The 71475-nt window shown below is 45.0% G+C and overlaps 2 protein-coding genes across 2 annotated transcripts; one reads left to right on the top strand and one right to left on the bottom strand.

Moving 5' to 3' along the window:
• Nucleotides 1-1714: 1714 nt before the first annotated feature.
• On the bottom strand, nucleotides 1715-4415 carry NKX6-1 (NK6 homeobox 1; the record flags this gene model as incomplete). Its single annotated transcript, XM_080344074.1, has 3 exons — nucleotides 1715-1966; nucleotides 2986-3158; nucleotides 3812-4415. The coding sequence occupies 3 exons, from the start codon at nucleotides 4413-4415 to the stop codon at nucleotides 1715-1717; spliced, it is 1029 nt and encodes a 342-aa protein (XP_080200200.1).
• Nucleotides 4416-21237: 16822 nt separating this feature from the next.
• CDS1 (CDP-diacylglycerol synthase 1) lies at nucleotides 21238-56584 on the top strand (the record flags this gene model as incomplete). Its single annotated transcript, XM_080343827.1, has 13 exons — nucleotides 21238-21321; nucleotides 30590-30717; nucleotides 33479-33575; nucleotides 36197-36294; nucleotides 38536-38675; nucleotides 40251-40309; nucleotides 42447-42529; nucleotides 44027-44114; nucleotides 44875-44943; nucleotides 45747-45899; nucleotides 53402-53521; nucleotides 55188-55291; nucleotides 56455-56584. 13 exons carry the CDS (start codon nucleotides 21238-21240, stop codon nucleotides 56582-56584), a joined length of 1353 nt encoding a protein of 450 aa, XP_080199953.1.
• Nucleotides 56585-71475: the final 14891 nt, after the last annotated feature.

Genomic DNA, 71475 nt, shown 5'->3' with positions numbered 1-71475 from the left:
GCTCTGCTTTTTTGCTTTTCTTCTTCTTCCTTTCTTTCTCCTTTTTTTTTTTTTTTTTTTTCCCAATGGAGAAAATTATTCACAAATTGATGGACTAATACTTATTTATTTATTTATTTATTTATTTTCCCCCAGATTTGATGGCCCCTTTCTCTCTCACGTCGGCACTAGTGTTTGCTCTGCCGCACCCGGGAAAAAAAAAAGATTGTTTCTGGTCTGTTTAGATATGGAAATGATCGCGTCCAGATAATGAGTTTCAATTTAACCTAGCTGTTTCGGTATTGGGTCTAACTACTACTCTAGACCCTTAGCCGGGATCTTATTTTATTCGCCGTTTGCTTCTCGGAAAGCAGTTGCTTTTCCATAATAGCGGTAACACTCTGTCCTCGATAACAGCTTCTGTTGCTCGCCGCTTAAAAAGTTAATATAGCCTAATCTAGGCTGAGGCGAATCGCTCCGGGGCCCGAGTGGAAAAGCTGCCTGCCCACTCACAGAGGGACCGGCGAGGGCAGGAGCCTCCAGCCCTGTCCCCAAACAAGCCGCCGCTTATTATATTTTTATCTTTCTCCAACCCCCACAACAAAGTAGACAATTTCCATATATTTTTAAAAATAATAATAATTTAAAAATATAAAGCAAATAAAAACCCCGCTATTGAAACTGAACAAGAGATTGAACTTTTTTTTTTCTTCCTGTTCCGTCGGTTTCATTATTTAATCTCTGATGGGATCAGATTATCTCTACCCTTTAGTGAAGGCAGCAGACGTCTTTAGACTGGTTTAATTGATTTATCGTTTGTTTTGTTTTTGTTTTGTGGGTTTTTTTTTTTTTTAACAGAAAGTGCATTACATTTAACTGGTCTTGCAAAGGACTTCTCTTTACAAACCGAATTATTTTTAATATAAATTAATAAATGTTAAGATGCTATATCACGATATATCATCGTTATTAGCTTAAAAAAAAAAAGAAAACATTTACATTCTATAGTAGTCCTTATGATACAAAAGAAAACACACTTTAAATTCAATTACAGCAACTAAATGAATTTTATATTTTGACTGAAAGTGGTTGTGACAATTCCCACCAGCTACTTTTTCAACACGCGGTTGATCGGAAACGGTGTGAGTGAAAGCAAACTCTGTCCCTTCGTCCTCTCTCCTCTCCCTCTGCACGACACCGGAACAGAAAGTGTTTCAAAAATACTAATAAATAGCACGCGGGCCCACTGCAGTTTCGGCCCGAGGGAGGAGCCGATGGCAGCCACGGAGGCTTTTTTTCTGGGCGGCCCAGTTGCCGCCCGTTTCGGGGCTCCGGGGGTGCCCCCGGTGCCGCCCGGACGCGGCGGCGAGCGCGGAGCAGGGGGGCGGCGCCCCCAGGCCCCACTGTACAAAAAAAGAAGGTATTTTACATTTTAAATATTCACAGTAAGGAACGCCTATGGTCGCGGGTGACTCACGGTTTATTTACAAAGAGCCGGCAACAGGCGGCCGCCGCACTGCCGGGAGCGGGACCCGGGCCGAGGCAGCCCCCGCCGCTCTCCGCCGCCTGCGACCCTACAATAACACGTGGCGCCGGGGGACGGGCGCGCCCGCTGGGGCCCCGCTCCGCCGCAGTCCTCTCTGCTCCCTCTCCGGCTTCTCCTCCTTCTCCCGGGCGCGTAGAGTCTAGAAAAATAGATCTGTACATCTCCGAAAGCGGCGGCAGGCGGAGCGGGCTAGGCGGAGGCCTCCCCTTCGGGGGTGTGCAGCAGCAGCCCGCCGCCCCCCGGCTTGTGTTTCTTCAGCAGCTGCGTGATCTTTTCGTCGTCTGAGTTGGGATCCAGGGGCTTGTTGTAGTCGTCGTCCTCCTCCTCGTTCTCCGAGGCGCCCTTCAGCCGCTCCGTCTCTGAGTCCTGTTTCTTCTTCGCCGTCGCCATCTCTGCCGCGTGCTTCTTCCGCCACTTGGTCCGTCGGTTCTGGAACCAGACCTGTCCCCACCGGCACCGTCACCATCACCACCACCCTCACCACCCGCGGCCGCTCGCCTCGGGCCGCCTCCGCCCCGCTGCCCCGTGCGGTAGTGACTCCCGCTTCGACAGCGAGGACACAATTTCCCCGTCAACGAAAAGCAGCCGAACCCGGTGGCACCACGCTGCCCGCAGCCTGAGTCACCCGTTCCGGCACGGGTGCCCCCCCAGCGCGGGCGAACAGCAGCCCCTACCTTCCCCGAGGTCCGCAGCGAGCCCGGGGCTTTCCCTCCCCTCCCGCCCGGAGATGAAAACACACATTTCAGGCTGATCCTTTCCAACCCCCCCCTGCCCTACCAGATGCATTTCTTCTCTAGCAGGGGCCTGCGAGGGGAGGGGGTTATTTTCATTGTAGGGACTACAATAATTTATTCGCAGCCGTTGGGACATTTGCAGTGACAAAGGAGAGTCTCTAGATCAGTCTGAAAGCGTGAGGACCACCGAGAGGCCCCTCTGGACGAAGCCGCTATGTATCCCTGCAAATGCCTCTCCAGCTGTCCTCAGAGGGCTCAGCCCGCGTTCCCAGTTCCTCACACCTCCCCTTTCCCCACAAGTCCGAGTTTAACTAAAACGGAGAGTTTCGGGTGGGACAATACGAGCGAGGTGCGTGGTCTCGGCCAGGCGGTTTTGTGTGAGGTGCGTCCAGAGACGCATCCTGACCCCAAGCTCCCCATTGTTTTCCCAGCCCGGCGGCCACCCCCGTGGCTTTCAGGCTGAACACATCGGGCTTCTCGGTCTTTCTTGGGTTTTTAAATAAGATACGCTTTAAAATATCCTTCTCAGCCCCGCCAGTAAGGTAATGAACGGTAAGTTGCCGGTAACTGCTAGGGAAGCCCTCGCCGTGTGCCTGCGGGTCTGCCGCCCCGGCCCCGCAGCAGCTCCGGCCGCCCGAGACGAGCCCAGTTCCCGCGACCCTTTGGTGGGAGCCGGTCGCGCTCCCCCTGCCCCGCACTGCTCCGTGCGTCAGCCGCTCCTCTCACCTTGACTTGGCTCTCCGTCATTCCCAGCGAATAGGCCAGCCGGGCTCGCTCCGGGCCAGCCAGGTATTTCGTCTGCTCGAAAGTCTTTTCCAGGGCGAAAATCTGCTGGCCAGAAAAAGTGGGTCTGGTATGTTTTCTCTTTCCGTCCTTATCCAGCAAAATTGAGCCTTGATCTAGCAGGTGGGGGAGAAAGAGGGAAGGCACGGAATGACACGTTAATTTACGGATTTGGGAAACCGCTTCGCTTTCAAGCGACCCTGGCAGACGCGGTGGGGGGTTTTCTCCAAGGGAGAGTCTGTAACAAAACTGCTGCCTGGACGAGGCGGCGGCGCCAGCCTCCCGGCTCCCACTGACTATTTTTTCCTTTAAGGATCGAAAATCTGAGCGGACAAACGATATAATTTTCCAGAAAAACTGCAGTCGGTATAAGCCAGTGGTAACGGAAAGTCCCTCTCAGGGAAAGTTTGTGCGTGCCCCTAGAATCAGCCCCGGCCCAGAGGCTCCCCAGCGGGGACGGTGAAAGCAGCTGCAGCGCGACCGCCTTCCTCTGAGAGGGCTCCTCTTTCTGCCAGCAATAACCGACATTTTACAGGATTTCGCGCTGACCGAAAGGGAGGGATAAAAGCAAAGCACGTTTAATAAATTTTAATTTTTTTTTTTTTAAAAAGTGAAGCCAAGCCAGCGCCCTCGGCGGCGGCCGGACCTGGAGGAGATGGAGGCCGGGAGGGTCTGGCCGCGATGCAGGGGCGCTGAGACTCCCCAGCACCGCGACCGGACTCCCGCCGAGGATCCCCGCGCCTGCTCCCCCGCCATACTGGATACTCACGGGGGCCGCAGGCGAGGCGGGCGTCCCTCCAGGGCGGGCTCTGCATCACGCCTGGCCAGAAGATCGGTGTCCGGCCGGGCAGCTCTGCCAGCGGCTTGGGGTAGCGTCCGGCGGCCACTGCAGCGGCGGCGGCTGCTGCGCCGGGGCTGAAGTAGAGGGCGGGCGGCGGCGGCGGCGGGGGACTGAGGCTGCCGAAACGGGGCAGACCGGCCAGCAGCCCGGCGGGCGCCGCCGAGGAGGCGGAGGGCGAGGCGGAGGCGAGCGCGGCGCCCGGCAGGGGCATGGAGGGCCGGCTGAGGATGTCGTTGATGCCGTGCGGGGTGGCGGCCGACAACTGCGGCGGGGCCGAGCCCAGCGTCGAGAGTCCGCCCGTGGCGGCGGCAGCGGGCGCCTTGAGGCCGGGAGAACCGAGTGGCGGCGAGGGCGAAGCGGAGGCGGGCGAGGTGGAGGCAGAGGAGGAGGAGGCGGGCCCGGCGGGCAAGGGGTACGCGGGGTACAGCGGCGCCTTCATCTCGGCCATGCTGTGCAGGGCGGCCAGCGGCGGGCTTCCCAACAGGAAGGCGCCCTGCCGGGGCGCGCCGTCCATCTGCCCCAGTGCCAGCATCCCCGCACCGCCGCCGCCGGGCCGAGGCGGGGGGCCTGGCCAGCCCCTAGCGCCGGGGGTCCCCGGCGGCCGGCCCGGGGGTGCCGCCTGCACCGGCGCCGCGCATCCAGCCCGAGGGGGGCGCCGCCTCTAGCGGGGTCCTGCGCGCCGAAGAGGCGGCTCCGCCGCCCCGCCGGGCATCGGGGCTGTGCCTTGGCGGCCGCTCCCGGGCAAAAAAGCGGTGCTGCTGTCGGTGGATCTATATATATGTGTATAAGCGCAGAGTCCGTGCGTATACACGTATATATCTCCTCTCTCTGTATCTGCGAGGAGCTTGGGGCTCACAGCGGCGTGGGGGCCGTGCTCACCGCCCCTGTCTCCTCCCCGGCGCCCCGCATCCCTCCCGGCGCGGCTCCCGCTGGCTGCCGGCGCGGCTGTCGGGGCTGAGGGCTCGGGCGAGGCTCGGGGCGCACTGCCGCGCTGCCCCGCTCCCTGCCTCCTTTAGCGGGGGCTCAGCCGGCAGCGGGCGCGGCGGCGGCGGCGGCGGGCGGGGGCGGGGCGGCGGCCGGCCCTGCCCACCCGGGCCGCGCCCGCCTTGCCGCCAACTTCGGTCTTGTCTTGCACTCCACTTCTCTTCTTTGCTCTTCTTCTAGTTTCTCCTCCTTTCCCCTTTCCTTTCCTTTCCTTTCCTTTCCTTTCCTTTCCTTTCCTTTCCTTTCCTTTCCTTTCCTTTCCTTCCCTTCCCTTCCCTTCCCTTCCCTTCCCTTCCCTTCCCTTTCCCACTTTCTTCTTCCCTTTCAGGCCTTTTTCATCTTTCTTTCTTTCTTTCTTTCTTTCTTTCTTTCTTTCTTTCTTTCTTTTTTTCTTTCTCTTTCTCTCTTTATTTCCCTTTTCTCTTTCTTTTAATTCTCCGTTTTTCTCTCTTTTACTTTTTCTTTTTTCTTTCTTTCTTTCTTTCTTTCTTTCTTTCTTTCTTTCTTTCTTTCTTTCTTTCTCTCTTTATTTCCCTTTTCTCTTTCTTTTAATTCTCCATTTTTCTCTCTCTTTTACTTTTTCTTTTTTCTCTCTTTCTCTTTTTGTCCTTCTGTTCTCTTTATATATTTCTTATTCCCTTCCTTCCTTCCTTCCTTCCTTCCTTCCTTCCTTCCTTCCTTCCTTCCTTCCTTCCCTCTTATCTTTTTTCTCTCTTCCTCTCTTTCTTCCTCTCCCCCCCCCCCCCCTCCCCTTTCTGCCTCCCTCCCTCCCTTCTCTTTCTGTCTTTCTCTCCCTCCTTTCTTCCTTCTGTCTCTGCCCCGGGAACGACTCAAGCGGAGCTCCTCGAGTCTCAGCCGGGCCTGTCCCCGGCGCCGCCTCCCTGCCGCCGGGGTTCCGGAGCCGTCGGGACCCCTCTGCAGCGGTGCCGACCCTGCCCGCCGCTGGGTCTACGTGGGTGCTCTGTACCCGCTGCAGGTTGGAACCGCATGTTCGTCCCGCCGGCCCCTCTCGCCAGCCCCACAGGGCGCCCAGCCACCGTCCGATGTCACACACTCACGGTAACGAGGCTCCCGTGACACTCATCCCCAGCACCTGGGGCTGGAATGGAAAAAATCCCAGGTGGCCCCTAAAGAGCGTCCCATGGAGAAAAAAAAGCCCTGCAAAATCACCCTAAACAATTTTTACCCTGTGCCCGAGTTTGTGTCCCTACAGGGAGCTCTGTTTCCTCGAGCGTGAAAAAAGGGGCTGGTGTGGACTTTCGAGTTTTTTTTTTTTTAATTACGAATCTGAGATAAAGCGGAAACATGTTAGTCCTCGACCTCCGTCGGTGCTTCTGTGTATTTCTCAATATCTCCTGTTGCTCGGAACTGCTTTACTTTAATTTACAAAGCAAAAAAAAAAATAGAATCATTTGAAGAAAGGGTGCGTAGAGCAGGATCTTGCATCGCCGTAACTTTTGTATAGCCAGACAAACAGCGCATCCGAGAAGCTCACCTTTAAGATTCTGGGTTTGCTGTTTCGGGTTTTTTATTTTGATTTTAGTTTCTCTGTTTTTGTGGGGTTTTGTTTTTGTTTTTCCTTGGATCTCTTCTTAAATATTGAAAAGGAAAAAGAAAAACATAAAAATTTTCCTGCGCCCGGCCGCGGCAGCTCCTGGCGCGCCGAAGCTCGGCTCGGGCAGCGGACCTGAGGAGGGGGGAGCCTGTCCACCGATTGCATTTTAATTGGGGGTAGAAAAATTAACCGGGGTTTGGAAGCGTAGAGGCAAGCGCGGGACGATCCCGCTGTGTGTCCAGCACCCAGGGGAGCTGCAGAGCAGACGCAGCAGGGCCGGGGTTTACACCAGTGTGACTCGGGACGGGGAGGCCAGGGACCCCCTCGCAGCCCCAGACCCGCTTTCACCCTCCTCGTAACGCCCCGAGGGAGCTCCGGCGGGGGTGGCCACCGGCAGAGGCGGCAGTTTCAGCCGCGCTCCGCGCTTCTAGCGGAGGGAACCGGGACCTGAGGGACGGATCCAGCCGCCCCGTGTCTTCTGCAGTGCAGTTCTGCCAGTCCCGACGCCTGCTCACTTTCTGCCCGGAGCCCTTGTTCTGCCCGAAGCTCCTGTTCCGCCCGCGTCTGCCGTTCTGCCCGGGGCTGCCGCGGGCAGCGGGCTGTGCCGGCGCAGCGCTCAGCCTCCACCGCCCGCCGGCTCCGGGCAGCGGTACCGGCTGTTTTCGCTCATTCCGCTCTTCCTTACTCGTCCATGGCGGGAGTTCACCGTCCAACACCTCTCTGGACTTGTTTTCTAAGGAAAACAAATCAAATCAATCCCTCCCCCACAAATCGCTCCTCCTTTCTTCCTTCTTTCTATACTGAACGAATGGCATCTTGTAAAAGAGTGTTTATTTGGGGGGCACCTCATGCAACTCTTTTCCTAAAAATAACATCACAAGTGACATGACGCCAATAGGGCTGAGCCGTCCTTGAGAAATAGTTCACATTCAAAAGCAGCCGTCAACATTAGCTCTCTTGTGCGTCTTTAATAACTGTCACCCAGAAATATTTGAAAACATTTAGTTGCTTTCTCGTACTCCGTTTTTGTTTTCCATGAGCCGAGGGCAGGCAAAGTCACCGAGACGGCAGCCAGGGACTGTGCTGTCCCCCTCGGCAGCTGAGCAACGGGAGTAAAATGCACCCGAATAACAAACTTCGCAAATGGGGTGAACGAACAGCAGCCCCGGCCAATACCGAATGGATTCACTGCAGTCTGTTCGTTCATCCCTGGCCGCATTTCACTCATTTCACTAGATCTGATCCGTAAGCACTCCACCGCCTTGTTGCAGATAAAGCAACTACCAAGTTAAATAACAAAAGACAGAGGAGCCGCCGAGGGAGCCAGGGGGTCAGGGCAGCTCCCGCGGAAACCCCGCTGGGCCTCGGGAAGGGGGGCTGAGTTGCGATGGAGACCCCAGTCAGACAGAGCGGGTGAGAAGAAGAAACGTGAATTAAGAAGAAGCGTTGTTGGAAAAAACTGTTGTCATTTGCTTGCTCGTCCGAGGCGTAGGAAGCAGTGCTGGAGCAGCTGTGCCTCCGAAATTCACGTTGGCTGGAATGATCACAGCATATCTGAAAGGAAAACAAACAAACAAACTAACTAACAAGCACATTTTAGTGAGCTTGGAATTAAAAAGGTCCACAGTGCTCTGGCAGAGTAGGGGCAGATATTCTTCAAGTTGGTGAGACGGGTACCTTATCTGCAGCTCCCTGCGTGCTTCCAGTTGCAGTGTCCGGCCGTGCCCGGGGTGGTGGCTCTGAGGGAGGGCTGGCTCTGCCCTGTCCAGAGCCCTCTCAGCCGTCCAGCAATGGGGACAGATGCCGGGGACCCCACCTTGGCCAGCTTTTGCCATGAGAAGTCACCATGAGCAGGAGAGGGCTCTGGCTGGCTGCGGGCAGGGAAAGGAGGTACAGGAACAAGAGCAGATCTGCTACCCTCTGGTTTTTTTTGTTTGTGTTTGTGTTTGGGTTTTTTGTTTGTTTGGGTTTTTTTGTTTTTGTTTTGTTTTGTTTTGTTTTAATAACTGTTCATCACAAGCAAGGGGTGGTTGAGTGTCTGGTGATTTACTGACAGTACAGGACAACACCTTCCCACAGAAGGTCTGGGGCTGAGGGAATAAGGGTGGCACTACTGGAGGGAATAATGGAAAGAACCTTAATCAAGTAATCACTTTATTTAGCAAATAAAATGTCTTGCCATTACCGTATGTTCTTCGTTGCAAGCAAGCAGTCAATTACTTTCTTAAAGTGATGGATAGGCATTTAGACATCTTTTTGTTGTAGCAAAACTGTAAAGCCACTGAATAATTTCTTGTCTGCTCTACATGGTGGAAAAGAACTGAGCCAGGAAATCCTAATGCTCTTCTGGGTGCTAATTCCAACTCTTAATCAAGATCTGATTACCAAAAAGGAAGACAAAGCATAAAAATGCTATAAAGATTTTAAATTTTTCACTCTTGTCCATAATTCAGGCACAAATATGTCCATTATGGCATTCAATCCAGCAGGAAAATAGTGATGTTGTTGCAAGATTCCATACAGCAGGGCCCCTGCCAATGGTGATGAATAATCTCAGTCCATATGCTAGCTTTATATAGCTCTATAGCACTAGCATGCACTCATTCTCTTTCTGCTTCCTCAAAAACACAGAATATCTGCAGAACAGTAAAAGCTAATTAAAAATAGTTAATAGGTTAATCACACTCAGTCTTATATTTATCTAATGCAGAACACTGATTCTTTAGTGATGTAGCTTTGAAGCATTACCACCAGCCAAGAAAATGAATCAGACATTTAATGGAGATGTGGAAACGGAAATTTCTTGTAAGACTACAAAATCGCAAGCCAATAATACACTAAAATATAATAAAGTTATCATTAAAATTCCATGCATGAAATGCCATCCTCTGTGTTCTCTCTCGCTAAGTGATAAACCAAGGCAAAGCTGGCCAGAAAATTTTTTGTGAGCCAGGCCTTTGGATACATCTCACTTGCTTTTTAGCATTCTTGTCCCAGAGTGTCTGCCTGCAGACCTCTGGTGACAGCCAAAAGCAGAGGCATCGCTTTGTGGGCCCCACTGTGGGCACTCTGAGTTGCTCTTCAGAGTGCCAAAGGCCATGAAACACTGTCTGCTCTACCTGAGGGTTTTACCGGGGACATCAACCTAGGACTGATATGACTTTGTGTTATTTATTTGATTTGACTACACAGGAATGCTTTCTGTGGGTAACAGCTTTCCCTTTGCAGCCAGTGGCGGATGCTGTAAGCTCTGCCTTCCCTGGGGCCTTCCCGTCACTTCTGAGGACATGCTCATGTCACTTTGTTGCTGTAATTCTGCAGTCCCCACATCCTGGTCAAATTTCTGTATCCAGAATAACTGGGAACAGAGGCTGAGGCTGTAATAAGTGGAAACAGGACCTGGTAATCATCTCTTTGAAACAGCTGCAAGGAAAAGGAGGGTGTTGCTGCTTACAGTCACCTGTTTTACTGTTTCAGTATTTGTTTTTCTTTTCTTAAATAAGATGTTCAAAGATTTTATGTATATGCAGTAAGGTGAAATATTTTTCTCCTTTCTGGAATATTTGCTGGAGCAGAGTAATATTTTTTTTAGTTTTGATTTGTGATTGTTGGTCCAGCCTGACCCCTGCTGGGAGAAAGCCAGGAGGAGAGGATTACAAGAGCAGAGCGTCTGTCTTTCCGGCATCCACAGGTTCACCAGAGACCATTCCTGACAATCTCACTCCCCGTTCCTCTCCCACCCCAGCCCTGTGCCCTGCTCAGGCTCCACCCTCACTGCATGTTTCCCTCTCAGCAGTACAAGTCTCACCTGAAGTCTGTCCAGCCTACATTTCCAAAGGCAGCCCACCATCTCCATTATGCTCCAGTGTTGAAGTGTTATATATTTATTTAATGTGGCCACAGGGGCACACTGCAGGTGCCCTCAGCACTCTGCTAGCATCCTGGCTCCTCTCCAATGCCACATAGGTAGCTCATTAAAACCAATGTTAATTTCTGGGAGACTCAGATGCTTGGGCCTTGCCCACTCTGTCACCAAAGCCCTGCTAGCAGTAGATGCATGGCATTACTGATTACTGGGGTTTCATTTATCCCAAGTAATTAGCACATAACGTATTTCTCAATGTCATAATGTTAGTTTATTCCTGCATGGTGATACCAAAAGCTGTAGCTAGCACAGAGGTGCCCGTGATGGAAACGGGAGCAGCAGCACTGGGGACTGCAGCTGCCTGTGCCCACCTCAGCCTGCAGCATGGGTACTTTTAAGTGGCCTGCTCTATTTCCAGGTGGGCTTGGGGAAGCCTATGAAGACCAGACACGTGTGGCTGAGCATACACAGATGAGAAAACTATTTTGAAAACCTGCTATTAACCATCATGCCAAAAGGTACCCGTTGTAGGCCAGACATGTGACAGCAGGGACAAGGAGCACTGGTGCTCCATCTCCCTTATTTATCTTTGCCTAAGGGCTGTGAAGGTGCCACCCTTCCAAAGTTACCTTGTTTTTTCCTGCCATTGCACAGTGCTGCACAGAACTTTCCCACTGTGCAGTGTATGTGCATGTGAAGTGTGAATAAATGTCCCAATTTAGACCAAGCAGTCACCCATCATCCCCAGGCTCCCATTGGCCAGTCTGGCCACTCAAGAATGCGTACAGCAGCGAGTGTCCCCATGGCTGCAGGTGCTGGGTGTGGGCACTGCCCTGGCACTCACATGTACGTTTTCTCAACGTGGACAACCAGGTACACTGTCAGGCTAAAACTAATGTCTGGCTTTACTTAGGTTTCACGTTAACAGCAAAAGTGTATGGAAATTTAACTGGCATGGTTGGAGCTTTTATACAGTTTCTTTCACTCTGTGAGACAAATATATGTACGGTAGGCTATCGCTGGCCATCGATCTTGAAGCAGCCTCCCATGGAAATCAGCAAAGAGAGCTTTGCTTAGAAATTGTTGGCACAGGGTGGTCCAATGTCAGGGAACTGGAAATCGTTAAATTGATGATCTAAATGGGGATGGGAGGGAGAGAGTGGCAGTGCTAGCTATCATGTGCATATTTTTATGATTTTTAGAAAATCATATTTCAGCATTTTCCATCACATCGAAGGCTGACGGGGCTGCATTGATTAGGAGATTCAGACTAAATCACAGAGAAAATTACTGACAGCAGGATACTGCCTAACGTGACTTCGTTAAGAAAAGATCTTGCTTGCTTGAGTTTCCGTGTAGCACGACGCCGAGGGGCAGAAGCGGAGTGCGGGGCTGTGTGTCCCGGGCGGCCTCCGGCGGTTCCCCGGGAGCCAGCGGGTTCCCGGGGCTGCGGCCGGTCCCGGCGCGGTGCTCGCTCCGGCAGCTCCACCTAGCGAGGAGCTCTCTCCCGGCGGCGGCTCTGGCTCTCCCCCGCTGGAAACCACGGCCTCGCTTGTCTTCTCTCTCCAGTCCCAGTCCTGGTCCCAGCAACCCCAGCCAGGGGTCCGGTGGGGGCAAGCTCTCCTGCAGCCCCGCAGCGGCAAGGACCATCTCAAACACCCGGCTCTCCTGGCCGAGACTCCCGGGGAGGTGGGCTGGGAGAGAGAAGTCCTTCTCAGGGACAGGCAAGAGAGATGAGGGGGAAGCTTGATGCTTCTTGCACCCATCTTAGCCAGTCTACAGTGGCATTGTCTCAATAATGAGATTTACCTGAATTGCCGCCTTAAGGTCTTCACTTGTGAATCACTGTAGCACATCCAGGTTACACTGAGCTTCTCTTTCTCCAAGACCGTTGCCTCCCTTCCTCTCTGAGTCTACAGGGGCTCAGCAAGGCTCCACTGTCTCGGCCGTGCCAATTCTGGCCTGGCACAAACCACTGACAAGAGGCCAAGCAGCTGGTTCGTCTCAGTGACTGGCAAATACCAAGGGCAGTCACTGTGCTGCTGGGGTCAGGCCCTTTGCCCCAGCAGAACAGACCCTGTGCTCCCCTTCCCACTACCATAAAACCTGACTGTGTCACATCATGCACAGAGGCTGGTTGCTTGCTTTGTAACTTTGTTAGAATATAAGGGAAGATACAAACCCATTTGTGTAATCCTGCGTAATATGATGCTTCTGCCTGCCCTGTGTCAGCAGGGGCTGCTGTGCCATAAGGGAAGGGACAAGAGCATCTGATCCAGGATGGAGCCACAGCTGTCAGCAGCACCATTACTTTAGGTGTGCACCACCAGTTTCCTTGGGATTTGCTGGAGCAAAATCAGTGGTTGAAGAGCAGGAAGGAGTTATTTCTCTTCCACCCATTGATGTGTGACACCATCCAGCCCTGCAAATTGCAGGTCACCTTACTGGCCCCGACAACTGTGTGGGTTTTTGTTACAGGGGCTGCAAGAGCTGTGGCATCGAGGGCAGAGCAGCACCTTCAGAAGTCTCAGGGGCCATGGTGACTTCTGCCAGGCTCAACCCCATTCTCCAGGGAAGAGGATGAAGTGTCTCATGCAGCAGAGGCAGCAGTGGAAAGTGGGGAGAATACTGTGGAGCCTGGGAACTGCCATGGGAAGCAGGAAGACTGATGGTCTGATTTTTCTGTAATAAGCTGAATACTTAGGAGTGAAGGGTTGTTCAGGGCTCTGTTGTGTTTTGTTATTGTGTTTTGTTGTTTTTTTGTTTGTTTGTTTGTTTTCTTGTGCTTTCCCCTCTTTAGAGAAGGATAGGAGATGAAGACTGCTAAAAATTCTGCACCCAGAAGGGCCAATTTCCCACTGTGAGAGTTTGAATCCAACTTCCCACCTCAGTTTGCAGTGGCATTGCCAAACATTCCTGGGGTAAAGCATGCCACCATTTCTTGCCTCACAGAGAAAACTCTCGTTTTTCTACAGGTTTCTCAGTTATCTCTTCCAGCTCCTGCTCCTGGTCACATTCTTGCTTTCCTTCTCATCTGTCGTAACCAGTAATGCCAATAGGAGTCATGTTCTGCCACTTGCACGAGCTTCTAGTGGTACTTGAGACAGGGCAGCAGGGAATGCTGGACTGCAGTAAGGTACCCAGGCTTTTTGTCTCTTCTGCTTCCAGATGTTTTACTGATGATTTGCTATTTTGAAATAACTTCTGCCAGTACTGGCTTTGGTTAGCTGTCATGGTGGCATGAAGGGTGCTGTTCAGAAAGTACCTTTCGAGGATGTGGATAGAGCAGCTGGCTGATGGTCCGTCTTCTTGCATTGGCAAGTGGAGAAATTCTGTAGTTTGCAATTGCATGAAGAAAACCTGGATCGGAGAGCGAGTGAGCCTAAAGATACAGTTCGGGACTTCTTTCTCTTGTTTTGGCTTTGCACTGCAGGCTTCAGATAAGCAGGCAGCCAACTGGTTCAACAGTAGAAGAAGTGGTGGAAAGCCACTTGCTGTGGTTGCCCTCCATTCTCATTTTGGCTCTTGCTTTTCCAGTTGTACGTGGCTGGGGGCCAAACAGTTTGGTCAGAGCCCCAGAGGGAGCTAAAAAGGCTGAAAGGTAGAACTGGCACCTCTTTTGGGCAGCTGGTACCCAATCCTTCTGCTGTTGTGGATCTCTCCTTCATCATGATCTCACCATGAGACAAGCAGCCAGCTGAGGGCTTTGTGGGACAGGTAACAGGCGATTGACCTCAGCTTCCCCAACTCATTTGGCACACAGAGTATGTCTCTAGAAGAAGCTGTCTGTTGAGGATGAAGTGTTTTTCCCACAAATCTGGCACCTCCAGGTAATTTTCTTAAATTACAAAGGCAAAATAACCACTTGCCGACATCTGCCCACGTGTGCTGGCAACTAGGGATGAGACCAGGCACAGGAGTGCTGTGGCCTACATCCAGAAGTCACTAGCCAAGATTTGCTGAGGAGCTTTCAACTACATTCCTAAAAACTTTTTTTTAAAAAAAAAAAAAAAAAGAGAAGAAGCCTTGAGTCTCTGTCTTTTCTAGCTTGCATTTTCTTGGCTCTTTTTAGGGGAAGACACCTTGACCTGCGTGTGTCTTACTAGTAAAGACCTCAGGGTCTGTTGTAACACAGTTCCAGTTCACAGGTTTGGAGAAAGATGGCAAAGATACCGAAGGTATAACTGGTTAATAATTTCTAATGTATTTTTATGATTGCATCACTAGAAGACAACTCCCAGAGAATTCACCAAAGTGAATATGTAGAAGCACGTTTGTAAAGCACAAGATGTACTTCACTCTGAAGACAACCACAATAAAATGGCAGCAAACCAGGACTCTACAGGGCAAAATTTCCAGATCGTGACTGTAATACTCGGCCTAATTGCATCCTGCTGACTGCTTGCCACTTAAAAAATACACTCTGAGCCTGCCATAATGCTCTGCCGGTCCCTTAAGATAAGATAGTAAGATGGTATTGCTGGCAAAACACAGTAATATTTCATAAACTTCTAAAAATCAATGGTGATATGCCTACTCATACCTTAGATGCACTTTTCTTATGAACTGGAGAGTAATAGGGTGGGTAATACTAGAGTTCGATTAAATTAAATGATGTAAGACTCCTTGAAAGCAGTATAAAAAAGAGGGGGGCAAATCCAGTGACAGAAAGCAGAGAGAAGTGCAAGCCGTGCTCTGTGGACCACAAATCAAGTAAACAGTAAATACTTCACTTGGAAGCATTACTCTGACCTGAGGATGGGAAAAGATGTTGCTGAAACTGCAGAATGGCTTTTGCCTTGGAGGGAGAAGATGGCAAAATGCCCACTGATGGAATGGGGGCTTGTCTTCACATCTGGCATGTGGAGGAGCACATGTCTGTTGCAATGGGATGTAATGGGGTATTGCTGGTTGTGCAGTAGCATGTCCCTTCCCTGAGACTGCAGCCGACAGGGAGCTTTGTGGTCTGCCCAGTTACTTAGAAAGAACCAGAGTGGCCTGACACTGAGAAAATAAAGCTTGAGTACTATCACGGTCCCCTTGAGATCATGCAGAAGGGATTATCTCTTGCAGATGAAGACAGCTGGCAGCTAGAGGCAAGTGCGTGTGGTATTAAAGCTGGTGCCACCCATGTTTAACATAAATGGTCTCTGCGTCCAGTGAAATTGCTGAGAAGTGCTCTGGGTGCAAGAAGTTTGCTTGGCCAAGTTTCTCTTGGCAAGGTGGTTTTGCCAAACAGAGTGTTGGGGCTGTGTAGGAGGCAACAGGTCTTCTCTTCCTCCCTTCTGCCCTGCCTGCTGCGGGCTGGGGTTTTGAGTTCCCCACCTTGTCCTCTGAGGGACCAGCTGTACCTGCACCCTGAGTGTTCGCCAGGCTTGTAGCACTCTGAAGGTGCTCGTGAACTGCCATGTGAAAGCCCCAGCTGGGGGGTTGGCTGAAGGAGCTGTTCTGTATTTAGTGAGGCCTTTTTCAAAGTATCTTATGCAACTTTATGGAGAGTGGTTTGCTCTTCAGTCCTGTCCAAAACCAGGCTTCTTGCCACCTTTTTCCATGCCCACACGCTCCTTGGAAAAGGTAGCCCTGCCAGCAGTGAAGAGTTGCAAACTGATAAATTGTGGTATTCTGAACAGAGATTTGCATTAAAAGAAAGGATTTGCATGGATAATCTAACATAGAGTGTGTGTGAAATAGCACAAGAAGGGCGTGTTGCAGATTCATGGCATGTTCAGACAGCTGCAACAAGCAAGTTCAAGAACTAATTTCACATTTTACATGAAAACAGTGGCCAAACACCCACCACGTATGAACCGTTTTTTTGGGAAAAAGCAAGAGCATGCCAGGGATTATGGTAGGGAGGAAGGATCAAGAATAACTCAGTAGCTGTGCAATACTAAGCCACCTGGACCAAACAGAAGGTGACAGCTGCCCGGGGCAAAGATTTCTGCAGCCAGACCTTTCACAGTGGTCACTAGATTATGTTCCTCAGACTTTGGTACTTAATTTGGAAATAATGAGGCCAGTTTGTTTTGTTGTTTTGAGGGTTTTGTTTTTTTTTCTGGCATATGAGTGGCCTACTTTATAAAGTTCAAGCGTGCAAGTACTAAGCAAATAATTATCGACTACAAATACCAGGGACTATGACGTTTTTATGCCAGAGCAGCACATGTAAACAGATTACTTGACATGTTAACTACACACAGAATAACAATTCAGCACTGTCAGTGAACTTAAATTAAGAAAATACAGATATTTATGATTTATTCAGGATGTCTTGACAAAGCATCATTAGCTTTTGACTCAGGTTAAACCCTGCAAGACAGTGTTAGAGCTAATGCTGTATCCATTTAGAGGGGGAAAAGCAGCCTCTCAGTTGACTTTACCCTCCTTATATTCCAGTAGGGCTTTCCTTCTTTTTTTTGCACCTGGGTCTACTGCTCAGAGCTGGAGGAGGATTCATCGCAGAGTGCACCGACTGTTTAATAACAAGCTTCTGACCTGGAATTTCAGCTTCAAGCATATCTCGAGCACCTGGGTTCCCGCATCCCGCTCCTACGCGCGGTCTCAAGGCAGTGAGTGCCAGATAGTGCTTTGCAGCTCTCAGTTTTGTCAGGGGAGTGCAGGATATTAATAGTTTGCCTTGTGGTTTGGAAAAAAAACACTCAACGTGATCTGAGGCTGATGTATTGCTGTTCTTTCTACTTCTTTCTGGCTTGGGGTTATCCTCTTTAAAATCTTGGGATGCAAAAAATTTATAAATAGATTAACTGCAGCACATTAAAATATTTTTCTTAATTAGTATTATCTGAGGGGATACTGAGCCATTGTTGACATCGTTGGACATTGTTGTCCGTGCTGACATTTTCCACTTGTCTCACTTGTTCTGTGCATAAGTAGGAATCAATTTTAAAAACCCCAAAGCTGCAAAAAACTTCTGTTTCCAAGACCGCCAACAAATAGGGTTCCTCAGTGCTGTGTCTGCAGACATGCTGCTCTTGCCAGCACGTGTTTTGAGCTGTGTACCCTATGTTCCTCAACTTCAGAGTGAACAAGGGACCATTCCTTCCATTTGCTCTTACTGCAGCAGCAACGAAGTAGTCCCACTCTGTTTCTCTCCTGCAAAAGGGGCTTTTTGTTGCTCAGCAGAGAGAGCAGCAGCCCCCAGCCGTCTGGCTGGCTGTTGGGAGGCTGTATGCAGCTTGTGTAAGTGCTTTAACACAGGGCTTATATAACTGTTTTAACGTCAGGGCTTTAATTTTGCATCTGCCAGCAGAGAACTCCCACTTCTGTAGGTAGGTCGAGGCAGACGGAGGGCAGGCAGCTCCTGGCTAAGCAGGCAATGCAGATCTGCCTGCTGCGGGTACCTGCAGTGCGCCTTAGCTCTGGGCACTGGGGCGAAGGGCAGGGATGTGCTTTTTAGGGGCTTCTCTGTGCTGCAGAAAACATTGAGCCTGGTCACCAAGGTTTGGTTTGTTTGCTGGCAGCTTTGGGCTATTAAATACATGTGGGAATACAAGGAGAAGGCAAAAGGGAAGCCAGAGCAACAAAAGCCTCTGAGGTCTTACAGATCAGGATACTGAACCTGTATACAAGAGAGGTAATAATATTAATACTTGCATATCAGAAAAGTCGGTGGCTGACATGCTAATACCTTTGTGTGCAGAGAACATGGAGGTTTCTGTAACACATTGTGAAACCACGCAGGGTCACGGAGTTGGGAAAAGTGATGTTGCATTCCAGCCAGCATAGTTACTTACCCCAAAGGAACCTGAGTAACAGGGTGTCGACTCGGAAAATTCCCATCCGACCAGTCTAACCAGCTGCGACTCAGGAGACACGCTGGGCTCCAATGACTGCAAGGGGCTGCAACCGAGAAGTAGGACAGCCTGCTCTCATGCTCTGCCTGTTCTCTAAGCCCCCTGCCACTTAGATCTTCCGGGCTGGAGAGGCCTGAAACACTTTGCTGTGCTACAGCTGTTTCCCTGGCCCTCCTCACTTTCCTGTGGGTGAAAAGGTGTGTGGCAGCAGCAAGAGCAACCGACTGGGAGAAAGAAGGCAAGCAAGGCCAAAGCCTGGTCCTTGTTTTTCATTCTCTCTCTCCTGGTGGCCCTGCCCAGAAGATTTCTCATTCCCTCACCCCACTGTCACCAGTCATCCACTGCTTGCTTTCTTATTCCCAAAATGCAGTGACTCATTTTCTTGTGCTTCTCTCTGCTCATTAATATGTTTCAAGTAACTTCACCTTTTCCTCCTTTGCCATTATTGTTAGTTTCTCCCATCACACCATTTGCTGAACAAATATTTTTTCCTCCAGGTTTTTCTAAGTGAATTCTTTTCCCCTTCGCTGTTTAGGTTAAGGAGTGAAGATGTAGGAAAAATGGCAGGTCTTTCTCCTCTGCCAGACAGGACATAAAGATCCGCTTAATGATCTTTATGCAGGTATTGAAGCATTGTCTCTGTCTTGTCAACCACAGAAGGGCTTTTTCTGTGGCAGAGGGGCAGCGTCTAGTCCTTCTCAGACCTGCATTTGTTATGTCTGGTTTACCAGGAAGGACTATATACTTCTCTAGCTAGACCCAGCTGCTCTGTGGTGGCTGTAGGGTAGCTGGTGTCCACCCTACCTGGGGCTGCTGACTCCCATGTGGGATCTGCATGCCAGGGGAAACAGCCTGCATATCTGCTCCAAGTGTCACACCACCATGGGTGGCAAAGCAGAGGAGACCAGGCAAGCTACTTTTTAGTTTCTCTGTGCAGAGAAAAGAAATTATTATTATTTCCTCTAGACAGCCAGTACCATTGCAGAGCTAACAGAATAGATGCACATCTTGTGCTTGAAGTAGAGGACACCATGGCTCCTTCTCAAAGCTTTGCTGGATAAATGCTTGCAAGGGAAAACTCAATAGTAGAAACCTATTGAAAGAGTAGATAGCGGAAAGGATGCCTTGTTATCCATTGGGATCTGCTCTGTGCCCAACTTACCCCGTATGGTTTAGGTTTCTGCTGCAAAAGGAGACATGAGTTTTGACTCCATTTCCACCTGTATTATTTCACTTATGGAGAATTACATTTAAAATTACACTTAGTAAGACTGAAGTGTTGGAGGATGCAGGCCATATGGCCATATTGCTGGTCAGTGGTGGGCTGCCACTGTCACCTTTGTCTGTAAAGGACCTGGTGGCAGGAGCTGTGCCTCTGTGACCTGTCTGGTCTGGTGTTGGGTCTCTGTTTTGCCTTCTGCTGAAGCACACCAGGTTTTTGCATGTGCTTGGGAACACTGCAGGAACGCTGCCTCCTGGCACTGTCAGCAGCCCTCAGGTAAAGCATTTCACAGAAATGGATGGTCTTCCTGAACACCGGAGGGTCTACGCTTCTTGGTGGCAAGGTCAGGGTTGGGTTGTCCACACCATAATCCATGTCCACTCACAGCAGGTCACTCCAACTTCCTGAGCTGCGGAGCTGCCATTGAAAACATGCCTGGCATATCTTCAGAGGTGCATAATAAATAGTGTTGTTTATGTAATGAGCCTATGTAATGAAATAAACTTGGTGAAACCAGTCACCAGAGGGATAACATAAATGACAGCAGACATGGCTAGATGCTGTGTTGCAAGAGGCGTTGGCCCATGTTTGCAGACACAGCAAGCCAGCATGTGGACACGGAGGTGACATCTAGACTGTCTTCATAGGAACATTCTAGTGCAGCCAGCTGTTGTTGTGACCAGACTGTCAGTAGCCACACAAATGCATGGGAGCAGGCCAGGGACTGTGATGGGGCAGCCAGAGGAATTTAGCAGGCTTTGGGATGCAAAGCTGGCATTTGCTTTCTGGATCACCTGACAGCAGCTTGCTAGAGCTGAGAGATACTCTGTCTCGGTCACCTGAATGGGATCAGAGGGCTGGGATGACACCAAGTCTCAAGCAGACAGGTGTGGTTTCCACAGCAGGTCAGGCTGTTTAGCAGGACTTGTTTGTCTCTGGACAGGGAGGCTTTGCTCCAGCCTGACCCCTTTGTATCCCACACGGCTGCAGCTTGGGTGAAAAGGGCTCTGTGTGCCTTTCACACCCACCCTCTGCACAGCTCCTGAGACAGCAGTGAGTGGTGGCTATTTTGAGAGGAAGATAGAGCTGATAGTGTAGCATCAGTTATGAGGTGTGCGTGACTGCCCTTGCAGAGCATTCTTCTTGACTGTGAAACCTTAGGCAGGTGCCGTGGCATGAGGGGGCCAGTGCATGTCACGGCGAGGCAGGAACCAGGCAAGCACCCAATCTGCCTTTTTAAATGGACACACGGTGGGTGGGCGTAAGCATCCCAGAGGAAAGCAAAGTGCTGCACAGGCCACCGGGGATCTCACCGCCGGACCGCAGGCACGCAGCACCCTGGGGCCATTCGAACACCCAGGAAATAGAACAGCCCTGAGGTCCATGCCCGCGGCAGAGGGGTTGGCGGGGAGGCACCGGCGAAGGCACGCCAGGGGGTGGCGGCCCGGGCGTGCGCTGCGGTTGCAGGTACCCCCCCGCCGGCCACCGAACCCCTGCCCGACAGGATAACCCGCTCGGGTCCCTCCTCATCGAGGGCGGGAACCGCGCACCGGGCCGGGCGCTCCCGCCTTCTCCGGACCGAGCGGCGCAGGGGGCGGGGCCAGCGCGGGGGGCGGAGCTCCGGGCGCACCTGGGCGACACCGCCCCGCCCCCTTCGGCCCAGCCGCCGCCGCGGGGACGCTGTCGCTTCTCCGCTGTCGGGGCGGTGGGTTCGGCCGCGCCCCCGAGCCGTGGCGGCGGCGTCCGCGGCGAGAGCGCCCTCCTCCGCGGGGGGGTGTAACGCCAGGCTCCCCAGCGGAGGAGGAGGTGGCCGTTGGGCTCCGCGGCGCGGCCTCCGCACCCTCCCTGTCCCAATCGGCCCGGCGCCGCCTGCGCCCGCCCGCTGGCGGGCGGACGTTGGGCTCCCGCGGCGCGATGTCGGCGCGGCGACGGCGGCGGGCGGCCGCCCAAGAGGAGGTAGAGGAGGAGGAGGAGGAGGCGGAGGAGGGCAGCGAGAAGGTGAGCGCCCGCGGCCGGGGCCGTTGGCGGCCGTTGGGGCAGGTGCGCGGGGGAGTCGGGGCGGAGCCCGGGAAGCGGCACTGGCCCGCCCTCCGCACCCGGGATGGTCGCGCCGTGACTGCGGCCCCGCGCCGTGTCCGCTGCCCTGGGGAGAAACCCTCCCCGACCCCTCCCCGCGCTGCCGAACCGCGTGGGTGCTGCGGGGCGGCGTGCCAAGCGGTGCGCGGGGGCCAGGGGCCCACGCGTGTCCTGCCCCACTGTCCCGCCCTCCACGGCCCTTGGCGAGGCTAAAATGGGAGCGGCGGGTGTCCGGCCGGGCCCGCAGCACAAGCCGAGCGGCGCTGGGCTGTCAGGCTGAGGGGTTTTGGAGTTCACCCCCAGGCCGATGCGGCCGGGATAGGCGAAGAGCGCGGCTGGGCCGGGGTGGCAGCGGGGAGACAAGCACGGAGCGGCGATGTGCGCCGGGCAAAGGCTGTGTCAGCACTTCGCCGGCGACTGTTTCTGCTTTATGGCCTTTTAAGCGATAGGCATTCACCTCTGGCCCGGAAAGGACTTACAGTATGGCATTTCTGCTAAGGCAAGAGGTTTTTGAAATGCTAAGTCTACGCATCAGGTTCTTTATAGCGGCAAAACAGCCACAGAGCTGGTCTTTTGTTCGCTCTGGAGTTAGGGCTTAACTCTACAAAAGCTAAGCACACCACCGTTGCTAATTCTCTGAGTAAAACAAAAGAGATGTTTTCATTTTGGTAACCAGAATTTGAAAAAAAAAAAAAAGCTTTCTGATTGCTGAACTGAGTTTGCAATATGTGCTGGAGGACTCTCAAATCGGTGGCTGTTTAAACCTGCATGATGTCGAAGCTGCGCAGCCTGCACTCTGCATTAGGCGTTGTGGCGAGGAACTGGAAAGTGAAACTTGATAGATTTTATTCTGTGCTTTGGTTGCATGAGCTCAAAGCAAATTCACTTGAAAATTTGCCACATTGAGGGCTGTGATGGAATAAGGTAATATTTAGACGGTAGTTGCGCAGAGAGTATTTCTCTGTAGAGGAGAATTAACTTTTAAACATGATTTCTTGTAAAAATTTACACAAAAAGCTGTTTTTCTATGGAGCTATTCTGTTTTGCTTTATTTTGTAGGCTAGATTAATTTCTGAGGTGCCTAGCAAGCTGCCTTCAAAGAATTCTTCCTGTTCAGAACCTCTGCTCTCTGGACCTCAAAAGGGTGCATCTAGAACTTGCTTATTTTTTTTGGTTTACCTATGTGACTTGCAGGGAAAAGGCTGATTTTGCTGGTAGGCCTGCTGTGCTTTTACTTTAGCTGCTCTACAGTCTTGGCAAAAAGGAGCATTTCATTTAATTTCAGGTAGTGTTGAACAGAAAGGACTCTACTCCTGTGTATGTAACTAGGATGTTGGTTCCAGGAGATTAATTTCAATATTCTTATGTTTGTGATGGTTGCTTGAATTGTTAGGTGCTGAAAGCCTTCTACGCACCTCAGAAGACTTTTTGATTGATTTTTTTTGGAGACTCTCCTGGTTCCCATTAGAGTTGTTAAACCTGTCTGCAATGTGCACAGCATAAGTGACCCTTGTCATGGCTCGCAAGTGATATTAAGGATTAATTTTACATAGTAAGCTGTTTTGAGTGTGGTTGGTAGCTGTAAGCCAGCATTTTGTACTAAGTTTTCTCTTAGTGGAATACAGTTTGGTTCTGGGTTGTGAACGTGAGTACACAGGTAATGTCTGCTGTTGGTGATTTGATGGGAAGCACCTGGTCATTTGGATTCACAGATGCCACGTTATACGCCTTCTCAGATGGTTATCTTTCTGCTCTATCTCTTGCCTGACCTCTGCAAAAAGTTAATAGCTTCTTGTCCTTTGGCTATTTTGGGATGACCTATTTGGTGAGGTAATTACATATTTGGACCCCAAACTTATTCATAACTACTCAGGATAGCCATTATGCAATGGATTTCCACTGCTTCCGAGCGTGCAGCTCAGAAACATCGCCTTCTTCCTCATTTGTAGTGAAGGAGAAAACTTGGTTGTCTCCTTTCATATGGAAACTGCATTGTTCTGCTTCGACTCTTGTTGACCCAATTAATTCAGACTTCCAGGTACATAAAGGGGACATGCTTTAAAGCACCTTGTTTGCCAAAGTAGAGAAGCACTCTGTTTGCTGAAGAACTCCACAAATGCTATATATGTCTGGAGGGTTTTATCTTTTGTACTTTTAGCCCTGTTTTCAGTATGTGATCTGATACTTTTCATGTCACACTTACTATGTCATAGATGCAAATTGCATACTGAATTTAAGTGAAGCTTTTTTTCCCCTCTTATTTGCATGGTTCTTTACCAGTAACTAAAAATTACTGATAGCCATTCCTATGTCCCTACAATTTCAAGTAAAAGTTAACTTCCTTGGTGTTGTATGGAGAAATGTGGTATGCCCTGAAGTTCACAAGCTCTGCAAGTTTGAGTTCCTTCAGTTGCTCACTAGCTTGTCAAGCTGATGACGTTTTGCAAAATTCCTGTGAACATACCTTTTCTCCATAGGTCTTCACAATTTCACAAGTTTGTTGTTTCTTCGCATTGTCCTGTGGCATGCAGAAGTGATCTTTCGGTTGTCCCTTTCTTATTTGCTGCTGTCTGCCCTAGATGCTCTTGTCCTAAGAATGTTGTGTCAAAATGCCTTCATAAACACTCTGCTGGCCTTGGGAGTAAGAGGAACCATTTGGCATTAAAATACTTAATATGTATAAGTCAGTTAAAGTTTTACAGGCTGATCTTCTTCATGTGTTCGTGCTTCTTTTGAAATACCAGTTGTTTGTATTCTTTACTATAATATAATGCAAGTTACACTGCTTTCAAATGATTCAAGGAAATGATCATATCCTGAAAGTAATCACACAGTTGTTCCTCTTTGTACTGTGCAGAGTTGTCAGAGCAGGACATGGAGGGTGTAGTGGAATTGTGTTTTATTGCTAGCTGTGCTGTGGGAACAAGTGCCTGTATTCGTTAATTATTTGTAACTAAACCAAGCCTGGAATCACTGACCACTGTTTCTCCTATAGCATTGAAAAAAACGTTTCTGTTCTGTGAGACAGCCCTTCCAGGGAATCAGTAAGTTACTCAGACCTGTGAAGCTGGGTTTGAGATGTGGGTCTTTGATGCCCAAAACCTCCCAAACCTGCTTGGAGATAAAGAAAAGTCCTGATGGCTGTATGGGTTGTGGTGAAACATTAGAGTCTGTCACGGCTCATGTAGTTACTTCATTTTACTTACTTCTTTTGGAATATCCAGAAAATTGATGTATTTAATTTTCACAAAGAAGTCTGACCTCTGTGCTGTCTGCTATAAGTGTGGTAGTAGCCGAAGGGCTGGCTATTTTCAATCTGTTTTCTTGGAAGTGGTGGTGACTTAGTCCTAATGCTGGTGATAAAGGATCTATAGGTTTCTATCTTTGATTCAGAATGTGCAGTTCTCTTGCTTGTGTTTCTGCATATGTCAGGCCTCAACAGTTTGGAAAAAAGAGTTTCATTATGCAGGATCTTCTGATACTTTGATATCTAGAATTACAAGGAAGATATCAAGGTACATCTAATTAAATATGCTACTAATGTCGCCTAACTGAACTACTGACTTGTGTGTAAAACTTGTGAAAGACACTACAGAAAGGATAGAGCTAGAGGAGAAAACTTACTTCAAGTAGCACATATACCAGTAAAATGACAATAATGAAATAGTTTTCCTTGCTGTTGAGGTTTAACCTGAGCTAGCAATCTAAACTACAATAGCTGCTCACTCACTCCTTTACCCCCGCTTACCTTCCCATAGGAGAGAGAAACAAAAGGGAAGGGAGAAACTCATGGACTGAGATAAGTACAGTTTAATAAAATAATACTAATATACCACTACTATTGCTAATATATATAAAAATGGAAAATAGAATATAAAGTAAAAGATACTCAATGCAATTCCTCACAAACTTGGTCTGCACTGAGCAGCCAGTCCCAGTAAGAGAGCACCCTGGTCCCAAGCAGCTGATCCTTGGGAAAGAGAGAGAAAAAGGCAGAAAGGCCCAGAGGCCTCTGCAAAAGGGCAGGGTGGCAAAAGGCTGAACTAAGAGAACTCCTGAACATAACCGAAACAGAGCAGAAACAGAACGGATCTCTATCTCCCTAGCTGGAAAATCCCACTCTTCTTACATATTATGCCTGTGGCATGGAATATTCTTCATGATCAGTCTGGATCAAGCTCTGCCCCAGCTCTGCCCCCCTTCCCAGCTGCCTCACACCTGCGGGCAGAGAGCTCAGAAAGGCCTTGGCTCCCAGACATCGACTTAGATAACAGCAAGCTCTTACATTCTCTATGTTTCAACTCAAAAAACCACTGGACAGTTACTCGAAGAAAAACATTAACTCTATCCCAGGGTGTTATCTTCTTGTTCTCAAACTAAATTGAAACAATGATCATGCTAGCTATGAAAAAGAAAAGTTTCTAAGTGCATGAAGAAAATTAACTCATTTTCAGTCAAACCAGCATGCTTCCCCACCACCACCCCCCTTTTATTTTTTTTTTACATTAGCTATTGGAAAACATCTTCATTTTCTCAGTTGCTATTTGTGTAGATGAGGCTGCGTTCTCTAAGAAAAGCATATTTGTGGTCTACTCGGGAGTTCCTTATTGTGTCCTGAAAAAATGCAGTGCAAGCAAAACACTGCAAGTGCCTTTGTAACTAGAGTGATTCTTGTGCGTGGCTCACTCGGCGTGTGTTAATTGTAGTGGAGAGCGTGTGGTACAAAACAGCAATTCAGTTGTCTATGGCCTTTTAGATGATGAAAGGTTGACATGTCTAGTTTTTCTGCGTGACGCAGCTGTATTCTGGTAGCTGTTGCGAAGTAGGCAGCAAGCAGAAATCCACGCGGAAGCTCCATTTGTGGCAAGATGTTACATGTTTTGAACTCTTGTTAGGGAGACTCAAGCTTCTGACTGTTTTAGTTCCTCCTTGTATGTCCAAGTGTACATAGTCTTGTATAGAAGATTTAGCTTAAGAATGGAAGTCTTTTACAAGATCAAAATTAAAACAAAACAAAACCCTACAACTAAATAAACCTTTGTCTCAAGGTACTTTGGAAATGAAAAAAAAACCTGAGTCTTGTAGTGTGTCGGATAAGCACATTTATTATGTTCTGAGCTGTTTGTAATGTGTGAATAACTGTCATGTTTGCCTTCTTCCCTGTACTTGTTAGTTCTGCACCATCTCAGCTTGTATTCTATGAGCTGATCAGACAGGTTCCCTTGAAGAAACTTGTGTCTTCAGATGAAGAGAAGCAAGGCAGCGACATTGCACCGTCTACCTGCTACAGACACTTGGGATGTGAACCAAAGAGGCAGGAGGGGCACGTGTCATGCACGTAAGAGGTTCTGGCACCTGCAGTTTGAGAACTCCAGAAAAAAATGAAAACACCTCGGATCAAACATTTCATTTGGAGTTGCAGTTGAGAGGTGTCTTAGTCACTGCTGCTTTCAATTTCTGTTTCTGTTTTCAATTTATCTTTGAAAACCTTGTAAATATCTGCTCATGGTATGAAACCCAGGGCATTTCAATTAATACCCCTCACAGGTCCTTGTTGTTACTGAGTGTTCAGCTTGCCCAAATACCAAGCCTGAAGAGCAGGAGAAGGAAGGGCTGGTTGGTTTTATACTGAACTCCAAAACTGCATCTACAAGTTCAAGCTGATGTAGCAAAGTAGCAACACTCTTGGGTTTTGTTTGTTTGGGTTTTTGAGGGCTTTTGTAATGGTTAACTTAGTGTTTCCTTCCATAAAGATTGTTGTTGTTTGTAGCTATAACCTGGAATGTTTACAATCAATCATGTAAAATAATTAAGAAAATGATTAACAAGAAAGTCTTGTCCCCCAGTGGTGGGGTTCTCTAAGCACTTCATGCTGCAGAAGACAGTTTGCCAGCTTTTAGTGAACTTCCTCCTTGACTTCTGACTTTGCAAATTAAATGCCTTGTCCAGGAAATGGTTGTGGCCATTATAGCAATTAACTGGAAAATTAAGTACTAAAGGTCATTTTTAAGGTATGTTACAAAAGGAAGTTGAAGTTGAAGGAAGCATTCTGGTGGACAGCAGGATGACCATGAGCCAGCACTGTGCCCTTGTGGCCAAGAAGGCCAATGGCATCCTGGGGTGTATTGGAAGGGGGGTGATTAGTAGGTCGAGAGAGGTTCTCCTTCCCCTCTACTCTGCCCTGGTGAGACCACACCTGGAATATTGTGTCCAGTTCTGGGCCCCTCAGTTCAAGAAGCACAGGGAACTGCTGGAGAGGGTCCAGCACAGGGCAACAAAGATGATTAAGGGAGTGGAGCATCTCCCGTATGAGGAAAGGCTGAGGGTGCTGGGTCTCTTTAGCTTGAAGGAGACTGAGGGGAGACCTCATTAATGTTTATAAATATGTAAAGGATGAGTGTCAGGAGTATGGAGCCAGGCTCTTCTCAGTGACAAACAGTGATAGGACAAGGGGCAATGGATACAAACTGGAACACAGGAGGTTCCACTTAAATATGAGAAGAAAGTTCTTCACAGTAAGGGTGCCAGAGCACTGGAACAGGCTGCCCAGGGGGGTTGTGGAGTCTCCTTCTCTGGAGACATTCAAAACCCGCCTGGACACATTCCTTTGTAACCTCATCTGGGTGTTCCTGCTCCAGCAGGGGGCTTGGACTGGATGATCTTTAGAGCTCCCTTCCAATCCCAAACATTCTGTGGTTCTGTGATATTATAGTTGGTGGTTGGTCTCCAGCAGGTTAGTGTAGCTAAAAAATGACCAAATGCACCAAGTGCTATACAACTTTGAGGTTGCACTAACCAGGCTTCCAGTTGCAGCAGTATCAAGCATAAACTACAAAAAACCACATTGGATAATCAAGGTGTTCAGATACTCTGAAAAATGCCATGCACCTGTGAAATCATATGTTGGAAACAGAAAATGTAAAACATTGTTTCTAATGAGGTGCACAACAGTTGTGTGTTGAATGTCAGAGGGATAAAATTAAGTGTGATTTTTTTATTTTATTTATTTTTTTTTAATGTTTAAACACTGATTGATTAAGGAATAATTTTTCTGTAATACCAAAAGCCTGAAAATGGCACCAGAAATGTTTGGGGGTATTCCTAGTTCTGAGTGCTTACAAGAGAGAACATTTCTGCCGTGTGCAAACAGGGATTAATATTAAAGACAGTAAGTCGTGGTTTTATGGCCAGGATTACTGCTCATCATCTGCACAGGGAGTGGCATCTTCTGGAGCTGTGCAGATAGCTTGCTGTGCTCCAGTGCAGGTCACAGGGCGGGACATGGCTTTGGGGAAGACTTGTTGTCCTCCCACTGTCACATCTGGAGTTCATTTCCTACAGTGTGGTGCAAACTATAAGAAAGAATAACAAGGTTGCAAGCACAGTAACTTTTGTTTATTTATGTGCTTTTTCAGGTGTTTGACAGACTTTCTGAAGTTTGGACTGCTATTAGAGTATTAGATTTTTTTACTTCTGTTAATTGTAGACAATGTCTAATAACTATTCAACTGTGTGGTTTCAAAGAATAGGAGAAGCATTAATCATGAGTTTCAAAGAAGTAAATGATGTGAAATCTATTCAAGAATTTCCTCTTGGGCATGTGTGTGGGACCTAAAGTGATTGAGAAAAACAAAGGCCTAATATATTAAACCCGAAAATTAATGTTGTCCCCCATTTCCCTTGCGCTTGTGTATCGTGCCAGCTCACAGTCCCGGTCTCTAAAAAGATAAGAATGCAAAAGCCGGTGCGTTCCCTGGGCGTAAAGCCGTGTCCGGGGGGCGCGGGGTGAGGTGAGCGGCGGGCTGCGGGAGCGGCGGTGCAGCACCCTGGTCAGCTCCGGGGCGGGGGCGGGCGCGGCGGGGTCTGCCGAGCCCTGTGTGCTCCGCCGGTGCCGCTCACAGGGGTCAGGCAGGGCAGCGGGGCTTACACACGACTGCAACTGCCTGCAAGAGGCCGGCAGACGAGAGGAAAAGGCGGTGGACTGTAGACAGAGTAACCAGGCCATGACTGGGCGTTGTAAGCCTGCTGATTTCCGTGGTGTCTTGTGGAGGGAGTGAGAGGGAATATACACCTCTGCCGTCTTCCAAAAATATTTAGAACAAGGGAAGACAATATAATTATTACGGAAAGTAGGAAAGAAAAGCAGTCTCATTTATGGAAATTGATCAAGGAGAAACAACCAAGATCTGTGATGGGGAAATTGGAAAGAAAAGGAGACTGGGACATGGCAGTATAGCGGTGGTGAAAAATGCTTTGGAGCACAGTTGCTTCACGGTCCCCAGAATCATTAAGCACTAATGAACTTGAGGTGTCAGCGCAGGCTGGGAGCTGTCTGAGGTTGTAAGGAGGTGAGGCAAGTCAAGAAGGTCAGGAGGAAGGTCAGAGAGCAGGACACTGAGCTAGAGACACCTCACAGCCTTCTGAATCCCCAGAGGTGTGGGGTTTGTAACATTAGAATGAGTGAAGTAACTTATCAGCACCTTTTGCGTTAGCCTGAACTGAAGGAAAAATAGTCTTGATGGTTTACTCTAACTGTTGGTGACAATTTGTGTGTTGTCACCAAAGTGTGTACTGCCTGTTTTGCATTTGGGTTAGACACACAGTCTGTGTGGATGATGTCTTCCTGAGTGGTTGTTAGTGAATGCTGAAGGAACAACTGCAGTGTTGAGTCATACAGGAAATTATTCTGAATAATACCATGTCCATAGGACATGTGGTCAATTCTAAGTTTGTTCTTGGATTGTTCTTTTCAAGCTGGAAGGTTCAAGTCCTGGTATACACATGTATGAGCCTGTGCCAATGACCTTTTCACGGTACAAAAAGACTGTGTTTTCATGCAGTCTATTTATTATTTTTTCCTTAATGTGACAGTAAACCACCAGAAGACCCTTCTAATTTCATTAAAAGTTAATGTATGTGGGTCAAAAAAGTGCCTAGAATGTGAAGTTTCTTGAGCACAACAGGTAATATCACAACATGTGAGTACTGGTCTTATAAACATTTATTGTGGTACGTTTGCTTCCTACAAAAGCTACAGTTTCACTAGTACACCATTGTTCTGTTATTTTTTGGAAGGTAATGCAAATATTATCAGTTCCTAAAGTAATGTTTGTGACTTCGAATACTGCTTGCTGACATAATAACTAATATTCATAATAACTGATATTCTAATATATTATTTTGGTCTTAGGAAGTGGATTTGGAAGAAAGACTTGTGGATTTGGATCTTAGAAGTGATTCAGATGTTTCCGATGTTCCTCCACCAACAGACAGCACTCCAGAAATCCTCAAAAGGGCTTTGTCTGGCTTGTCTGCCAGGTATAGTGAAACAAATAGTTAAATACAACACAGTTTTGGTTTTTTTTTCCTTACCTTTTATAGTAATGTTTATTTTTTTTCCTGCTGTCTCTGTTCAAACGTTTGTTTCTGCTTCCATGCCCCGTTCACAGGAGCTTTAGGGCTTGCAAGTGTGAGGGTGTGTGCATGTGTACAGGTAGACAGATAATCATGGGGACCTGCATGTTCATGGAGGCTAACAAATAAATTCCTGATATAATGTTATTTTTATACAGTCCCTTTACAACACTTGATCAGTCCAGTCCTTTTGGAGATGAGGATTTGCATTACATATTTTTCACTAGTGCGATGAAGGAGCATTTAGGTGTGGGATAAATCACATACCAAAAAAACTACCTAGTAAAATCAGTGTGTGTATCACACACTATATATACCTTATGCTCAGCATAACAAATGGAGCAATATACAGTGTATATTTTAGTCACGACTTAGGTCTTTCAAGAGACAGGAAAAGGACCTCTGATCCAGACCGTGATTAAAAACTACCAAGTCCTTGAAAAAAAAAAAACCACCAAATCTCCAATAACAATGTGAAACTCCAGATTTTTGACTTGCTCCTTTTCTTCTGTTTTCTGTTTCTGTTGTGATGTCTGGTAGCTATAAACAAACTTATTGTTTCAGGTTTCAAAAAGCATGTTTCGAAACTGCATAATTGGTGAGCAGAATGTGTTCTCTCCTGCCATCACACTGCAAGGAGTAACTAATTACTGTCTCTTTCTGAGTTCTCTTACCATGTTAAATGTTGTGGAAGACTTAGGTCTCCAAATCAGGCTTGTTTCAAAGGGCACTTGCATGGTGATACCTCCAAGCCTGCAACTAAGAGGTGCAGGTGAAGCCTTTTCTGTTTCACATGCTTGAAATTCTTTATTGGAGTGTTTGCACAAATGTGCTTTGAGTGCAAAAGTAAATTCTTACTGCCGTATGAATGCTGGATTCAAAATGACCCACTGGCAGCCCTACCAGAGCTGTTGTCATAATGTGCAACACGAGTGAGTTGCACAGTTGCACTGTAACAACCAAAAATATTGTTTCTCTTTGTATTTGGCCTTTGGAGGAAACAGTATCTCTAACTTTTCAGCGGAGAGTTAGGATACAATAAACTTGTCAGGTGCCCTTCCGAGATGCTAGAGCTTGTTGTCTGTCTGACCCAAGCTGTTTTTCCAGGGCTGTGCTTGTCAACACCCTCAGGATATTGCATTGTTTTTTAACCTTATTCTTAAGGGAAGTTGAATTCTTGCTAAAGGAGCCTTGCTTACAATAGATATGCCCATAGGAGTAAGCTGCTACTCTACAGCACCCGTCACAGAGGAACTTAAAGCATCTGTTTGCGATAAAATCTGTTGTGCCTTTGTTCTGATGCTTAAGGCAAATCCAATTATCAGCTTTAGCTGCCATTAACCTCCCAATGAATAACATCCTTGAAAATTAAAGTTACATTGAAGTTTGATTAATGTTTACATTAAAACTGGAGTATGAAGCAAAACTAATAGTGTCCCCTGAATGAGGTGTATCTCCCGATACAGCAATGAAACACAAGACTGACATGTAAGCAAAACATTAGAAATAATTTCTTTAAGCCACTCTAGGGTGTTTTTGTGTTTAACTGTAACTCATGGTTAGTTGATTCAGTGTACTTCTAGAGGCAAAATTCTTGAAGTGAAAGACACAGGCAAAAGAGGAGAAAAACTTACTGAAAAGTAATATGAATAATAAAATAAAGACAACTGATAGCAAAAAAAGGTTTCATGGGAAAGTGGGTGTGATGAGGGTTTTTTTTACTTTATTATTTTTTTTTAATGAATTGGGCTCATTCCACCCCCTCCCTGCACCCCATCCCCCGCTATTGGCCTCTGTGTGGGGGAGAGGTGGGAAATAAATTTTTGATTATTGTACAAATTAGAGAAAGGGGGATTAAAAAAAGACTTTCCACTTGTGGTATTGTGAGAGTTTCTTGTTTGCTTTGGTTTGGGGTTTCCCCCCCCACACACACACCCTTTTTGTTTGGTTGGTTTGATTTGGGCTTTTCTTGTTTGTTTATTGTTGTGTTGTTTTGTTTTGTTTTAGAGACTTATTTTTTGAAAGGCATTTGAAGACATTCCTGGTAACAGGAGTTTCTATTCTGCTTTCCTTAGGTAGCCACAAGCAGCTGCAAAGCTATACGAGGGCAAATGAGTACAACTAGTTTGGCCCATTACCCCTCATTGTCACTTCTTTCCCTGTCCTGGCTGTAGCGCTCGCAAGAGCACAGGACACTTGCAATAGGTCACCCTCTGCCTGGCAAATACAGACAGTTGGTGATCACCCATTTTGTGGCTGTTAGTTCTCAAAGAATTGTGTGCTTTTTCCCTGGCAGCCTTTCTTGCATGCACAAGCCTGTACCTGGCTGGGCCCCCATCGGTCTTGCTGATCCTGCAATGCTTTTTGAGGGTCCTGATGAGTTTTCATAGCAGCTTCAATATGGAGTTGATCTATTTAGTTGCAAATGATGTTTGGCAGGGGAGGAGCATGGGAGAAGGAAGGTGGTAACTTTAATTTCTTTTACTGTGTATCCTGTTTAGTTGGGTATTTGGTTGATTCTATGTTTCTTGTTATGTGTTTTATTAAGCATGAAAATTTCTGGAACTCTCACTGTTTCTAATACACTTTAATCTATAGTTAGCAAAGGAAGTGGCATTGATTTGCATTTATAACTGGTTGCTTTTTATTCTCTTTTTTTTAATAGATGGAAAAATTGGTGGATTCGTGGAATTCTCACTCTAGCTATGATTTCTGGGTTTTTTCTGATCATATACCTGGGGTCATTTATGCTGATGCTTCTGGTAAGTTTGTTTAAAAGAATTCTGGTGTGGAAGATTTACTTCATCTCTTCATCATGCATAAGGCAGCTGGGAGCAAACTGCACAGACAATTCAGAGCAATTTGTCTCGCATTTGTGTGAATGTAAATACTTTTGAAGGACACTGGACAGGTTCACAATTGGGCCGTGTGGATTAAGGACTCCTTATATACTGTAATTAATATATTTTTAAAGTAGGAATTAAAGTAACTGTAAGTTGAAAAATTGTTACGTTGAAGTTTATGAAACTACTGTCGTCCATTTGCTTGTCCAGTTCTCATCATACCATGTACTGCTAAATTCTTTGTGGTTTGTGCTGCTTCTTTATTTTTTCTTTTATTTTTTCTTTATTTTTTTTTTAACAAGAACAAACACAAACAAACAGCAACAAAAATACACAAGAATTTACTTTTTGAGGCTGAGGCAAGTGGGCAGCTCTTGTCTGCTGTCTGTGAGTGGCACTTTGCTCAGGCCTACTCTGTTAGTTCACTGCAGGGCTGCCTCGTGGCCTTGGGTTTATCTGTAGAATGGAGCGAGATCTCTTCCGAGGTACAGAGATTAAGTGCATTTTTAGGTCATGAGGTGAACAGCTATCATAGTAATAATGTTTATATATCCTACATACTCAGTCAGCCTTTACTGCTTCTTTCCATCATTTTTATTGCTCGTATTTTTACTGAATAATGTTTTAATTATCTTTCCTAGTCATGGCAAATAACAGGCAGGGTTATGGCTGAATTTAGTACTTTTGGGTAACTGCTCTGATTTTTGTCTGTAAGTTTGTCTGTCAAAATGTGATTTTAATTTTTTAAAAATTTCATTTTTCATGGCCTCCTTTTGGATGATATTGTCTCAGCAGACTGGAATGTTGTTTCATCAGTATTATGGTCTGCATTACATTCTCTACGTCTGAATTAGTCTGGTTTATATTTACTGTTTTCAGGTGAATGACATAGTAAACTAGTAATTCATTGTTTCACTAGTGGAGGATTTTTCTGTGTGTAAAAAAAGCAACCAAACAAACCAAAAAAACCACACAAAAAGCAAAACAAAACAGCTTTAAAGTGCAGGTCATCATGGAGAGATTTTTTTTTCATAGCCTGTTACACTTGACAATGATGATGACTGGAACAAAAATAAACCAAGCAACTTGCAGTGTGATTCAGTATATTCACGACATACTTGGAGATTGCAGTCACAGGCAAAGCTATCAAGAGATGAACCAAAAAGTAATTGAAGTTAGTATAGAATTGGAATAGAATTCTTCCTCTGTTGTGCCATAAGGCAAAAACTCAATCTTCTAATGTAATAAGCTGTATATCCAGTTGACGTGGGACTACATAAAAAATAACAATGAAAGGAAGAAAAAGTGTTGTTAATAAAGTATTTCATTTCACTGGAATAAAATATCTTACATTTAGACAAGAATTTTCATATCAAAACCAAATCTTAATACTGAGACTGTAAATGCCCAGAAACTTGTAGGAAGGGTAATCCAGTGAAGTTTGGAGGATGAGCCCTAAGACTGCTGCTCTAAAATGTTGGGAGTCACATTTTATGGTTGCCTGCTACTAAGGTAACAGGCATGAGCTTCAATGCCTTTGGACCCTGGTGTCCTTTTCCACTCTAAGGTGCAGTCCCTTAATGTTACTCTTGCATGTAGCGTTTAAGTTTTATAACGTAGGTCAAGCAGAAGCAACAGCATCATGTAGGGTGACTTCAAAATGAAACCACTGAGGTGGTGTAATATTGCTTAACCTGTGTTTGTGTGTTGAGGAAGATGAAACATATTTATGAACGCAAGCAGTCAGAGAATACCGCAAAGCCCAGCGTGCCGACGCACAGTCAGCACAGCCAGGGCCTTACTCCTGCCTCTGTGCAGGATTAGCAGTGGCGTTAGCAGTGGTTGGCAACGCTTGATATCGGGGCAGGGCGAGCTGCCTGCTGACTGTGTTGGGCAAAACTGGCAGAGAGTCCTTGGGAGCCCCAAGACTGATGTGACGTACTCCCAGGCTTGCACGGGCAAGCACTGAAGTGGTGAGATCAGCAAAACAAAACGAAGGCTATGGAGGGCGTGACATTCGGACCTGGGTTAGACAAGCTTTGCTTCTAATCATCAATGCTAATTAGCAGTGTAGACTTACCCGTAATGAGACACCTGCAAATTGGAAGACCTGGGTGTCCAAGCTGTGTTGCACAGCTGATTTCTTCCATTGGATCTAGACAGTATTTCTTAAACTAAATGTAAAGATCAAAATTAGCCAGAAGAGACAGAAGAGCTTTCTTTCCAGGAAGTACTTTGGACCTGCTGCTGGCAAACTGTTTTAATGAAGAAAAGTCAGGAGCTTTTCTTTGTTTCATGAGTGTATTCTTGTAGTCAGCCCAATGTGCTTTTTTCTTAGCATGCCAAGAGGTTTTGAGTTTTTTGGGGCATTTAAACAGAGCTTTAGTTTTCCTTGGTCTTGCTTTAAAGCTGTCTGGTTTTTGTGTGGAATTTGAATCCAGAATAACTTCTCCCTTTAATGCAGGTTGCAGTAGCATTTAACTGCCTTTAAGAAACATTTGCAGCATGTTTACATAGTGTTTTATTTATCTTAATTTTAGGTCTTAAGCATCCAAGTGAAGTGTTACCACGAAATCATTACTATAGGTTACAGAGTCTACCACTCGTATGATTTACCGTGGTTTAGATCCCTCAGCTGGTGAGTAGCAATCAAGAACATCAATAAGTAGAGACATGAAACTTCAGTCTTCATGTTCTTCAGATCCTGTCATGGTGGAATGATAGCTTTATAGGTCGTGTGCAGCCATAAAACTTGACATCTGTCTCTAATACAAGATCCTGTAGTTGTCTTCCACCTGTGAACTTGGACAAAACAATTTCAATTTTTTCCTTGTTATAAATATTTATATGTGTACACATATATTTATGTATGCATATATGCTTTAAGTCAGAACTGAGCATGTATAAGCTATCTAAAAATGTGCTGTATTACCTGAACTGCTTTGTTGTTTAGTTTGGGCCCTTTTTGGACATTAACCTTGCACAAGAAATAAATAGAACAGGTACCTTAAAGTCTCTTCTTCACACACATTTAAAATAATCACATACAAGTTTTAAATCCTTCCCAGTGGTGCACTTAATCATAGGACTGTGTAAATATAGTGTTGGGGAATCTTCTGAAAGCCAAAGATAAGATTATTTTTTCCGGCAAATCATGTATACTTGTGACGATGTGCAGCTTACATAGGGCTGGATAGAACAGGGGAAATGGATTCTTCTGTGTTCTGTGAGGAAAAAGAAAGGCTTTTTGATTAGAGTCAGTGTTATAGAAAGGTGTTGGGCACAGGTAGTCTTTAAGTGCTTAAGGAGATAGTTCTTCAGACGTGACCTATGTTATTTTGTTTTGGGATTGTTTTTTTTAAGGAATCGAAATGCCTTTGTCACATTGCTTATTCACTTCTAGAAGAAACTTTACTGTGTAATGTGGTGGATACCTGCTGTTGGCTCTCTGTAAATGGTAATCAGTTCACCCCTGCTCACTCCTGGATTATCCAGGGAACTGATCTATTCTGTGCTTTACCTCATGGCTTCTGGATATACAGTTAGAGCAGACTCATACGTGAATGATTCTACAGTCTTGCCAAAATGCTGAGAGGAGGAGATGTGCAATCTACCACTTAGTCTACTTGGGCAGTTGACCACCGCCACTTTCATATGTGGAGCTCAAAATCAACTCTGTTGCATTGCCACACTAGTTCACATCAAAGCTCCTTTCAGTCCAACCTATTGCATTAAGACATTTCGGTGAGATGAGAGAATCCTGTTGGTAGTCTGAACATCACCTGTTTGGTTTATTTAGAGAACTGAAGCCTCGCAAGGTGAACGTTAACATCTGTTAGAGGAGAATGAGTACTGATTGCTCTGAGAATATCTGGGGAGCCAGTCTTGAATTACAAGTTTTTATCTTTTGTGGCTGACTGGGAATAAGCTGAAGAGCATGTTGCCTAGAGAGGTGCATCTCTTAGTGCTATTTATTGGGGTTTTTTGAGTGCTGCCTTGGAATTTGAGGATGTTTTTGTGACTTAAGAAAGCTGAGTAACTTAACTTGTATGAAAACCTGTCACAAAATTACTTGCCTACTGACCGTTTTGACTGAAAGGAATTTCTTTGAAGATTCTTCAAAAAGAGATGGCTGAAGGTGACATTTCACCTCAGTTGAACCTTGGATGTGGACATACTCCCACAGAATCGTTTTGAAAAAGTTGTAGTAATAGCTGTATTTACTAATTAGCTGATGGATTTAATCCTGTAAGATTATTTGGTCAAGATAGCTAAAAGGTGAAGTGCGTGGTGAGCAGATGTAGCAGTAACTCTTCCAGACGAGAATCTTCAGGCCAGATGGCAAAAGTATGGTTATGTTCAAATCCTCAAGCCCCGTGTCACGTTCACTGTCCTATAACCTCAGAGGATTCATTATGCAAGTACCTGTTTTTTCCTATTTGTAATGCAGAAATCACAAACTACTCCTGTTAGGATATAGGAAAAGAATATGCAGAACTACTCATGTCATTGTTGATGACAGCAGCTACTTATTCTGTATTTCTAGAATACCTGAAAGGGACTCACATAGGCGTGGAGGATTCAGTACTGTAGTTAAGGATGAAATGGATTTTCCAACTGTATCATAATGCAAAAGGGGTTTGTTTTTTCTACTGAGGTTGTTTTAGAAAAAATAAATTACAAAAAATGACTTGTTAGAGAAGACTCTGACCCAGAAGTTTAGGACTGAATTTTTATAGTTGAATCATGTCACACATCTTTTCTACTTTTCTTGTTTTCCTTTTGTGTGGTGTTTTTGATGTGTTTTGTTTGCTTGTTTTGTTTTTAAGAATGACAAATATATATTGTTAAAATAACTGCTAACTGTTGTGTGTTGTAGGTACTTTTTGCTGTGTGTGAACTACTTCTTTTATGGAGAGACTGTAGCTGATTACTTTGCTACATTTGTTCAAAGAAGAGAACAGCTTCAGTTCCTAATTCGTTACCACAGGTTTATATCTTTTGCACTCTATTTAGCAGGTGAGTTTAGGAAATTGCAAAAAAGAAAGAACTTTGTGCTTTGTTGGTTTCTGTGCTTATTTGTTTTAAAAAAAATGTTCCCCAGCTGTATGCACTTTCAGTTACTTTTTCCTCTTAATATTTGAAGAAATTTGCTGTTTGCAGTTCTTTTTTTCTTGTGAAAAGATGAATATAAATTTTGCGCTCGCTGAGAAGAAGCCTAAACAAGTAGATAATCTGGAGGAAACTGAGCTAATAGTGCTCAAGAGAAGTTGTTATGAATTAATTTTGACGGCTGAAGAACTGGAGCTCAGTACTTGAATATAGGAATGTTATTTTGGCTGTCTGTGGAGATGATTTGTAAGTGTAATTGCTGTGCTGGGTTGGTGCTTTATTATGCAAGTGTTCTGCTAGGTCTACAGCAATAAGATTTACTGATATATTTTAAAATGATTATTCAAAATGCACGTGGCTTTATTTTGTCTGCAAGATATTCAGACGCCTGCATCATGGATAGACTTTCCTCCCTATCCAGAGAAAGAGGGTTTTTAAAAGCCAATTCTCTAGGAATAAGAAACATATGCTGGCAGTCTGGTGGGGTACTGCTTTGTGAACATGTAAATATAGTCTGCAGTGGTTTCAGGAACACGGTTAATATTACTCTAGGCTAAAATTAAATCAATAGAAAACTCAGGCTTGTCTAAGGGACATAAGACTGCTATACTACAAATACTTGTAAAATATATTAAGAAACATGATCTTAATGAAGAACTGTCAGACTGTCTACTGTTTTGTGTTTGGTTTTTTTTGTTTTTTTTTAAACCAGATAAAAATTCTCCTCAGTGCTGAGATCACAAAGTAGAAACCAGCTTTGCAAAACTTGACCTTTTTCAGCTGTCTTTTCCCTGAGAAAACCAAGTTAACTAATGCCTTGTGACTGCCGGAGGGCAGAGAGGGGTAAGATGAGACAAGCCAGTTGTGAGCAAAAGCGGGCACAGAGCACAGCAGAGCCCCTTGGCGGCTGTCATGCTGGGAATATGGGGACACTGAGGGACTGTCCCCAGGATTAAGGGTCTTTTGAGGGTCTCTGACCCCTCCTGGTGCAGAAGGTTGCCCTAGGGCAGAAGAGGTGGTCTAATAGTCCCCCAGAACCGAGGGGCATTACGTTTCTTTCAGGCGGTTGAATTTTCCAGCGCTGCATGCATGAAGAGCGCTGCTCTTCACCCTTGCATTGCATGCAGCCGTATGTCTCTCTGGAGGAGAGGGCCAGGCTGGTGTTTTCCTTTTAATTATTTCTGATAATTATTCAAAACAACCTTGTCAACCTGATTTTTGAGATGTTTTTTAAAGGCGATGGTCTCCTCCCCTAAAAATTGATGCCTGTGATGGGATCTTGTAAGTAATGAAATGGATGCTCTTTACTGATGTTAACTACATCTCATGCTCTAACGAGAATAATTCTATATATACACTGACGGAATACAAGCAAACGCTCCTAGCAGCAGAGGGATTAAAAACTGCTTCAAGAGAATTACATCACAGTTCAGTTGTAAGTACATATAAGATGGTACAAACTACACTTGCTTTGTTTTACAGGCTTCTGCATGTTTGTTTTGAGTTTAGTGAAGAAACATTATCGTCTGCAGTTTTACATGGTGTGTATTACCCACTTTGCTGTGGTCACTCACGTTATGAATGTCACTAGAAACAGTCATCTCCCTATGTTCATGAAATAGCTTGGAAGAAGGGTGTAGAAAATGTGCTTAAACGGACATTAATATGAAAATGGTGCTGGGCTGCTCAGTATCTGTTCAGCTTGTAGTTTATTATTATTATAACACATAATGTGGTCTTTCAGTCAATTCATGCTGTCTTTGGTGAGGCCCTGTGCGTATACAATGTCCTCTGTTTCCTTTAGTGACAGGCTGTTAGATTCCTGGTGAAAGGGGTGTGCATCTACCTCCCAGGGCTGAAGCCAAACACCTTCAGCACAGCTGGGAAGTGGCTCTTGTGACTCAAGTGTTACTTTGCAGAGGCCTCACTCAAGTGCTGTGAAGGGAAGTTGGTCTTAACCCTTACATGGAAGCTTTATTCTGTGACACTTAATAGCAGTTCTGGTCTTGTGCTCTGCTGTGCCTCAATAGATCATCAGTCTATTAGAAGAAACCAGTGTTTTCATCTCTCATATTTATCAACCTAATAAACAACATAAACAACTTTTATGTATCTTGTAGGTTGAAAACTAATTTTTTTTTTACCATCACAGCTAAAAACAAAAAAACACCAAAAAAACCCCAACCCAAAACCCAGAAAAAAACCACCAGCCCCCCTGCCTCCTTCTACGTAGGAATGATTAGAAGCAGTGCAGTAAAGCAGCAATGCAGTAAAGTAGCATTGCAGCACAGCTCCTGTCTTTGAAGAACTTGAGCACCCTGGGGCATTGCACAACCTTAAAGGTTCCCTAAAGCTTCGGAGCTGCAGTTAACCCCTCTGTTTCTACAGTGCTTTAGGTAGCACTTTACCAGAGAGGATCCCTAATTCTGGACTAGGACTGAGCTGAGCCCTGTATGAGCATGAAAAAAATCTTCTACTCAGAACGGTTTAGTCTGTTTGTGGGATAACTTGCCTGACTGGGAGATGTAGCTTTTTTGGAGAGGTGGTCTTTATCCTCTAATCCACAAAGTACTCATCTTCACATTGGCACAAGGTAAATATATTTATTTTACCTGGTTTTTGTTTTGTTTTGTTTTTTCCCTTGTGGAAAGAAGGCAGAAAATAATATGTCAGACATCTGACTTGGAGCCCACCCAGAAAACATTAAGGTGTGACTACTTAAGAATTGCAGTAAAACAGGAAAGTCATGTATCTGCTGTGTGGCAACAGAGGGTTTGGACAGACAAGGAGAGTAGCCATTTGGTTTCAGCTGCTGTTCCACTGTACAAATACTAAAAATGTTAGAGATGCTTTAATTAACCAGCAGGTAATAATTTCAGAAACCTTGAGTCAGTTCTTGTACCCCTGCTTTCAGCCTTCTTGAGTTGTCTTGACTGGAAATAGATGCTGGCTGCCATAGGAAAACACGTATGATAATAGAATTAAAGACGTAGGACATTCTGAGTATTAAATTGCCCAGACATTTGGAGTGTTTCATAGAGAAACTACCAGTTCTTGATTTAAAAGTTTTTGGAAAATACCATCTATTGTAGAATTTTTACTGGTAAACTGTTTGGAAACCACTTTATTGTATACTGGTGCTACAGAATAATAACCAAGTGATATTGAGGAAAATGACTGTTTAAATGACCATGCACATAAAAATTAACACTTTGTTTTCACTAATCCTGAGAATTTTCATTTCCATAAGAGGACTGGTATTCTGTTATGAGACATCCACATCTGTGTAACATGACTCTTTCATGAGTTGTTCACTGCCATTTTATTGTTACAGCTCTAACATGTCTGTTATATATGTATATACAGAATATCACATTGCTTACATTTCTTTGCGGCTTTCATGCTGAAGGTGTATGTCTTATCAAATCAGATGTTAAACTGCATGTTAAAAAATTATTGGGTGGAGGTAAGTGATGGGGACACCTGTTAAAAGTCTCAATACTTGCTTCAGAAAGTAGGTAATGTGTGATATACTGTATACACACATCTCTTGCATTATCACTAGAACTGGTCTTTCCTGCGAGCTCCTAAGTAGGTCCTCTAGCTGACATGCCGGTATTTATCAAGGTGTATGGATCGGTGTTTTCACTAACTGTTGTGTTGTTGCATTGTTAACAGTTCGCATGGACTCATGTCACTTTGCTGATCACTGTAACTCAATCTCATCTTGTCATCCAAAATCTCTTTGAAGGCATGATCTGGTAAGGGGACAGTAATAAACTGATTTGTAACTCTATTGCACTGGAAGGTTAGTTCTTTTACATAGCAGATCTGGTTAGGGAATAAATGTGAGAACAGTTAAAGCAGCACAAATTAAAGCAGCAGTAAAGTCCAGCTGGAAGGGGAGTCGGAGGAGTTGGGAGCAATGAGGTAAAGGATACAGGAGAGGGAGCAGAAACTTCTTTAACTAGATTGGCAGCCAGGATTATGATAATTTTGAACAACCACTTCATTTACTTGCATGGAATAGGATTACTTGTGTGCTTGGTGAAATAGTTTCCACAGTGTTTTACTGAACAGATGAACATTCAGCAATTCTTTTTCAATTACATGGGATCTTCAGGTTGCTCAGAGCTATTGAAGTTGGACCATTTAATCTGAAATCCCAAATCTGGCCACTTTTCCTGATGCCTCCCCTGTTTAGATAAATTCAGATTGCTTAAAATACATTAAGAGTTGAAATCTTGGATATTGTTGGGTCATCTTAATGCTCCATTTCTAGTTACGTATTAAATCCTAATGATGCAGTTAAACTTCGTTACTTAAAACTGCTCCTCAAAGAGAGACTGTGTTTTCTCACCTCACACTTCTTTAGGGAGAGGGTAAATAACGAATTGGGAAAGAAGGAAGAAGCACATGGAAGATGATTTGTGTTCTTCCAAGAACATAAAACTGCATGCTCTCCTTTTTCTTTTCCTGATATCTGTACAGCTGGGGAGATGATTGCAGAATAGATGTGCTTGTAGCTGTAAAGAAAACTCGAAGCTCCTGACAGAGTTTGTATGAACAAACCTCTTTCATAGCAGTTGTTGTTCACGTTCCAAAAACTGAACCTAGTTGCCTTGCTAGCCTACTGTTTCTTAGTTCCACTGGTGCTAATTGCACTGGGCAATGTGGCAGATGGTCATAAGATAGGACTTTTAGCTCATTAATACATCACTTCTTTGAAAACGGGGGAAAAAGAGGTGAACAGGTTTGGATAACAAATTCAGCAGCTGTCTGCATGCAAAGAACACTTAGCTATTATAACACAGGCTGCTCCAAACTGACAAGAGGAAGAAAAGGAAAACTTTTTTTTTTTTTAATTCAGGTATCATTAAACTTTATAAGGAATTTGCTTGCTTTGATGTTACTAATGACATTAACATGTTTATATCTGTTGATTTATTCTTAACTGTAGTACCAGTCTTCAAGCCTGATGTGAACAGGCTGGCTTTTTCTTGTTTCAGGCTCACATGCCAAAAATCATTTTAGCTTGAACAGATACAAATCTGTAATGGTCTCAATTGGCTGAAGACTAAAATCAGTATAGTTAAACATGCTGCTCATGGGGGAACTAGGTGAACATGTTATGAAAGATAATTCCTTCTAAATAGTTTAGAAAAGTTTTCCAGAAAGAAATGCTGCTGTTTCAATTTCTGTCCTGTGTTTAGGCTCAGGCTGATTTTCTCCATGAAACTTTTTATGTCTTTCTCTAGGTTTCTGGTTCCAATTTCAAGTGTCATCTGCAATGATATTACCGCTTACATTTTTGGGTTCTTCTTTGGTAGAACTCCATTAATTAAGGTATGTACTTAGGCATTTCCTTACTAACAAGCTGTTACAGTTCATAGCGTTTTCAATACTTGTTCAAAAATATGTTTATGGAAAACATACTTTCTGCTAAAAAAAAACCCCACAAATTGACTATCCTGTTTCTGAAGATGTATAAGTGGAAACTGGGATTAACGTGAATGTAATATTGATATCACAGTCTAATATAGTTCGAGCCTATTACATTATTGTTTATAATTGGATCCTGTTTGGATTTCATATGCAGATTTAACCGTATGCTTACTGTACAGAAACTGTTATCTGAAATAAGCTGCTATGTCATATATACCTTTTCCTCATTTGGTCTTGTTGACGTAGCACTGAGAAGGGCTCAAGTAATAATCTTCCAGTTCCAAAAGAATTTGCAAGATCCTACAGAAAGCCATGAATTATAATTTTCATAATGTTGCCATGTTAACTTTTGGGTATTTAGTTGGTTTTGGTATTCAACTGCTCCTGAATTAAAAATGTGGTAGAATTTGATGAAGAAAATAGTTTCCTACGCTGGTCTCTCTCGCCCTGCAGTTATTTGCTGTGTTAGTTTGCCAACCTGTACGTAGGAAGCTCATGTCTCCCAAGGAGCATCCCCTGCAGCTGCTGACATTCAGTATTTCACACATAAGTTTGAAAACCCAAGTAGGAGCTTAGTTTTTACAAATGAGGTCCAGAAATATAGTAAAAAAGGGTTCACTGATGCAACTGATGAAGCTAATGCTCTCTCTTTTGTGCCTAGCTGTCTCCCAAGAAGACTTGGGAAGGGTTCATTGGAGGCTTCTTTTCCACAGTTATATTTGGATTTATTGTAAGTAACCACAGGACTTTCCTTGTGCTCATTCAGTGTTCAACTTCCTGTTTTAATTTGAAATAAAATTACTGACAAATTGGGTCATGTCAAACTGCTGAAAGCCTGAGAAATAAGGTTTTTTTGGCTAGAGAATTCGTCTGATTCATAACTAGCTGGAAAAGCCAGGCAAGGCTTGTACTTCTGAATAGGTTATAATGACCATTTTTGCCATTACTGTTACTACATCTGGAATTTTTTAAATCTATTAATTGCATCCCTATTTTGAAATGGAAGTTTATTGATAGCATTATTTATGCTTTGTAAAGTAGTACTTTTGTATTACATACTTCATAATGACATTTCTCCTGAGAGAATGCCCACAGGTAGGTTACACTGACAATATGCATAGAACATAGCAACAGCATACAGTAACTGTTCTGACAAGTAATTAATCACCAAGGTCAGCAGAACTTGGTAAAAGTGATAGTTCAAGTTTTAATGGGAAGTGAACTGCAAAGAAATGATGAGTGGCTAACACTCTGGGATTTTATAAAGTGAAAACATGAAGAGATATGAATCTGAGAGATATGAAAAGGAAAGCAAGTTGGGAAATCATCAGTAAGCACAATGAACATCCACATTTGCCTGCCCTCATTGAGGCATCCTCCAACTTAACAGGCCAATTTTACTCAGTTCTGGGTCTCTGTTATTAAAATCATTTTCATTATCCTCAGCTTGCAATGACAAAGCCATCCATTATGGTATGCTTTTTGACTGTAACAACAAATGCCTATTTCAGGAGCCTTTGTTTTGCTTTTCAGTTCTCCTATTTTTTGGCTCAACATCAGTACTTTGTCTGCCCTGTGGAATATAACAGCGAAACTAACAGATTTGTGACAGAGTGTGAACCTTCAGAGCTCTTTCAGATGAAGAAGTACTCTGTGCCACCATTGCTTCAAGCTGTGTTGGGATGGGTAAGGAGAACAACAAGCCTTTGGTTAAAACTGAATTTGTACTTCTCAGCTTGAATGGCTTTCTGAACCTTTTTTAGAAAGGTCCACGAACATTTGAAGAGTGAGAACTGAATTGATACCCTGAGCCTCCCTGTTGCTCAGATAGGGGAGCTGGTCACCTGAGCAGAATTGAAATGTGTTGCTGGAGTCACCCGAGGAAACCTGCCTGTGTTCTCTTTGTCCTGGGAATGGATGTCACTTAAGCATTTTGCAGACAAACCTGGTTTTGAAGAGCAACATCTACATTTTTTTTTTGGAAAGCGGGCAAAGGCTTGTTATGGCCCAAATTAGCAGTAAGCTTGAGTAATCTTGTTCATAGAACTTCACGCCATTTTCACCTAGTGTGTAACTGCTGTTAGGATGGGACTTGTGCTTTCTTCATGGCCATGTGCCCTTGTGGCCAAGAAAGCCAAAGGTACCTGGGGTGCATGAAGAAGAGTGTGACCAGGAGGTTGAGGGAGGTTCTCCTCCTCCTCTACTCTGCCCTGGTGAGGCTGCATTTGGAGTGCTGTGTCCAGTTCTGGGCTCCCCGGTTTAAGGACAAAGAATTACTGGAGGGAGTCCAGCAGTGGGCTATGAAGATAATTAGGGGCCTAGAGCACCTATCACAGAACCACAGAACGTTAGGGATTGGAAGGGACCTCAAAAGATCATCCAGTCCAATCCCCCTGCCGGAGCAGGAACACCCAGATGAGGTTACACAGGAATGTGTCCAGGCGGGTTTGAATGTCCATAGAGGAGGAGACTCCACAACCCCCCTGGGCAGCCTGTTCCAGTGCTCTGTCACCCTCACTGAGAAGAACTTTCTTCTCATATTTAAGTGGAGCTTCCTGTGTTCCAGTTTGCACTCATTACTCCTTTTCTTGTCAGGGTTTTCGTTTGTGTGTGTGTGTGTTTTGTTTTGTTTTCTCCACCCAATTTAACTAAAGGCAGGAATGGTTTCTAGAAAAAGGAAAGCTGTTGCTGCTGTTAATACAAAGAGTGTGTCTACACAGACCCTCCAAGAAGGATGCAGCCACCCAGGTTTCTGGCTGTGCAGAGTGTCTGTGCCTGGCATTAGTACCAGAGAATGGTATGGGAGGCACCTTGTGTACGATGTGACCAGGTCAATGACTTACTGTGCCTAGTGGCAGAGCTTAAGGAAGAGATGGAGAGACTAAGGTGCATTAGGTAGAGTGAAGAGGAAATTGACTGGTGGAGTCAAACCCTTTTGACTCCTAAGGGTGTGCAACAGGAGATGGCGAAGCCCTGTCCCTCCTGCCATAAGGCAGATAGAGTGGACCTAATTGATGGGGGGGAATGGAAACAGGTCCCTGATCGGAGAGGTAAAAGAACCCTCTCTTGAACCCCATCACCAGCCTTGTTGCACTTAACAAACAGATGTGAGGCCCTGGACCCAGAAAATCATGCAGAGAACAGCCAAGAAGATCTGCCTGGAGAGCCTCCTGGAGGGACCTCATCTACAAAACAGATTACACTGCAGCTATAAGAAAAAAACAAAGAAGGGTGATTGTACTTGGCGACTCCCTTCTGAGGGGAACAGAGGGCCCTGTATGTCACCCAGACCCATCCCACAGGGAGGCCTGCTGCCTTCCTGGGGCCAGGGTGAGGGACATTAATAGAAAACTTCCTGAGCTAATTCAGCCCTCAGACTATTATCCCCTGTTAGTAGTCCAAGCTGGCAGCGAGGACATTAATAGAAGAAGTGCCAAGATAATTAAAAAATACTTTAAAGCACTGGATCAGTCAGTTCATGGGACAGGAGCACAGGTGATATTTGCCTCAGTTCCTGTGCTATCTGGGATGGATGAGGAGCTAAATAAAGAGAGGAGGAGGAAAGCCCATCTCATTAACAGGTGGCTAAAGGATTGGTGTCACCATCAAAATTTTGGGTTTTTTGACCATGGGGCAAACTCCATGGTACCTAGTCTCCTCAAAGCAGATGGGCTTCATCCTTCTAGGAAGAGTAAGAGGACTATAGCCCGTAAGTTGGTGGGGCTGATCAGGAGGGCTTTAAACTAGGTTTGAAGGGGGAAGGGATTGAAACTGGGCTCTCCAAAGATCAGCCTAAGGATGGAAAGCCTGAATTAAGAGTGAAATCAGCAGCCCACTTGAAGTGCATGTACACTAATGCATGCAGTATGGGCAACAAACAAGAGGAGCTGGAAGCCATCGTGCAGCAGGAAAGCTATGACATAGTTGCCATCACAGAAACATGGTGGGATGACTCCTATGACTGGAGTGCTGCTATGTGTGGCTACAAGCTCTTCAGAAAAGATAGGCAGGGTAGGAGAGGTGGAGGGGTGGCTTTATATGTTAGAGAGTCTCTTGACTCTGTTAAACTTGAGGTCAGCAGTGACAAGGCTGAGTGCCTGTGGACCAGAATCAAGGGGAAGTCCAACATGGCTGACATCCTCGTGGGTGTCCGTTATAGACCGCCCAACCAGGACGATGGAGATGAATTATTCTACAAGCAGCTGGCAGATGTCTCAAAATTGACAGCCCTTGTTCTTGTGGGTGACTTTAACCTGCTGGATATCTGCTGGGAGCTCAATACTGCACAGAAGAGGCAGTCTAGGAATTTCCTAGAGTGTATAGAGGACAATTTCCTTCATCAGCTGGTAAATGAGCCTACCAGGGGTGAGGCCCTGCTAGACCTACTGTTTACAAACAGAGAAGGGCTGGTGGGAGATGTAGTGGTTGGAGGCTGCCTGGGGCACAGCGACCATGAAATAATAGATTTTTCAATACTCAGAGATGCAGGGAAAACCATTAATAAAACCTCTACACTGGACTTCTGGAGGGCAGATTTTTGCCTATTCAGAAGTCTAGTTCAGAGCATACCCTGGGAAACAATGTGTAAAAACAAGGAGGGCTAGGAGGGTTGGACATGCTTCAAGCAGGAGGTTTTGAGAGCACAGGAACAGGCTATACCAGTGTGCCGAAAGGCTAGCTGGCGGGGAAGACAACCAGCTTGGCTAAACAGGAAGATTCTGAAGGAAATCAGAAATAAAAAGAGACTTTACCGACTGTGGAAAAAAGGGCTGGCTACTTATGAAGAATTTATGGAAATAGCTAGATCATGCAGAAAAAAAATCAAGGAAACGAAAGTGCAATTTGAAGTTAATTTGGCCAATTCTGTTAGAGATAATAAAAAGTCCTTCTTTAAATACGTTAATAACAAAAGGAGGGTCAAGGAAAACCTCCATTCTCTGTTGGACTTTGAGGGAAATATAGTTAACAAAGATGAGTAGAAAGCTGAGGTACTTAATACCTACTTTGCCTCAGTTTTTGCCAGTAAGACAGGTGGCCCTCAGGACAACTGGCCTCTGGAGGTGGTTGACAGAGATAGGAAGCCAAATAGCCCCCTTGTATTCCAGGAGGAAATAGTTGGTGACTTACTGAGCCATCTGGATCCTCACAAGTCTATGGGACCAGATGGGATCCATCCTAGGGTGATGAGGGAGCTAGCAGAAGAGCTCACCAAGCTGCTCTCCATCATCTTCCAACAGTCCTGGCTCACTGGGGAGGTCCCATATTACCCCAATCCACAAAAAGGGCTGCAAAGCTGACCCTGGCATCTACAGGCCTGTCAGCCTGACCTCAGTGCCTGGCAGGGTTATGGAGCAGGTCATCCTGAATGGAATCACACAGCACCTTCAGGATGGACAAGGGATCAGACCCAGCCAGCATGTGTTTAGGAGGAGCAGGTCCTGTCTGACCAACCTGATCTCCTTTTATGATCAGGTGACCCACCTGATGATGGGAAAGCTGTAGATGTGGTCTATCTAGACTTCAGCAAAGCCTTTGACACTGTCACCCATAATATACTCCTGCAAAAGCTGGTAGCCCATGGCTTGGACAAGTGCACTCTCTGCTGGGTTAAGAACTGGCTGGAGGGCCGGGCCCAGAGAGTGCTGGTGAATGGGGCTGCATCCAGCTGGTGGCCCATCACTAGTGCTGTCCCCCAGGGGTCAGTGTTGGGTCCAGTCCTGTTTAACATCTCTATTGATGATTTACATGAGGGGATTGAGACCATCATCAGCAAATTTGCTGATGACACTGAGTTGGGAAGGAATGTCGACCTGCTGGAAGGCAGGAGGGCTCTGCAGAGGGATCTGGATAGGCTGGAAAAATGGGCCTATTCCAATGGGATGAAGTTTAACAAGGCCAAGTGCTGGGTGCTGCACTTTGGCCACAACAACCCCCTGCAGCGCTACAGGCTGGGCACAGAGTGGCTGGAGAGCAGTCAGGCAGAAAGGGACCTGGGGGTACTAATCGACAGGAAGCTCAACATGAGCCAACAGTGTGCCCAGGTGGCCAAGAAGGCCAATGGCATCCTGTCCTGTATCAAAAATAGTGTGGTCAGCAGGACAAGGGAAGTGATCCTTCCCCTGTACTCTGCATTGGTGAGGCCACACCTGGAGTATTGTGTTCAGTTCTGGGCCGCTCAGTTCAGGAAAGACATTGAAGTGCTGGAGCGGGTCCAGAGAAGAGCAGCAAGACTGGGGAAGGGACTTGAACACAAGACCTATGGGGAGAGGCTGAGGGAGCTGGGGTTGTTTAGTCTGGAGAAGAGGAGGCTTAGAGGTGACCTCATCACTCTCTATAACTACCTGAAGGGAAGTTATAGCCAGGTGGGGATTGGTCTCTTCTCCCAGGCAGTCAGCAATAGGACAAGGGGGCATGGTCATCCTGCTGTGCACCAGGACCCCCAGGTCCCTTTCCCCTACGCTGCTCTCTAACAGGTTGTTCCCGAACTTATACTGGAACCTGGGGTTGTTCCTGCCCAGATGCAAGACTCTACACTTGCCCTTGTTATGTTTCATTAACTTTTTCCCCACCCAACTGTCCAGCCTTTCCAGGCCTCACTGGACGGCAGCACAGCCTTCTGGCGTGTCAGCTACTTCTCCCAGCTTGGTATCATCAGCAAACTTGCTGATAGTGCACTCTGTTCATTTCTTATGAGGAGAGACTGAGAGAGCTGGGTCTTTTCAGCCTGGAGAAAGCTGAGAGGGGATCTCATCAGTGTTTATAAATATCTCAAGGGTGGGTGTCAAGAGGATGGAGCAGACTCCTTCAGTGATGCCCAATGACAGGATGAGGGGCAGTGGGCACCAGCTGAAGCACAGATGGTTCCATCTGAATGTGAGGAGAAACTTCTTTCCTTTGAGGATGCGGGATCAGTGGAACAGGCTGTCCAGAGATGGTGTGAAGTTTCCTTCTCTGGAGACATTCAAGACACACCTGGACACATTCCTGTGCAAACTACTCTAGGTGAACCTGCTTTAGCAGGTGGGTTGGTCTAGGTGATCTCCAGAGGTCCCTTCCAACCCCAACCATTCTGTGATTCTGCGATTCATCACATAGATCTTGTGTGTTAGTGCTGAGTGAAAAAGGAGTAATGGTACTAGTGCCATGTAATGTAGTCACTGACCCTTTTCCTCACACCCAGCCTACAGATTCTTTTAAGTGAGCTGTTACATATTTACCTGTCAGAAAACAGGTTATCAATTACCCTACTGTAAAAATCAGAGCTTCCAGAGGCACTCCAACGGGAAGAGAATACCAGATAGAAACCAAGCAGTCTGTCATTGGCTTTCCTTTAGGGCAAAGAGGAGGTGACCAGGATAAACACAGAACAAGTGGGTTCTGCATTAGTCCCCTTGCCTGCGCAGTGGCCCAGCACAGATATTGGTTGCACAGTACTAAGGCAGTGGGCTTTACCTGGGGTTATGTGGGTATAACACCCAAGGGGCAAGCTGATATAGTTACAAGAAGAAGGCACAAACTGGCAACTGTAGCAGCGAAACCTAAGACTAAAAGCAATTAATGACTACAGTTGGTATGTTGAAAAGCAAGATTATATCTAGGAGGAGCTCTGGTATTTTCATACCAAATGCACATACTGTTGCTTCAGGGACTGCAGAGTTGATTGCAAATTTAATAAGTACATTTCTGCACAAGAACAATGTGGACTGAGCAGAGAGAAATCTTACATTATGTATTTTGGTAAAGGACAAGGAGAAGGCCAGTCTAATAGAGAGCTATCAGTTAACCCTAAAAAGATATGGTAGTTCCACGTGCACTTCTGGAGTACTTTTGCCAGGCTCCGACAAGCCTTTAGGAGACAATTAGTTTTAAAACACTTTATAGAAAGTCAAATTGAATCTGCTTGTTTGGGCAACAGCCTGTTTTGAGGTTTGTTTTCCTCCCTCTGTTACTTGATTCCTGATGTTCTCTCTCAGAAATATGACCAGATGTTATATTCACAAGACATTTGGCTTAGTGTCAAAAGATGTCAAGCCTTGTATTCTCCCAACAAAATTGACTTAACAGTTCCAACTCAACAACTTTCCTGTTTGACCAACTGCATAGTTTAGCCTAAATGAAAGGTGTCTTAAAATAACTGCACAAAGCAGTTAAGAAGTTAATTGGTGTTGGCCAGCTGTGATGCAAATCAGAAATGCAGGGTACAGGATTTTTCAGCTACAGACAGTGTTTATCAAGTCTTGCCAGAGAGGTGTGTTCTGCTCTCAGGGAGGTAGCCAGCCTTGCATTCCCTCAAAGGCTGGAGCTTGTGCCATTGACTTGAAAGTGCCCCAAGCTGAGTCACAAGAAATGCATCCCCCCAAAAAACACAAGTGCCAAATAAACCAAAAAACCCCACTGAAAAAACAAAACACACACACACAACCAAACAAAACCAAACGAAACACGAAAAAACCAAAACACCCAACCAAAATAACACCTTTATTTCTAATCTCAGCTGGAAAGGATAACAGGCACCTGTTGCCAGTGAAGTGTCTCTTATCTGTAAGAATTTGAATGGTTCAAAACAAATTACAAGTCTGAACATGCTGAGGGGAACAATATATATTTAAATGCAAACCAAGAAGTATTAATGGAGGTAAACCTTTTATCTCCCGTTATTGCTATATGTACACAAAGGTGACAGTATGGTGGACTAGGGCAAAATTAATATCTATCTCGTGAGAGCACTTGAAAGAAGTGACAGTGAATTAATTGTGTGAAGGTGACACACTTGTGGCGAGCATTGGGCCACTTGCTAGAGCAGTACTGGGAATTTGTGGAAAGCTCCTTTGTTTACAGAAAATGGAGCTGGAAAAGCAGAGCCAGGAAAGACTGGAGGGTCCCATTGTTCATTATGGGATTAGCAGTTGTATACCTTATGATCAACTAAGGGATTGGCTGAAAACCACATCATTTGTTAAAGTTAACTCCTCTAGCAACCCCAAATACTTGCTCTTGTTCATGTGAGTAGACCTTTCAGCAGCTTACTACAGTATATCTACTTTTTCTTTCTTTACAGTATTACTTTATGCTGGGAAAACTGGAGCCTTGTAGAAATTTGCTGTGTAACAGCCCAATTGTAAAATATTTAAGCTTAAAATGCTTACAATCAAACATATTGAATACAGTGCTGATTACTTTTCTTGTAGGAGACAGTGAATATGTACCCATTTCAGATGCACAGCATTGCACTGTCAACATTTGCCTCATTAATTGGGCCATTTGGAGGATTCTTCGCCAGTGGATTTAAAAGAGCTTTCAAAATCAAGGTGGGTAATCACTCCTGTGAGCTAGTTTTGGTGTAGTTTTGTCTTTGATTTAGGTAAATTGATGGGTTAGGTGTGTATTCTGGCTTTTTTTGTTTGTTTTTAATTGTTGATTGTAGTACCTAGTGTTTCTAATAATGTTTGAGCTGTTAGTATCAGCAGCAGTACTTAGTTTTATGAGATATATGTATGTCTTATTGTTAAAACTTTGTGTAATCAATATGTGCCTTTAGTGTTGGAAATCTAAGAATAATTTGTTTTCATATTTTGGTGGATAATTACTCTTCCGAGTCCTGTTGCTGAGGTGGTATAGACAAGCAAGGTGTCAGATGCTACACTTGCCATGAAAGGCAATCTGTACATGCCTAGGAAGCACTGACAGCGTTTTACCCTTCAGATTGTGGCTGGCTGCATTTTACCAAGAGTATTTGTGTCATCATGTGCTGCTGACATGTCAGGTTCCCCACGGCATGTTGGTCTTGCTCCCTATGTCCACCGTTTTGGGCATGTGCTTTTCACAGAAGGATACAAACTGCTCTGTTTGTGTGGAACTCCCATACACGTGCCTGTACTTTCCTGTCTTATGCCAGTCTGAGCAGCTTGTCTGGCACTTTGCTAGATACAGCCCCGTGTACTGTCAAACCTGTATGTCTAGGTAGCAAAAGACTGTGTAAAGAAGGGCTTTTGAGGGGGGGAAAAAAAAAAAGCTTCTGAAAAGTACGACTTAAAGTAGAACATAAAAAAGTAGACTTTTTTTATAATACTCTGGGCCTCAAGGTGGTGACCTAAGATGCGTAGGTGAGGTTAGACCCACCACTGGAGGGCTGGAGTGGCATCAGCACAGGACTGATTTAACTCGTGTGACTCAGGTCAGAGTTTTCACCCAGCAAGTACACAAGTGAGTAGGGATGACAAAAAGGAGGGTGGTTTGACTGATAAAGCTGTTCTACAGACAAGATTGGGTAACACAAAGGTAGCGTATTGAGCCTTGTTTGCATCAGAAATATTTTAAGTAGCGATAATAATTTTTTTCACCTCAGGGCTTTTTGATTCTGTTAAATATATTTACATGGTATGCACACATTATGGCTTTTTAACTATGGTTACCAAGAAGCCAGCAAAAAAGAATGGCGAATGGGCAGTACAACTTGCAAAGCCAGTGTTAGGCAGTGGAAAGAGTCTGCAGGTTACTGCATCTCTTGTAGCAAATATATATTCCCTGCTAACAAGTGCTTCAGCAGCAGCTGCTACCAGTAGAGGATAGAGCAATAACGTGTTAAAGAGAACTGGGTCCTGCAGAGGCAGAAAATGGCAGCCATTAGCTCAAGGGCCTTGCTGAAAAATGGAACGAACGCACACAAGTGTACTCAGTACTGGCAAACCTGCACCTGATCTACTGCTGTCCTCTGGGGTGTGACTGTGGACACATAGCTTCATCTCTTCTTTTTCTCCTTACCGCTTGACTCACCTTTGCAGTTTAAAAACTCCTTTAACAAAGGAGGGTCTTAATACCTTTTGGCTCAGTGCATCACTGTAGATTAATTGAGGCCTTAATATGCTGCTGTCAAGTGATACATCATTAGTGTGTTCCATCTGAATTACTGATCATTATTTTTTTAATGTGTGTTTTTGTTTGTTTGTTTTTGCTCCCGTCCTTCACACCCAAAAGGATTTTGCAGACACAATCCCTGGGCATGGTGGGATAATGGATCGCTTTGATTGTCAATACTTGATGGCCACTTTTGTTCATGTCTATATCACCAGTTTCATAAGGTATGGGCTTTTAAAAATATTAACTACTTAAGCTTCCATGGGAGCTGTACCATAGTTACTTCCTACTAGTTATGTTCTGTACCATTAGCATGGCAGAGATTGCAGGTTTCTAAATCTGATTTACACAATTATTTCAAATACAGAAATATCAAGGAAACATATGTCACCACCTGGGATTTGTGTAAGGTTCAAGCTACACCTTAATGTTTCTGTGACTGCTGTTAAAGGTAACCTGTGTAACCTAAATACCAGGAAGTTTTGTGTAGCAGCCTCTTAGGAGTTTTGCTGGAGTTTACTAATTACAGGAGGGTTTCTGCAGCATTTGCTTACCTTCCTGAAGAGCATGTAGGTTGCGAGACTGCAGTTCCTCCCATAAGTTTCAGTATTTCTCGGTCACTTGACTTGGGATTTTCTGCTTAACATAAAACACTGCGTTTAGAGAGAAGAGGCAACTTCTTAAAAATACTGCCCATTTTTCCTGAACCACACCAGCTTTCAAGAAGAAACAATGGGAATGACAATTCTCTTAACAGTCAGTCATTTCAGTTCCTGGGGCAGGGGGGGATCAAGGTAAGGGACCGTAGGTGCCCAAACTGCTGCATGCCCTTAGTTTTGTAAATGCATATGGCTAAATAATTATTAGGTGCCTAATCAGCAACAGATTCTTTGCCTCATATTTGGTCCATCTTAAAAGCAGACTGTAAATAACTGACTAGCTAAAAATGAGACTTTTATTAGAAAAGCTTGGTTTAATTTGTGGTTTTCTTTTCCAACTTGGCCAACTTTCCATTTAGTTCAATAGTACACAGCTTATCTGGAAACATATAATCAAATAAAAGAGAACTGTTGTTGAAGAATGTGATTACAGTGATTAAGGCTAATCAATTGATCTTATTTGTCATAAGCCTTCTTATTATAATATCCACATTTGATAGTAAATACAAAAAATGCTTTTTAGTTTCTGTTCAGACTGAGCTAAGGAGAATACTTTGCCAGTAATACTCGTCCACACATCATGAGGGGATAGACTTGGAGAAATCCAGAGCTTTGTGTCCCCAAAAAAAGGGAAAGCATTGCTTGTGCAGCGAGAGGAAAACAGAAAGCTGTCAAAAGTTTATTTCGAGCTGTCGCTCACAAAAAAAATATTATTTTTTCATTGACAGGGGTCCGAATCCCAGCAAATTACTGAAACAACTGTTGATACTTCAGCCAGAGCAACAACTAAGTGTGTATAAAATACTGAAATCTCACCTTGTTGAAAAAGGGATCCTGCAGCCATCTCTGAGGGCGTAGTTTGTCAGAACAGAGGATGAGAAGAAACCTCTATTTACAAGAAGCCTGTGGAAAAGCATTGCAAATATGCATAGAGGAAGAGTAGTTCGTGGTCTGGAAGAGGTGAACGTTTGCCGAAATGAACGTGAATGCTGTGGTTTCCTATTGGGACACAGAAAATCTCTTACTCCTAACATAATTAAAATGCTTGCAAAGTAACAGTACACGTGCTGTATATTTTAGTTCCTGAAGTGGGTGGCAGCCGTCTGCCTTCAGCACCCAGCCTCACAGGTTTTGTATTAAACAAAAAAATCACTGATAGTTTTTAATGAGTTATTTAATATTTTTTGTCTTAGCAATACTATTTAGGTCTCCAGTGGTTACTGAAGCATAAACAGATGAGGCAAGTAGTCAGTCTTTTATGTAGCCTAGTGCAGAAATTACAATTGGCCAGCAAATACTTCTTAGCCCAGTCAAAGAGGTACTTAGAGCCTACTGTATCAAACTACCTGTATTTACTAAATCACTCTGAAGGTGAAACATAGCTCTGTTTTTAATTAAACAGCTTTCTTACAAAATTATTTCATGCTTTCAAGAGAGAAGTACCTTTACTGAAGTATAGCTGGGCTGTGCGGCTGCTTTTTTTTTTAAATTCATGTTCAAAATGGGATTCTCCAACCCGGTAAACAGACTGGGGAGATTCTGGAGTTTAAGCCCTTGGTTTCCACAGCATGGTCAGTGTCTGAAGACACTCAAGCCTTATTCCTTGTGCCTCTTAACTACAGTGTAGAATTGGGGGTATTTCCTTCTTTTTAAAAGCACTTTGAGGTCCTGAGTAAAAAGTGAAGTTTAAGTGCTGTGTTATTAACATGTTACTCAGTGAAGGCAGAAATTTTAATCTCATGAATGTGCACAGTGCAAGACAGGACACATGGTTCTTCTGCTGCCTATTATTATTTATTAAGAGGATCCTCAAGCAAGCTTGGGCAACCACATAGGGATTTGAATGGAGAACTTTTATAGGAAGCAGCTATTCTGTAGACTTAGTGGGCCATATGAGGAAAGCTGATGTTCTGTAATTCTCAGTTCTAGCTGTTTTCTGACTTTTTTCATCATGGGACACATCTTGATGCAAATAAAAATAAAATCTTTTTCTGAAATTATGAAAATGATTCCTGTACAAATGGAAAGCACAAAAGCCAATTTTGTTTTGATATACTGTAACTTGATACAATTTAATTTTTCCAATCAATTGTAAATAAGTTTCTCCTGCGGTGAAGGTACTAATGCCACATATGTGTGTATATATAGATATAAATATTAAAAGGTGTATGTATAGATATATTAAAGGTGAAAATTTTGAATGGGTGGTGCTAATTGAGGATAAAACCATGGAGAAAATCACTAGGGTGGGTGATAGCCTGGATCTGTAAAATTCAGACTGCTTTTGTGGCGTATCATGCAGCTGGGAGCCCCGTGCACTGTTTTGCACTTAGGACACAGTAGCAAGTGTACAGCTCGTGTATGAAAAAACATCCCTGTACAGGAAACAAAATCCAGGCCTAAAGTAATTCTTGTTCATGTCAGGTATGTGATAGAATTAAATTACCTGTGGCACTTCCTACAGCTGACCTGGAGACTGCGGTAATGTATTGAAGGAACACTTGAAGAGGTAAAAAATGTCCCCAGCTGTGTGTCCAATGGTAGCCGTGTGACTTGTGCTGTCAATTGGAGGGAACCAATTTTCAGTCATTGCAGAGGTTGAAAGGGAACCCTGCCAGGAAGTGTGACACAGGGGAAGGGAAAATGAGAGGGTGACCAAAGTAGCATACCTGGAAAACTAACTTGGAAATGGGGCTTTGGTTATGTACAGGACTTCGGTAGATCCTTATGAAAAAACACAGCTGTATTGGAGCTGGTATATCCTTATCCTGGGTATTAAAAAAAATATATTTATAGAAAGGTAATTGTTACTTTGGAAACTTGAACTTTTTAGTGTAATTTTATAGCATGTATAATAAGGAAGTTAAAATATATTTTAGCATTTAATACAACAGAGCATTTGAAGTTAATGACTATTTGCACAATAGAAGGTACAATGCTGCGATTCTAGTGTTTAATGTTAAAATGAAGAAGGGATCACTTGTGAACTCACTTACCAGTTTTTCTGGACAGAGTAATAGCTTCCTGCTGGCTTAGGCTTTGGTGTAAATAAAGCTCAGCAGGACAAGTCACTGTGAAGTGACAGCTACACTTGCTTACTATGAAGTGCATTTACCCCACTTGTTACTTCCATTAGTTCAAGCATTGCAACATGATCAACAGGAAAGTTCAACTTCTACACCAGTGATTCTTTTCACTTGCACTTTTGTTCCAAGTTGCTATAACTACCCATTAAGCAAAAAAAAAAATGTATATTATGTAAATGTTGTAAATGGTATGCTCATATAATGTCTGTTTTAGCTTGACTGTTTCAATCTTTCATTGAAGCAGGTGTTGTAAAAAAAAAAAATAATAAAACTGGGACAGAAATCCTCCTGTCTTGTATTTCCTATAGCAGGCACAGTGGGTGGAGATTTCTTAACAAGAATTTATACTCTCATATTACTCCTTGAAGCTGCATTCCTAATAGCAAAGGCTGCTATTAATTTCCTCCCCTCAAGATGTCAGGCTGTCCTCCACTGTTCCTGCGATTTGTATGACATGTGCCATCTTCAAAGACGTGCAAACTTGTCATCTTTTCCAAAAGGTGCTCACTTCAGCATCACGTGCTTCCCCTTCCGCACAGCCTGCGACGCTGTCTGGCCACTGTGGTCACCTGTAGCTCTCAGAGTGGAAAAACGACACTTTTGTCGCCTTCTGCAATGACTTTCCTCCATGTAGAAAACACTGCTGCCTGTGGCCACTACAGCACTCCACTGAGATACTGTAAGAGGCTGCCACAGGCACCAAGGCCTGATCCTGGCTCTCTTGTTGCCCTGTGGCTTACAACCACTGAGAGGTCACTTATCTGGACCGAACAGCCAGAGGTGCTGCGGTGAGCGCAGCACTTGCTCAGTGGCTGAGCTCCGGCTGTAGGGCCACTCCTGTGGACAGGACATCCTCTAGTGCATGGGCCTCTGCTGTGTCACAAGGATGGCACCACTGCTCCCGGCCACCACCTGTCCCTCCTGCTTCCACTGCAGGTATCTGCAAAGAAATGGCAGAGAGCGGAGGGTGAACAATGCCGAGACCAAAGCTCTTGCTCAGAGAGAACTCAGTGACAGCTCTTCCCATCCTGCCAAGTTCTGCCTCTAGAAACACAAGTGATCTTTCCATTTTCTTGGTGTCAGGACATTGTGAAATTTTCTCATTTTGGAACCCCATTTCCTATTCATTGTTCCCCACACTGCTGGCCCAGGCTTGTCAGTATTCACCGTGTGTGGGGACGGTGGGGCGGTAGCTGGCAGCTGTCTCTACCATGTTTTCCTGTTCCTTCCCTTGTAAATCTTGCATCTGAGGCTCTTCATCTCCTGTAGCCTCATACAAACCAGGTAACAAATGCATCTTTTTTCTGAATTACAAAAAAGACTGTAACATCTGTTAAGCACTCACCATCAGCAGATCGTGTCTGTGCCACACACCTCCTTGAAACTTAGGAAACTAAAGAAGCAGCACAGAGGGAGCTTTCCCATGGTCAGCATCTGCTTCCTGATTCTCTTCTGGGGAAAGGAATGGGAAAGTCAGTGGTGAGTTTTCTCCTGCTAGACAGATAACGGTTTGGACTCCCACTTGCACAGAAACAGGAAACTTTTACTTTCAACAGGCAAAACCTTCTCAAGTAATGCTTGCCAAGGCAGTTGGAGGGAGCTGCTTTCAGGGATACTAGTGGGGTGGTGAACTGGCCTGACAGCCACATAATCCTTGTTTGTGCAGTTGTGGCAGAGAGAATAGTGGTTTGGTTGTTTGTTTTTGGTTTTCTTTAAAAAAAATCATTGACTTCAATTGTCCTACATAACATTTGAGCCACACTGTGCAGAGTCCCTTTGTCCAGCTTGTACTACCCTTATTTTCCCCCAAAATAAGACCTACCCTGAAAATAAGCCCTAGCATGACTTTTCAGGATTTTTGAGGATGCTCAAAATATAAGCCCTACTCCAAATATAAGCCCTAGTTATAGTTCATTAAAAAGTCAGTTTAAATAGTCTCCAGGCAGCCATACCTGTAAAAAAGTAAAATTAATTGGCAATAGAATGCAGCAAGACAGATGTGACATGTGACAGAATGTGATGACATGACTGTATTTGAATAAATGTTGATTGTTTTGTTCAAGAATTAATATAGATTTTTATTCATGGAAAAATAAGACATCCCCTGAAAAGAAGTCTTAACACATCTTTTGGAGCAAAAATTAATATAAGACTCTGTGTTATTTTCAGGAAAAAAGGGTAGAACCTGCACATGACTAAGGTCCAATTTGCTCTGTATCTTCCAAATAGTTTCTCCGTTATCAAACAGAAATTGAATTCCATGGTTTAGCAACTTCAAAGCGCATAAACTTAGATGCAAGTCATGTATCTGATAGGATTCCAGAAACAGGCGGCAATGTGTCACCCATAAGTGTGTACCGCTGAATACTACAGACATGACGATTGTCCACTGCGTATGTATCACACTCTGACTTCCCACTACTGGTGATTGTTATGTGAATTACAGGGCACATTTTGACCTCTAAAGGAAGAGGTGAGAAAGACTGGTATTATTAGGGTTTCATTAGCACAGACACAACCTTTGCAAGCGAATATGAAAAGGCAACACATTCTCATAGGGAAGCCAAGCTGTAAAGTTTCAGTCCCATTTGACTGCTCCCACCTAAGCCGAGGCTGGACAACAGCCACAGTTTTCTGCCTCAAGCGATTGCTGCTCCCTCCTGGGCAGGGACTCAAGCTTTGAGTTAATCCCAGGCGCAGCTTTCCTCTCAGCAAGAGGATACATTTTCACTTCTGCTGTTGAGACCCTGCTCTTTGATCACAGGAAATAAAATACTTGTGCTATCTGTCAGGAATCACGCACACCTCTAAAGAAAACATAGCAAGAGCTCCAATTGCCCAATAGTGGCTTATATTAGCTATCTAACCACAGCAAATCATTGGGATTTGTATGTACTTAAAGGGTGTGTGTAGCTCTGTGTACTTTAACCTTGTTTCTGGTGTGACAAACTATCATACCCATGAAATGTAGGCTATCCAAAGACACTGAGAAATAAACTGGGCCAGAGTCCATGCTGTGTCCAGCTGCACTGAAACAAGTTTCTGACTTCAAATCCAGATGGAAGCTCTGTAAAGCTACAGGTCAGGTCCCTTCTTACTGCAGTAACAAAAGATGCAGGCAAGTCTCTGGCCAGTTGACTCATATTTGTTTCGGAGAAGAAAAACAACATGAAAACCAACATGTCTGCTTTTAATCACTGCACCTAATCGTGCACAACCTCTTCTTTGTACAGCAACCTTCAGGCTAACTTTTAACCCTTGCACAACTGGCACTAGCAACGCTTTGAATCATCTCATCTGCCACATTGCAATCCACCTGCATTCTAGCTGAGCCCAGCAGACAGTGTCATACCTGCTGCCTGGTTACCTCAGACACCTGACCCACAACGTTTAAGGCCTGGCAGGGGAGGCCTGATCCCTCTCACCGCCTGCCTTGCAGAAGCCTTGTCTCAGCATGGGTCTGGTCACGAGACACCTGCCTGTGCTGGGTCACTGGAGAGTCAGGGCTTTCTCTTGGTACACATCTTCCTAAGCCCCATCTGGATAAGTGACCAGGCTCGAAACGTGGATAGATCTCAGGCTTCTAGTCAAGGAGCATAGAACTATCCTTTTTTTTTTCCTGTAACTGTTGCACCCAGGGATCTCGTAGCATGCACAGGACAAATTAGCTTGGTTTACACATACTGGAGGAAAAAAATGTGTATCTCAAACACAGCCAGAGGGAGCTACTGTGAGAGACCCATAAGCAGGAAGTGGAGTGGGGGAGCTGCTGTTCCAGAGCAAATCCTTGCCAGGACCTGGGCAGGAGGACCCGAATGCATGGGAGGGGATGGCTTGGGCTGAGCAGATGTGAACCGAGGTCTCTATGCTGCATGGCCAAGCAGTGAGTCTCTCAAGGTGATGGCTTCTCAGCCAGCTGACAGCAAACCATAATATTTACCTGGGTTTGAGGCAAGTCTGGCCAACACTGAGGTTTGTTAAATAGGTAACACTGGTATGTGGCCGAGAATGAGCTGAAAAATGTGAAGATTTCAGGAACATGATCTGTTCTACTGATATCCCCCATGGGATTTTACAAGGCACAAATTAGTACCTCTGCAGGTAACTCCAAGAATGACTGACAACAAGAAACACTACACCCCATTAAGCTTCTAGACACCCTTTTATTTTCCTGCTCCTCTTCCTCCTCCACACCCTGCCTTCAGCCTCCACCTTCAGCCTCCTTGGAAATGGGCACACCTGCAAGGAGCAGCCCTGCAGAGAAACTGCTGCAGAGCACTGTCCCCTTGCAGAGAGCACCTCCCTGCCTGGCAAGCAGCTTCCTCATCAGGCTTTGACATAACTTACATTTCTAGTAGGTGAAATGGTGATGTTGTGATCACAAAAAGGTGATTTATCGTGCTGAAGCCACCTGCAGTTTCATTAACCAAAAAAGCAGGCAGCTGGTGAACATGAGGGAGAACATGCCACATGTGAGCCAGCTCTGCAGGGCTCCCAGGCAGCCGTCGGGCCCTTCCCTGCCTGGGGACATGGAAATGCCTGGGACTGCATGACCCGGGTGGCCTTAGAGATGCTGTTCCCTCCTGCTGCTCAGTGCTGAAGATAGCAACAGCCTCTCAGCTGAGGCCATCTTAGATTGTGATCACCCTGATGGAAAAAAAACACCCTGATAGAACCAGTCTAAAAATAGAGATGCTGTAAGAGTCTGGAGAGCGCTGGCATCTGTTATCCCAGCCAGTCTCTTCTTAATACCAACAGGAGGAAGGACCACACAGGCAGCTAGCTGCAGCCGATTAGGAGCATGGGACTGAGCGCTCTAGCTGATGCTTGGTGCTGCCTATTGCAAAGCTTGCCCTGAGTAACTTGGGATTTTATTCTACTCCACATTTTCTTCCTGATTTATTACCTCTTTAGTCAAGAGATTGAGTGTGTTTGCAACAGCATGTCCTTCTATAATTTTTTTTTTTTTTTTCTGGGTTTGGGCTCTAAGTTTCCTGGAGGCTTCTGGAAAAACTCACGAAAACAAGGAACGCTGCTAAAACAGGCGGTATTCCAGAAACCCTAATTCAGTAGTGCAGAGTAATCTACTACAAGCTAGTCAGAAGTCTCTAGCATCTCAATGCTTTGCCATTATCTGAGAAGAGGTGATGCTGACCATCTGCACATTAGCAGGTATCCTTAGACTGATATTTCTATTCTACTGCAATCTCTCTTCCTCACACCCTTCTTCTGTACATCATGTGCTGGAGCCATTGCCTACCAGTGCTAGAAGCCCTAAACCAGTTTTTGCTGTCAGTACTGCACATGATGGCCTTCAAAAACCTGCTCCTTGCATAGCTGCCTTTCAACCCAGAGACCTGAACAGAACAAGGTTTCACCCAGATTTTTGTCATCACATTTTTGTAGTTGCCCACAAATTTTCTGTCTTGCTTAAGCAAAGAAAGAGGTGCAAAAACACTGGTGAAAGGGGACATGCTGACAGGAATTGCCCAGTGAACTGCCCGCTGTCCTCTAGGCATGTAAGCCTGCAGTGCAAACCCCGCTGCAAGTCCCGGAGAACATGCAGTGCGCTGCACATTTTGTGGTGCTCAGCCATGTATGAGAGCCTTTCCCTGCTTCCCGTGTCATGTCATCACACAAGCGTAGCCTGTGGTGCAAGTGGCAGCAAACACAAGGTCATCTGAAAGACTGTGCTCTTCAGGGGTGGGAAGACCAAACCAGAGCAGTGTGGCTGTGGTGCAGAGAAAGTGGGAGGTGGAGGTTAGTAAGGGGACACAATGTCTAGTTCTATTTTCCATAAGGAAAATTATTGCAAGTTTGTAATAATTTTAAGCCCTTCAGAGTATCCCATTTGTGCTTTGGTTAAATATGGGAGGTACTGCTCTTCATCAGCAAGCCTGCTCTGAGTGCTTCAGCTGTTGTGTTTGAGGTGACTCGTTCATAAACCCTCTAGCACCAAGAAGCTTTACTGAGCAGTTGCTTACAGTGATTTAGTTTTCGCAAAGGAGTTTTCCAACTAAAATTTGAAGAAACTGCTGCTTTCTGGACTAAAGACACAGACATGAAGTTAAGTACCAAACACAGAGCTCCTTCACAGGAAACAAAGCTCCTGGCATCGGATGGTCTCCACCAAAGGCCTATTTGCTATGTTAGGTAACCACTCAGTTTTATTTCATTGATGAGAGCTGCAAAAAGTACCTGAGCTGTGCTGTAAAGGAGGAGCTTCCTTATCCCAAGTGTTTGCACAGGAAGGGAAGTACTAACACATAAGTTTTTCAGGGATTAGAAATGCTTTTGCTTCAGGAAGACAAGTCTTTTACAGTACTTCCAAGAGTGTGTTTAACCCTCTCTCTTCAGAAGAGATGCTTTATAAAACTTGCTGCTGGTTCAATCACATGCTATTAACTTTATTACGAGATCTGATGTGGAACAGCTGCAAACATCAGCAAAGTGAGCAACATGTCAATTTTTTTGTTAACTTTTAAAGTCTTGAAGCCAGATGTTTGATCAGCAGCAGAAGGAAAAATTAGTTCAATTTCCTAGCACGGATATACAACTTTGTGTCATGGGATCTTCTCCACTCCTTTGAGCCACAGTTTGCACAGTTTTCCCGAGTTGTTTTTTTTTCAAAACAAACAGGAGCACCTGGTAGCTGAAGAATGACTGTCACATGGAGGAAACCGGAGCAGATAAAGAGGACCAGCCAAGCAGACTGGCTTCAGCAGAGATGTAGACTGTCTGGGCTGGAGGGTTCACACCCAAATAAATGAGCCCTGCTGAGTCTCAGTGTCCCCGCCCAGGCTGCTTGCCCAGGAGATCAGCCTTCCCTGGGAGAGAAGACTGCTCTGTGATGGGCTCTCCTTGGCAGGCACAGGCCAAAGGCAGAAAGGACAGTTTCTACTGGGCAAAGCTGTGCCTCAGCAGGCTCCCAGTTTCACCACCAGAAAGCTGGATGTCCAGATGTATTTGGGGACTTTGAGATAATCTCAGCATCAGATAATTTTTTAAAATGCTCGGAAGAAGTAGGTGTTTCAGAATGGGAGGATGGTGAAGCCGGCTGCAGAAAACTTTATTTACATCTCAGAAACCCGTACATTTCTGGTCAGAAGAGTGTCTTTTGACACTGTGGTTTATAGTGAGGTAACCGCTGCTGCTGAGAGAGAATAAATTTCTATCTCAAAGGAGCCAAGCGAGGGCCATCGTTCCCCCATCCTGGGAGAGGAGCAGGAGTGTAGCCATCACCCCTCTGTGTCTACTCCAGTGTACTTGAGTGGGAAAGTAGTTGCTCAGTTTCCTTGCTGTCCTTAAGCTGTGCCTCTGTGCATGTCAGGAATGAGACCCTCCTTATCTCCTTTGGTGGCTGTTTGTAGCAGAAACCTTCAATGCAGAGATTGACTGAGAAGGAAAACAGATGTCTAGTTATCCTAAAGACCATAAGGCATTCACATCCGAAGCTGTAGGTCTCAGTCCCAGCACCCAGTGCCATTTCTGTGCTGGGCACAGAAAACAGCAAACACACAGCAAACATGCTTTTCTACTCCCTTCTGGAAAAAGCTGGCATCAGCAGATGCTGCATGCATAGCTCCTCCAGAGGAGGGGACACAAAGGGCTGTGCATTTGGGCTTGATGTTTTGGGGATGAGCACAGAGCTGCAGGTTAATCCTCAGGTTGAGGGAGATCCAGAAACAGAAATTTGTGAACCTGGGGAGCTTTAATTTGAAAGTGCATAGGTATTTATGTTTTCAATAAACCTTCAGGTTAGTTAGCAGCCAAATGGGAATCCTGGAGAGCACAAATCTGGATTTTGTTATTTAAATCCCTCACAACCTTTCTGTGCATCTGAGCAAAAGTAACCTCAAATGCATTTTGAGGATACAGCTTCCCAAAGATGCAGTAAAGACTGCTGACTCCAGCTTTCACATTAACTGGAATAGGCTAAATCAGAACACATCATGTTGATCTGAAAGGCTTTGGTTTACCTTGATGGATTTTTCTCCTCTGGGCTTTTATACTCAGACACTTAAGCAAAGTGACCAAATTGCCCCCATGTAATTGACAGAACTCCAAGGCTAAATACACTTAGTAAACAGAAAGGAAAAGTTTAGGTTTTCAGCTTGGGCTCAAAGCCATCTGATGCTTTGTTACCAAACAGCTTTTCCCACGCATGAATGACCCCCCTCTCTCCAGCCAAGATACGTTTCCAAACCAGTCCCCAGCTAGCTGATTTCAGCCTCAAAACAAAAGCCAGGCAGGTTGTTCAGCGAAGTGAATGGAGGTGAGGGGAAGCTTTTCCCTCAGCTAGCAGCATCCTCACCTCTTCTAATGCCAGGTGAACTTTCAAAAGGAGACTGTAAGTTTGACCTCAGCCTGCTCTGTTGTAAACTAACATATGATAGTCATTACACAACCCAAGTAATTTCACATTGCAAAAATGCATGTTTACAAACACTTCCTATCCCAAGAGAAACAGAAGGCATGAGACCAGAGATTGACATTCATAGCAGCTCTAAGTCCAAAAATGTTGCTGGTTGTGAACACAAGCCTCTGTTACACTAACCATTGAACTAAAAGATCTTTGCTAATCTAATAAATCACTGTAAGACTTGGTAGATAATGTTGCTTCTGTGAGGCTGGTACCAAAAACAAGTGCTAGGCTGGAGGTGTTGGTGTATTTGACCTTACTTCAAACTGAGGACAATGCCCTGCAAGCCTTTGGCTAGAAAACAACATGGTATTTGTATTCTACATTATTCTAAATAATTTGTCAGCATCAAGCTTATCATACTTATCTCACCTGATACAGAGTGAATGTGTTATAACACCAGCCCTTTTGAACAGAGGCTGTAAGAAAATAAATAGCTTGTAGTCTTGTGCTGCTTATGGGCTTTCTTCTGTGAAGACCTGCATGCAGTAGAGCACAACAGCCTGTCTGCGGCAGGTGGCATCATCTCTAGCCACCAGATCACAAATTGTAAATATCTAGGAGAAAGCTTCAAAGGCTTTTTTTAATTTACAGTCTGTAGAAAGTCACATACTGGACAAGCTCAGAAAAGAGCATTTGTCAGACTCAGACAAGGTCCTTTTGTGTACTTCATGCTGCTTTTTAATATGTATAGAGATCTGGCATGTCACACAACACAAGGATTACTTATTTACAGTGATTCAATAACGCTAACCTAAGACAAATTCTTCTGGTTCATGGTTGTTTTGTTTGGTTTTGCGGCTGGAGGATCTGTATGCTTCCAGTGTGTGGAAAAGGTCCCGATTGCCTGATAATTTGAATGCTCCTAGGCTAAAATCTTTGAAGGCTTCTTTGTAAAACAGATTTAATTGAGAGAAATTTTGTCCAGCCTCTTCTGCTCCTGCCCCTTCCCTTTTTGGAAGGCTCATTTAAAAACAAACAAAAAGGAAAGCTGTCCAAGAAATGCTGGGGTTTTTTTCTTCATTGCCTCACTTAGGAATTATGTCTTTAACTGGGCTGTACCAAATGTACACACTTTTATGCTTGAAAACATCCACAGGTGAGCATTTACGTTCAGCTGCAGTTGTGATGCACACATGTGACTGCTCACTGGACACCCAGTCTGCACTTACGTCCATCAGGGCAGTGAGGAAAACCAACATTTGCTGCTGCCTTTGAGCTTGCTGCTGTTACACTAGTTAAGTTCAACTAAGCAGTGACTGCAAATTGTCAGGATCTCTGGGGAGAGCTAGCAACACAACCGATGTGTTTTCTAGATTTAACAGCTTGAGGACTTGCAGCTGCTTTTAAGTTCAGTGTGATGAGCCATGAGTGAGAGCATAAAGGAAGGCTGCAGGGAGTTTTTGTTTGTGTTGTTTTGTTGTGGTTTTTTTGTTGGTGGCAGATTTTGTTTGTTTTTTGTTTGTTTTCATTCCATTACCAGACACAGGTATTTGAAAGGTGAGGACTTTAAAAACCTCCCTGGAATAAGTTTTAAGAGGTAGGAAGCGAAAGTAAGTGTGAGCATAGTGTGCGTGGCAGTGTTCTGTTTTGTGGGTTTGATGCAGTGGGGTTTTTTTGTTTGTGTGGGTTTTGGATTTTTTTTCCCCATTTAGTCTTTCTGTATTAAAATTTAAGGCAGGCAAACTCCCCCAGGAGGGTGCAATAGTAAGGCAGGCTTCGCTGTAAGTGGTGGAAAGCTTTAATTTGCTGCCCTTGTTCTATAGGGTCAGATGATGATCTTTACATCAGTGCACCAAAGGAAATACTTTAAACATAATTAACTTGAGCTAGCACTGGAACTCTTGGGAACATGATGGCGTTCAGTGCAAGGGGGTTTTTAACTTGCTCTTTATCAGGGATGTGATATGACTGTTTGAATTAAGTCTTAATTAACTTGACCTAAGTGGGAATACAGTTGGGTTAATACTGCTACATTTGCTCAGACTGTGGCTCTAGTATACTTTTAGAGTGGAGATGAACTATTGTTTTACTGAGGATTAATACAGCAACTAATTTTTATAAATGCTGTGCAACTTCTCCATTGCTTATGGCTGGCTCTCACACTCTTGCTTCAGTAATTATTTTTAGTGGAAAATGCATTATAATATCAACCTTATCAGTATTAATCCTTGTCTATCTGACAGTTAGTAAATGGGTTCTTTTACACCTGTATGCCTTTTCAGATAGGCTGTAAAGACAGCTTTGTTAGGGTTTTTTAGTATTTCTATTACAAAAAACCACCACCAACAACACACACAGACCAAAACACTACAGCAAAAATCCCTATAGCAACACTTTCAAGACACAAGGAGAAACCTGGAAATGAAACACATTCACATGGATTCTGAGAGACTGACAGCTGAATGCAATATTTTGAAAGACAGTACTTTTGCTTGGAACTGACAAATTAGAATATGTTTTGGCACTTCAAATTGAATGGGACTCCTTCTGTCTGACTGAAAGCACCAAGCTAGATGCTATACATCCTCCCAATATCTTTAGAGTATGGCCCTTCATTCCACAAAACCCAGGGCAGTTTATTTTTTAACACTGCATGGTATTTCCAGTGCAAAAATTGATGAGAGGAGGGAGTTTGGGTTGTGTAGCTGCTTCCAGAAGCAGCCACCTGCAGCTTCAGAGAAGATATCAATTCCCTCCTCCTATTGTTGGTTTAGCTCCCCCCTTGCAACCTACGGCAGGATCTACCTGTTCAGTTGTGAAAAACTGTGACAGGCAGGTCTTCTAAAAGGCTTTGTAAAACAAACAAACAAAAAACCACCACAAGCAAACCAACAACAACAACAAAACCTGCCTCAAAGTGGAGCCAGTAGCTTGAAAATGGCTGTATTTTTTTTTATTTCCTCAGGGTGTTAGGTGCTGGAGGTGCCACTCAGGTTCCAGCTGCCCTGAAGGCGTGAACCATGAGCACCTGATCCAGCACCCATCTAGTTGAAAGAATAGAGCATAATGCCTAAATGAGCTGTATTCACAAACCAACCAACCAACCCTGAGGAAAAGACAATATTTTCCCAGAACTGCCTATTTAAAACACCAAATAAATTTTTAACTTACAACTTGTCTAAGTGCAACAACTCAAAAATCAAGTATTCTATCCAGGTGTCACATCTTTTTCACAATAGCATGAAAATAAGTGTCTCTTACAGCTTCTGGCAGACCATCTTTCTGAATTGGCCACTTCTGCTTCTCAGCTGCTCACTGAGCCAAAAAAAAAAAAAATATAGCCTTTTGTGTATTTTGTGAAGGGAGTGAGGGAAGAAGGAGATTAAGGTTTTTCTATACGCATTGAAATGACCCAAAATGAAAGCAGTTGTGTGAAACAGCCAACTTGGAGATGTTACCCTGATCTATACTGTTGTTTGATGCTGTGTCTGGCCCCAGGAAGGAGCACACGCCATTTCCCAACTGAAGCTGACCAGCGCAGCTGGACCTATTTTAGCCCACAAATGATCCTCTTAAGGCCATCTCTATTTTGTTTCTCAACTTCTGAAACACTTCCCTTCCCCAAAGAGCTCCATGCCCTTTCCCTGCACCTAGCTTTTTCAAGCAGCTCTCTCCCCTCACAACATACCTCAAAAAAATTCCCCTTTTTCAGCCTGTTAGACACAATTCCTCTTGCTCTGAATCACTTCTCCCCTGTGGAAAAGCTGGGAGCTGGAGTGTGTGTACAGCAGCAGGGTGCTCCCACCACTACTACACCTGTGGAAGTCTGGAGGGCAATTAAGGAAAGTCTCTCCAGGTGCTGCGTGTGTGGTTGTTGGGGGAGTAGGGCAGACATTAGCTCTGAAAGTCGGAATTTGCAAAATGGACTGGCACAAGGCAGAAACGCAGGCTCTGACCCTAAACCAGAAACTGAGTGGCTTTGCACAGTTAAAGCAAGGTGAGTCTGGCCTCAGTTTAGCCTTGTGGCTGGTGCTGAGAAGGTGCTGAGGTGCTGCTGAGGTTGAAGATGGTGTTTTGGTGTGCTGGGGTACGATGTGGCAATGTTGGCATTGTCCTGGCAACAGTGAGAAAGCTGCACTCTGGAGGCTGCTTTACAAATGGCTGCTGATGGCAACAGGACATCTGGAAACCACGTGAAAGCTGCAGATGGTGGAAAATGTGGTACGTGGGAAGCATGTGAATTGCTCAGTGAGCCTCTAGGAACAGGGATGGAAACTCCTACATGGTAGAGATCTTCC

The sequence above is a fragment of the Nesoenas mayeri genome, assembly GCF_963082525.1.
Source record: "Nesoenas mayeri genome assembly, chromosome: 4".
In the NCBI taxonomy this organism is placed as follows: domain Eukaryota; kingdom Metazoa; phylum Chordata; class Aves; order Columbiformes; family Columbidae; genus Nesoenas; species Nesoenas mayeri.
This window is presented reverse-complemented; position numbering and strand designations above follow the sequence as displayed.